Source organism: Salvelinus namaycush, chromosome 2, assembly GCF_016432855.1.
Source record: "Salvelinus namaycush isolate Seneca chromosome 2, SaNama_1.0, whole genome shotgun sequence".
Lineage (NCBI taxonomy): Eukaryota > Metazoa > Chordata > Actinopteri > Salmoniformes > Salmonidae > Salvelinus > Salvelinus namaycush.
The window spans coordinates 47,481,530-47,545,968 of record NC_052308.1 but is presented as its reverse complement, the minus strand read 5'-3'; the positions used below and the strand labels follow the sequence as shown (position 1 = coordinate 47,545,968).

At 42.2% G+C, this 64,439-nt stretch overlaps 1 protein-coding gene across 1 annotated transcript; it reads right to left on the bottom strand.

The window, feature by feature from the left end:
* Positions 1-8,040: 8,040 nt before the first annotated feature.
* On the bottom strand, positions 8,041-37,680 carry LOC120021965 (uncharacterized protein KIAA1755-like). Its single transcript, XM_038965768.1, has 23 exons — positions 37,423-37,680; positions 35,567-36,652; positions 35,044-35,323; positions 33,723-33,935; positions 33,451-33,574; positions 30,389-30,482; positions 29,687-29,773; positions 29,027-29,143; positions 28,751-28,849; positions 28,513-28,661; positions 27,874-28,012; positions 27,533-27,655; positions 26,465-26,662; positions 24,950-25,998; positions 22,383-22,632; positions 21,657-21,746; positions 18,796-19,020; positions 14,153-14,323; positions 13,370-13,547; positions 11,936-12,050; positions 11,483-11,715; positions 8,438-8,691; positions 8,041-8,079 (listed from the first exon to the last, which is right to left on the bottom strand). Exons 1-23 carry the CDS (start codon positions 37,678-37,680, stop codon positions 8,041-8,043), a joined length of 5,571 nt encoding a protein of 1,856 aa, XP_038821696.1.
* Between the last annotated feature and the right edge of the window lie 26,759 nt (positions 37,681-64,439).

The following is a 64,439-nucleotide window of genomic DNA, read 5'->3' as shown; positions in this document are numbered from 1 at the left end:
AAGTCATTTTCATGTATGTGTAGACATACTTTAATGAATAAAATGTAGGAGTGACTCTGACCGGTTCATGTTTTGATAAGAAATAATTTGATATTTTGCTGTGATTCTTGCTTTATCCAATAGTTTCTTCTTGGGGTCAAAATGACCCACGTTGTTAATCAATGTATATAACATGTGTTGGTAATTTGAGGGTTAATGGAAACATTGTGTGAGTATTAAGTGATAATGCCCGAGAAGCTGGTGTTTGGAGGATGTATTGGCACGGGTGTTGTTTTGTTTTGTATCTATGGACGCAACCCAGTTGTTCATTCTAAATGTTCCTTTGGCATACTGGCTGGCAACGTTCTTATCCTTTGCTTACTTGCTAGCCAACTATGGCTAACTTGTGTCAAAAAGTGGAGCCAGAATAAACAGCTAAGTAGCTGCATTTGCATTAGTTTATATATTTATTTTATTTGTTTATGTATTTATTATTTAACCTTTATTTAACTAGGCAAGTCAGTTAAGAACAAATTCTTATTTACAATGATGACCAAAAGTTAAAAGGCCTCCTGCAGTGACGGGGATAATATATACATATATATATGTATACCTTTATTTCAACAAGGAACACAGACTGAGACCAAGGTCTCTTTTACAGCTGGGCCCTGCGTATACATGTTTACACATACCGTTTAGGTACAATGATTAAGAAACTACACAAGACAAACAAAATGATCACAGATAACACCAAAAAATACAGCAGCAGATTACATTTACACGTAGGTTATTCCCCTAGCAGCACAATAACGTGATTACCCGAAGCAGTTACAAGCATTACAAAAATAAAAATCCTCCAATAAATATTTAAATTGGGCAAGGGGGACAAGAGTCTCAAGATTAAGTTTAGTCTGCAGGCTATTCCATAGGCACGGAGGGTAACAGGAAAAGGCAGCCATATCCAACTCTGTGGAGATCGCATGGGCCTCAAGTGTAATCCATGCTTCAGACCTGGTTTTAGGAATTATAATTATAATGTTGATGATTGATGAGTGATGATAAATAAGAAGGGAGTTTATTCATAAGTGCTTTATAGACAAACACGAGAGCATGTTGTTCTCGTCTCACGGACAGCGAAGTCCATCCCACATTTTGATATAAAACACAGTGGTGAGTTCTGTAGCTAGCACACATAATAAACCTAAGTGCGCAATGTTAAGTAGCATCCAGCGATTTAAGTGTTGATGCCGTAGCATGCATGTAAATAATATCGTCATAATCTATAACAGACATAAAAGTAGCTTGCACAAGTTGTCTTCTATTTGTAGAGGACAAACATGTCCTGTTTCTATAGAGGAAGTCTAGCTTGATTTTTTGCCGTTTACAAAGTTCATCAATATGCATTTTAAAAGACAGTTTATCATACAACCATATCCCTAAGTATTTATATGCAGAGACCTGATTAATTCGAGAACCATCTAAGCTCATAAATGCAAGTGTATTTTCATTCAACTTCTTGAACCTATTAAAAATCATAAAATGTGTTTTCTTTGCATTTAAAACAAGTTTCAGCTGTATAAAAGACCCTTGTAATATCTTAAAATCTGTCTCCAATAGTGATAATGCTTTGTCAGCCGTCGAAGCGATAGAGTACATGACAGTGTCATCAGCATATAAATGAATTTGACACTTTCTTATCTCATCACCAATATTGTTTATTTAGAGAGTGTACAGTAATGGACCAAGAAAAAAAAAATCTAAATATAGGACAAAACACACATCACGACAAGAGAGACAACACAACACTGCATAAAGAGAGACCTAAGACAACAACATATCAAGGGGGAGGGGGAGCTTGACCAATACGTGGGGGTGCTAAGAAAATAGTTGATTTTCATGACTTAACAAGAGTTATAAGGAAGTTCTCGTTTTTTCAATAAAAGCAGATATAGCACACAGCACATTCAATATAAATGTAGTTGTTAAATGAATTTGGCCAAAGAATTTTCGACAAAATAGCTTTAAGCCTAATACAAGTGACCACAAAGCAATGACAAAAAAGTATTTCACGTGCAAAGGTGAAAGACTTCAGCACGGTCGCTGTCTGGTGCTGAAGTCTTTCAGCAATAACAACACAATACATCCAAAATGTGACAACAACAATAAAGTACATTTATTCCATATGCATAATCAGACAACTGTGCATTGGTAATAATGTTCAGGATGAAAGGGGTATCACAATGTCAGAAATAAAATTAATAATATCTAAAGCGCAGCCACAACGAGAAGTGGATTTACCCTATGCCTGTCAACTGTGCACACATGGTGTAAAACGAGCTGCCTATCATCACAATCGTAGCGATTATATTTCTATTACAAAAATACTTGTAGGCCGACAATATGAATGTGTCTTCTTGTTCCATCCAGAACAGTGATTTCATCATGTTCCCACCACCGGACCGGCGCGCTCTGTCAATAAATAAAAGGCCTTTCAGTTACTCACTAAGTGTGGTTTTATAGAAGGACGATGCATCTGTTGTTGTGGTTCAGTGCAAATGAGTCTATAATCTTCTGGACAACCAGGGCCTTGGTTCTTTCTATGTGTATGGACAGGCAGGCAAGGTTGCTGAGTCGGGGGTTTGCCATTCTGTTTCTCAGGTAGGTTTTTACACGCCGCATGCAGGAGAAACTGTGCTCACATGATGCAGAAGTTACTGGCAGTGTGACAGATATGCGAAAAAGTTTATAGATGTCCACGAAGGAGTCTTTGGGCTAGGGTCCTTTTTTCAGAATTTCCACCTGATTGACATGCCCAAAGTAAACTTGCTGTTACTCAGGCTCAGAAGCCAGGACATGCATATAATTGGTATCATTTGATAGAAAACATTTTGAAGTTTGTAGAAATTTTAAAATAATGCATGAGAATTTAACACAATTGATATGGTAGCCGAAAATCCAAAGAAAAACCAACAGGAATTTTTACTTTTCTATTGAACATACTTGTTTCCATATGAAATCTTATAGTTTATTTACATTTTAGGGTACCTGAGGATTAGATAGAAACGTAGTTGGACTTGTTTTAACAAAGTTTAGCGGTAGCTTTTTGGATTCCTTTGTCTGCAGGTTGAACGAGTGGATTACTGAAATCGATGGTGCCAACTATACTGACTTTTTGGGATATAAAGAAGGATTTTATCTAACAAAACGACCATGAATGTTGTAGCTGGGACCCTTGGGATTGCAAACAGAGGAACATTTTTAAAAAGTAAATGATTATTTCATTGCTATTTTTGATTTTATGAACCCTGTGCCGGTTGATAAATATGTTGATGTGGGTGCCGTCCTCAAACAATTGCATGGTATGCTTTTGCTGTAAAGCCTATTGAAAATCGGACAAAGCAGTTAGATTAACAAGAATTTAAGCTTTTAACTGATATAAGATATTATAAATATTGATAAATATTACCATTATTTATTTGAATTGCGCGCCCTCCAATTTCACCGGATGTTTTCGACAGGTGTCCTGCTGAGGTGTCCCGCCTAGCCCTAAGAGGTTTTAAGCATGGACAGGAACTCCAGTGTGCTGCTAACTGTTTCCCCCTGTCTTGTTTTTCTTTTCAAGAACTTGTGGCACCTCGGCCAGCAGATTGTCCTCTGATTCCATAGTGCTGTGCCATGGGCACAGGGCTTTCTTTTTGAATAAATGTGGCATGCTTGTGGTTGAGGGCTGAAGTTCCCATGAGAACTGCACCTGCTTCTGTGGAAAAGCGTCTGGTCATTTCATTCACCAGTCGGTCAATGACAGGGAAGAACGAGAACGTTTGTTCTGAGTTCATCCGGGGAGGACATGGATGGATGTTCGGTAGATGGCGATGTGCTGTAAATGGCGGGGCTGTTGGGATTGTCTCTTCTCTTGTGGGGGCGGCGGCGGTTGTATGGTGACACCGACCTTTGCGCACAGGGCCTCTGCCTTGCTCCAAATGGCTCTCCAAGAGTCCTCTGTGCACTTTTCTTTTATGCTTGTGATGATCGAGTGTGCGAGGTCAGTGGCAGTCTCGAGCAACAGATCAGGGGACTGTAGAGTGTCAGACATGAACTTTGCTGTGCGGAACAGATCTCAAACAGGATAAGGTGGAGGATGAATTCAGCATCAATGAGTGTGAATAGTGATCGCGCATCAGTCGAGCTGCATGAATTTGGCTGCAACTTAATGTCCTTTAAGGTTGCAATGATGGCTGGGAGGGTTTTTTGCACTGCCCACAGCGAGTTGTACCGGCAGGACCATTGCGTATCAGACAGTTTCTTGAGTTCAATGGGCTGCTGTGAAGGCTCAAGTTCCCTTAGCTTCTTAATGAAATGGGCATGTGTAACAGTATAGCTTTCGTCCGACCCGGGCTCGAACCAGACTGTAACAGTCAAACACGAAGTATCGTTACCCATCGCACCACAAAAGCCCATTGTTCCCCTTGCAGAGCAGAGCAAGGGGAACAACTACTTCACAACGGGGTCCAGGAGAAATTCAGAGAAGAGGTCCCTCAGAGCGAGTGACGTCACCGATTGAAACGGTATTAGTGCGCACCACCGCTAACTAGCTAGCCATTTCACATCGGTTACATTCACCCCCCTTTTGACCTCCTCCGTTTCCGCATCAACCAGTGATCCGGGTCAACAGCATCAATACAACAGTTTAGCTTTCGTCCGTCCCCGTTCGTCCGTCCCCTAGTCAGGACCGAGGGAAAGATGAACTGAGCAAAGTACAGAGAGATCCTTGATGAAAACCTTCTCCAGAGCACTCAGGACCTCAGACTGGGGTGAAGGTTCACCTTCCAACAAGACAACGACTCTAAGCACACAACCAAGACAACGCAGGAGTTGCAAAGGTGCTTCAACAAAGGTGCATCAACAAAGTACTGGGTAAAGGGTCTGAGTACTTATGTGAATGAATATTTCAGTTATTTATTTATACATTTGCAAAAAATGCTAAAAACCTGTTTTTGCTTTGTCATTATGGGGTATTGTGTGTAGATTGACGAGGGGGAAACTACAATTGAATCAATTTTAGAATAAGGCTGTAACGTAACAAAATGTGTAAAAAGTCAAGGGGTATGAATACTTTCCGAAGGCACTGTAATTTCTATGACATCTGATTGTCTTCATAAACTACCTATTTGATGGATAATTCCTTTAAAATGTTTGGCACCTGTAACGGGCTTCCTCCTTCTCCTCATCCGAAGAGGAGTAGCAAGGATTTGACCAACGTGCAGCGGGTTGTGAATACATAATGATTTATTAGACAAACGACGAAACACGAAAACAAACACTTGGAAAGATTCACAAAATAACAAAACAACGTAGACTGACCTGAACGTAAGAACTTACATGTAACACGAAGAACGCACGAACAGGGAAAAACAGACTACACAAAAACCGAACGAACAAACATACCGAAACAGTCCCGTGTGGCGCAACATACACAGACACGGAAGACAACCACCCACCACAACAAACAATGTGAAACAACCTACCTTAATATGACTCTCAATTAGAGGAAACGCCAAACACCTGCCTCTAATTGAGAGCCATACCAGGCAACCCATTAACCCAACATAGAAAACACATAACATAGACTACCCACCCAAATTCACGCCCTGACCAATTAAACACATACCAAAACAACAGAAAACAGGTCAGGAACGTGACAGCACCGTATCACATTTTTGACAAATCAATTTCTGTTTGGGATTAAATTAAATGTTTTTTATCTTTTTTTTATCTTATCAAAGTAAAGAAAAATACAAACACACAAAGGGTAAATATTTTGACCAGTTTCATAATTTAATCCATAAAACGTAGCTAACAACATGGAAATAAGAGTAAAAAGATGTTAATGTTGAGGAATCAAAGTGAGAAAGGCTCATTAGTCTCGGACAGCCTTATGAACTTGTTACGAGGCTAGCCATACTGTCATAACAGTGCAATACTGTGCTTATAATTGTACTAGTAAAATCCAATAAAACACATTACGAGCAAGCACCAGTTAACGTTAATTTAATTTAGTTGATAAGCTCTCTTCAACATGACATTTAAAAATCATGGACAGATTTTGTCATGGCTCTCCTACTGAATGGAAGGCATGGAACCAATGTATGGTTCTGCTGTTAAAAGATGTTTGGTCTTGCACATTTGATACAACAATGTTTGTCGATCAAATTGCTTAAACTAGTTAGCAAGTTTTGGCTATTGTAATATTGTTATTACACGTGATGCACCATACCTAGGGTGTAGTTCTGGTCTGAAGCATGGCAGGTGTAAATGTAATGTCATGCCAGAACTGCATATTTCATGTAATAAGAGCATATGTAAAAAAAAAACTTTAAAAAAACATATCTATACTGAACAAAAATATAAATGCAACATGCAACATTTTCAACGAGTTACAGTTCATATAAAGAAATCAGTCAATTGAAACAAATTGATTCGGCCCTAATCTATGGATTTCACATGACTGAGCATGGGCCTAGCCTTGAGTGTGCCTGGGAGGGCATAGGCCCACCCACTTGGGAGCCAGGCCCACTCACTGGGGAGCTGGCCCAGCCAATCAGAATGGGTTATTCCCCACAAAAGGGCTTTATTACACACAGAAATACTCCTCAGCTGTCCGGGTGATTGGCCACAGCCGATACCGCAGGTGAAGAAGCCGGATGTGGAGGTCCTGGGCTGTAAGTGGATACGTGGTCTGCGGTTGTGATGCCAGTTGGACGTACTGCCAAATGCTCTAAAACGATTTTGGAGGCGGCTTATGGTAGGGAAATTCTCTGGCATCAGCTCTGGTGGACATTCCTGCAGTCAGCATGCCAACTGGATGCTCCATCAAAACTTGAGACATTGGTGGCATTGTGTTGTGTGACAAAACGGCACATTTTAGAGTGGCCTTTTATTGTCCCCAGCATAAGGTGCACCTGTGTAATGATAATTCTGTTTAATCAGCTTCTTGATATCACACACCTGTCAGGTGGATGGATTATATTGGAAAAGGAGAAATGCTCACTAACAGGACTGTAAACACATTTGTGCACAAAATCTGAGAGAAATAAGCTTTTGTGCGTATGGAAAATCTCTGTGATCATTTACTTCAGCTGATGAAACATGGCACCAACACTTTACATATTGCGTTTATATTTTTTTTCAGTATACATAAAAAGAGAGTTGAAGTTGATTTATTGGTTGATTCACCACTGTATTTATGAAAAGGTTACCGGCACAGTTTACTGAGATCATGTGTTATTGGTTTAGCTTGGCAGAAAACATTCTCTTGGCCTGGCATGACATTCACACCTGCCGCTCCAGGTCAGAGCACGCTCAAGGACAGGTACGTGCAACAATTTCTTTGTCACATTTTGCAATTCACTATAACCTATTTTGTCAATCCCCTAAAAAGCTGTGCTTTATTTAGGGTGACATTGTGCAATGCATATGATGACATTACATGTGACATTGCTAGTCTTAAGGAAAGGCCCCAAATAGGAAAAGTAATGTAATGTGTTACATAAAGGCTAAGTTGTAGATTGTTTAAAGAGGGACCGTATTGTATTGTAATCTATTGAATCTGAGATAACATTAAGGTTAATTACATGTTGAATGTACTTGTCTTACACAACGCAAACACAATTCAGACGCAGATGTTTAAATTGCAAAACAATATAAGAACATATGTGAAATACAGCACATTTTAATGGTCAGATAAAAAAAGAATAGAAAAAGTAGAGTACAGTAACTGTCATATAAGAGTCATATAATAGTCCCTTTTATACAGTGACACAGTTCATGGTGTCCTTCTGTTGTCGATAGGTCCAATTCTGTGAGGAGCGACAATATAGGATTGTAGTTGGATAACCTATGGAAAATGACTGAAAACATGAAACATCCATGTGTAAAATACGTTACATACAAAACAAACATATGGAATTATATTTTTTGAAATCCCCAGACATAAATACAGGCCAACTATAGATGGTGAATAGTGACCTCATTACTAACAGACAAACTTACCAAACTCAGAGCTCAAACCTCAGTTGACTTTCCAATGGCCACATTTTGAACCTGTGGTGGAAAAAATACAATTAAACATCACTTCATGTTGTATAGCTTACCAGATCACAAAGAGGTGAATTTTCACTTAGCCTCCCATTGACATCAGTGTATGACTTTTTTTTTTTATATTGTTATTTTTTGTAATTTTTATGCTTTATTCAAACAGTGCAGAAGTAGATGGTGATGCAGGAGGTAAAGGGAGACGCAGGCGGTAAGGCGGGCCTGGTCTTCGGTGGGGAGGCATACCTGCGATACCGCCAGCCGTGTTTCCACTATACCACGGGCTCTACACCACCTCAATGCATTTGATTTAGAATTCACCCTAATAGTATTATAATCCTGCGAAATTGTACAACTCAACCCACACCTTAGGTGGATCCTTAGTCATGGCTGGTGGTCTGTGTGGGAGCGAGGGCGAGGTGGTTCTCTCTGTGGACCGGGTGGGACTCTTGGCCTTGTGGAGGTTGGCTTCGGGTCTGTGGGCTAGCACCTCCTTCAGGCTGACGACGGAGGCGCACACGGAGGAGGCGTCCTCCGCCTCTCTACCAATTGCGGAGTGACAGCTGTGGCTGGAGCTGCTGAAGCCGCTCACGCTCCCTCCTGAAGACTCTGAGCTGTTCACTGGAATAGGAAGGGGAAGGGGAAACCGTAAGACTTGTCCACATTCTAACCTGAAAGGAGTGCTCAGAGGACTGTTGATTTAGGATCAGGTCCCACCTCTTATTCATTGTGACTCAAAAGGCAAAACTAATCCGAGATCAGCACTCCTACATTACTAGACGCTTAGTAAATATGGGCTCAGAGCTTTTAAATGACTGATCCTTTATACATTGTCTTTAGTTCAATCATAAATGATAAAATAGATCCTCTGTCATATTAATAAAGCATTCCCAAATGCAATTAGTTATCTGTCTGGCAGTGAGACTCAAGTTTGCGAAAGCACATTTTCACCATAAAAAGTCATCTTTATAATAAAGCATTCCATTCATCGTCGCATTTGCAGACTTATGTAAAATAGGCTACTATTGCTAAAGTGATGAGTACATTGGAAGGTCATAATTTAATAACATAACTCAATCTATTTGCAGAAAAGACAGCAGCGAGTAGTGGAGTGGGCCTAGGCTAGGCTATAACAGATACTGTAAGTTTCTTTCCTTTCTTTGCATGACAAAAAAAGTGTCCTTTTATAAACACATTTCGTACAATTTACATGACTTTTTTCTGCCTTTAAAGCTACCATTTGGAAGAGGGCGTAAAATAGCCTGGCTCATTTTCTTTTGTGGATTGAATTCAACATGAAATCAACAAAAAAACATGTCACCATGTTATTGGATTTACAGGGCCAGATTAATGCAGGGGCTTACCCCGGTTGAAGAACCTGGTCCCAGGCCTGTTGAGGGAGGGGGGAGGGGGCTCTCTCACCTACTGTCTCGACCTCTGAATGCTCAGCTATGAGAAGCCAACAGACATTTACTCCTGAGGTGGTGACCTGTTGCACCCTCTATAACCACTGTGACTATTATTTGACCCTGCTGATCATCTATGAATGCTTGAACATCTTGAAGAATGATCTCGCATTAATGGCCATGTACTCTTATAATCTCCACCGGCACAGCCAGAAGAGGACTGGCCACCTAGGTTCCTGCCTTTCTCGGGGGTTTTTTCTAGCCACTGTTCATCTCTTGCTCTTTGGGTTTTAGGCTGGGTTTCTGTATAGGCACTTTGTGGCATCTGCTGATTGGAATTTTATTGATTTGTTTACAGAAAATTATGGTGTGACAGGAGGTTGGGGAATTTCTGTGATTTCTTAATCTGGCCCTGTGGATTTAAGTAAAACGTTTTGGGGAAAAAATACAAAATGTATTTACGTTGATGAGTTTTAGCAAATCCAATCAGTTTTTCACATTGATTCAATGTCATCAGATATTTTGGGGTTGAAATTACTTGGAAAATTATTTGGAAACAACATTATTTCAACCAGTTTTTGCCCAGTGGGTTGTGTGCATGATTTATTCTATGAAGTAAATTATCCCATGTCAGTTTTTGATTCCCAAATGGTGGGTTGGGTTTGGGACCAAATGGTGGGCCATCATGACTGCGTGGTCCAACTCAATAATCAAGTTTGCAGACGATACAACAGTAGAAGGCTTGATTACCAGCAATGACGAGACAGCCTACAGGGAGGAGGTGAGGGCTCTGGGAGTGTGGTGCCAGAATAATAACCTCTCACTCAACATCAACAAAACATAGGAGATGATCGTGGACTTCAGGAAACAGCAGTTCCTCGACGTACACATCACTGACAAACTGAAATGGTTCACCCACACAGACAGTGTGGTGAAGATGGCACAACAGCACCTCTTGAACCTTAGGATGCTGAAGAAATTTGACTTGGCACCTAAAACCCTCAAACTTTTATAGATGCACAATTGAGAGGATCCTGTCGGGCTGTATCACCACCTGGTACGGCAACTGCACCTCCCGTAACCACAGGGCTCTCCAGAGGGTGGTGCGGTCTGCCCAACGCATCAAAGGGGGTAAACTACCTGCCCTTCAGGACACCTATAGCACCTGATATCACAGGAAGGCCAAAAAAATCATCAAGGACATCAACCACACGAGCCACTGCCTGTTTACCCCGCTATCATCCAGAAGGCGAGGTCAGTACAGGTGCTTCAAAGCTGGGACCGAGAGACTGAAAAATCTCAAGGCCATCAGACTGTTAAATAGCCACCACTAGCACATTAGAGGCTGCTGCCTATATACATAGACTTGGCCACTTTAACAATGGAACACTAGTCACTTTAATAATGTTTACATATTTTGCATTACCCATCTCATATGTACAGTATATACTGTATTCTATTCCACTGTATCTTAGTCTATGCCGCTCTGACATTGCGCATCCATATATTTATATATTCTTAATTCCATTCCTTTACTTAGATTTGTGTGTATTGTTGTGAAATTGTTAGATATTACCTCTTAGATATTACTGTACTGTTGGAGATAGAAACACAAGCTTTTCGCTACACCCGCAATAACATATGCTAAACACATGTATGTTACCAGTAAAATTTGATTTGATTTGATCATGGCTGCTTAAGTTTGGGCTGTGGTTCTGAGATTAGGTCCTCTCTAGAAATAGATCACTCTCTCTCTTAATTTTTGGGGTCTGGGTCACTCATAGCACAAATATTTCTGAGAACCACCTAGCCTCTCTCAACAGTAGCTGTGTCTTACAACAAATAGGAATCATAGGAAGAGAGTCTGACCCTGTAAACAGTATTTGGACTGTAATTCATGCTTTGGATTTGTTTACTGTCAAAACCAAATGCAAACTTCTCCCCAAATTAGCATGTTTTAGTGTATATTCCCCAAATTAGCTACCCTTCTCATTATATCCACTCACTCAGTAGATTCTGACTTCCGCTCTCCTGGTCCATGTCATCCTCCTCCAGGACCCCAGGGGGCGGGGAGTACCCCCCGGGACCCCCCGCCCCCCTCCGCTTCGGGCCACACAGGTACCCCTCCACGGCGGACGACAGGGACCCTCTCCCAGAGGACGAAGAGGAGTGGCTGCCGGAAGACGACGAACAGCTCCCCGAGCCAATGGAGTTAGGCCGCAGCACAGGACACCCGCCCTGCGAGCTAGACGTCCCCGAGGAGGCCAACGCCTTGGATTCTGGGAGGGCCAGATGAAATCAAATTGTATAAGACGGGACATGAATGAGACAAAAATAGAAATTCCGAATGAGGATCAACCAGGACCTCGGAAAAACATTTACGATGGTGTTAATTTATTACTAAGAAGAACCATTCCAATTATAGTCTAATTGAAATATTCTATTGTGGGTGTGTACCTCTTCCCATCAGAGCACAATTGACTGCCCTGTCGTTGATGGCTGCATCGCTAGGCTGGATGTCCATGAAGGGCTTGTTCCCGATACCCATGAACACCCTCTCCTGCATACGAATCTCTAGAATATAGCAAACAAAATACCATTTAAACATTGACCTATTTTGAGAAATGAGCTGGCAGAGATACATTTATCTTGGAGCAAGGCACAACATGTTACCATGGACAGAAAGAAGTGGAAGGATCTAATTTTGGCCTTACATATGTGACATGGGAATGAAAAGGATTTAGTTAGTAAGTAATTGACATATAAGGGTAGGAACACAACAACAAAACTCAAACATTGACCCAAGAAATACTATGGCTGTGTACTAGTCTCATTCCAAGATGTGTATTTGAACAGTACATCAGGTAGAGTGCTTTAATTTACTACTTTGTTGCAAGAGCTTCCCGTCATGACCCTCGCTGCTTCTACTTAAAATCCAGGTTAATAGTACTGGCAAGGGGAGCTGTATGCCAGAAGCCTGACATTTGTTATTTTACTTGCCTCTATTCCTTCATGACCACCTGACCAAATGATCACAGTTGAAAGTGTTGGATTGGTGTATATCATATTGCACTCACCCATCAATTCCATTCACATCAGGGGGAATGCGGGAAAGAGAATGACATACTACATGACTGCGAGAAACCAATAAAACCTACAGGTGTTGGATCTTAATTTGATCACTCTATTGTTGGTTAAAATGTTCCTGCACCACATGATTGAGCTTCAAGATGTACATATATTCACTGAAAACATGCATTAACACACGGTTAAATTAACTGTATTGCACTTTTCATGTGAACTAATTTTGGCCAGCTAATAGCCTAACCAACAATCAAGCAACATTATGGTTCAAATCTTGTTGCTGCAGGATCATTTTGCAGTGACAATACAGGTCAAATTAAGATCCAACATCTTTACTACTACTACATACTTCACTTCTGGCACATAAATGTATCACAGTTCTGAAAATGTTACTACAGGTGTAGGATCTTATTGTGACCAGTATTGTAGCAGCAAAATCATTCTGCAGAAACAGGATTTTATAATTTAGTCCATAATGTTGCTTGATCGGTGGTAAGGCTATTAGCTGGCCAAAATTAGGCTACATGAAAAGGGGAATACTGTTCATATAACCGTGTGTTGTTCCATTTTTTTCAGTGCATTTATGTGAATCATGAATCTACATTTCCTTCGGTACAGGAAAATTCTCAGCAACAAAAGACTGATCCAATTAAGATCCTACATCTGTAGCTTTCAAATCCTTGCTTCCTCCGTCCTTCTTTCCTCAATTCCCAATTGACGTTTAGTAAATGTTTTCCGACACAGACCAGATCACCTGAGGACTCTTTCTGGTGATTCTGAGAGACCTGATTGGCTGGGTGACCTCTGACCTCTATTGTGTACAGCCTGCTCCCAGAGGATGCGCTCAAGGTCTTTGGTCCAGGCATGCTTCACCTCACTGTTCCCGGCCTGCAGCGTGTACGTGTCCTGGGACTTCCTCCTTCGGAACCAGATCTCAAAGCACAGCCCGCTGTCCCCCGAGTTATGGGTCATCCCAATGTCAGAGGTCTGTCAAAATAGACAACATGGCTTTTACCTAAATACAACTTGTAAGGCTTATGAAGTCTTCATAAATGTTATTAAGACTATAAAGGCCTACACTTTATGGATATTACTGTGTACAACTTCGTCTTAATTTTTGCTTAGAAATTAATCACCCTAGACCACGTGTCAAACTCATTCCACGGAAGGCCGAGTGTCTGTACTTGATTGATGAATTAAGGTCACTAATTAGTAAAAAACTCCCCTCACCTGGTTGTCTAGGTCTTAATTGAAAGGAAAAAACCCAAACTCGCAGTCACTAGGTCCTCCATGGAATGAGTTTGAAACCCCTGCCCTAGACAGACGAGGTCATCTGCAGTGCACAGTTTCCTTCTCCATTTTAAAGTAGGGTATGTGTTAATGTATCATATACCGTTTTGCTAAGCAATAGAGGAAGTGAAACTTTAGGAGTGTAGTTAGGTCAAATGGGACATTCCATATAATGCTCTCTCGTCACACAAGGCCTTTTATAACTTAAACATGTGTTTCAATGAAAGCCAAGGGAAGTAGCTTTAGCAAAATATTCATATTGGGGTATACTGTGCTGTGTTGTATACTGACTGTCTGCATACCTTAAATGACTGTTTGTAGACATAAGTGTCATTGCCCACATCAGTCCACTTGGTCTTGCTGAAGAGGACGAGGTCCTGGAAGAGGAAGATGTGGCGGAAACACTTCTTCTTCCTGAAGGACACCAGGAACTCGTCCTGACGAATCAGCTGCCCCTGCTCCTTCAGGTTGACCTAGAGGCAAAGGAAGATGACATTGAGGGCGGGCTGTATTCTGTCAGGATATTTCTATGGTAAGATAAACCATTTTTACTACCTTGACATTTGACATTATACTGTATTCACCCCCTGATAGGAACAAACTAGCATGTTTTTCAGGTTCTGAACAACCTCACAAATGTGGTAGATAGTTATTTGGATGAGGTGGGTCAATCATTATGCCAAAGTGAGTCACCTGAAAAAGAGTTTGATGACCCCTGCACTATACTGTATGACCGCCAGGTCAGTTGCCAATGCACAGTAGATCAGAGCCAAGTGGTGCCTTGAAGGTCAGAGATAACAAGAGTTGTGGACTGAGTGCGGTCAACTGCATGGGCAGTATACAGGTCTAAAAGGAGTGAAAGGGTTAAACAAGCTTGTTATCTTACAAAAAATGAACGCTACCAAACCACCTCACAAACTCGTTATCTCTCTCAGAACGATCTTCTTGACCCTAACCAGTCAGGCTTCAAGGCAGGTCACTCAACTGAGATGGCTCTTCTCTGTGTCAGAGAGGCTCTCCGCACTGCCAAAGCTGACTGTCTCTCTCCTCCGTTCTCATCCTCCAAGCTCAATCCACTGCCTTCGACACTGTGAACCATCAGATCCTCCTCTCCACCCTCTCAGGGCTGGGCGTCTCTGGCTCTGCACACTCTCTGATATCATCTGTCATGACTCTCCTGGCTGAGGAGCCAAGGCCCCAGATCAGATTAGCAAATGGCTGACGATGACCAGGGTTTCAAGTGCTTTCGGAGAGCCTTTCTGACCGTTTGAGCAGACACATGCACATTTGTGGCCTGCTGGAGGTCATTTTGCAGGGCTCTGGCAGTGCTTCTCCTTGCACAAAGGCGGAGGTAGCGGTCCTGCTGCTGGGTTGTTGCCCTCCTACGGCCTCCTCCACGTCTCCTGATGTACTGGCCTGTCTCCTGGTAGCGCCTCCATGCTCTGGACACTACGCTGACAGACACAGCAAACCTTCTTGCCACAGCTCGCATTGATGTGCCATCCTGGATGAGCTGCACTACCTGAGCCACTTGTGTGGGTTGTAGACTCCGTCTCATGCTACCACTAGAGTGAAAGCACCGCCAGCATTCAAAAGTGACCAAAACATCAGCCAGGAAGCATAGGAACTGAGAAGTGGTCTGTGGTCACCACCTGCAGAACCACTCCTTTATTGGGGGTGTCTTGCTAATTGCCTATAATTTCCACCTTTTGTCTATTCCATTTTCACAACAGCATGTGAAATTTATTGTCAATCAGTGTTGCTTCCTAAGTGGACAGTTTGATTTCACAGAAGTGTGATTGACTTGGAGTTACATTGTGTTGTTTAAGTGTTCCCTTGATTTTTTTGAGCAGTGTATATATATATATATATATAATCTCTTATTGAGTTTAACTGTTGGTTAAGGACTTGTAAGTAAGCATTTCACGGTAAGGTCTGCACTTGTATTCGGCGCATGTGACAAATAAAGTTTGATTTGATAAGAGCGTCTGCTAAATGACTAAGATGTCAAATGTAAATGTGGTTCACAGTATAGGCTACAGATAGTTATTTGTGTCATGTTGGTAAATCATATTTCCAATGTGGGTCTTCTGAAAGAAAGTTTGAAAACCACTGACATAGACAACCGGTAGCCCATAAAACAAACATCCATAGAAATGTTGCTTCGATAGTATGTCTTATCACAAACATTTGAAATCTGAATAAATAACACTCAACATTCCTCTGCTTTCCATTCCACTCCCTCTCATTCTATCCTTTGAATACAAGCTGTACTCTGTTACATTTCAATATTATACCCATGCTGAGATAATATTGGATAAAAATGTTGCTTTTGTATGTCTTGTCACAATAAAACCAGGATGGGTGCTAGAACATTGGTAGTGGATGAAGTGAGTTCCCTGGGCCACAATGAAAACGGCTTTGAGCACTTGGGTTTTTTAATCTAACAGTATAGGACCACCTATTACTCCTGTCCACTCCCCCGTACCACAATCCATCGTAATTTCCTATTCTTCCCTATCTATTCTACAGTTTATGTTCTTACATACTGGAACTGATATGAGACAGACAACTAACATCCCACACAGCTGTTCCAAGGATAAAGTTGCCTCGGGAGTAGTATGTCCTATCCAACACTACAACAATGAATAACCAACAGTCCAGTCTAGTCCTGTCCTGTCCTGTCTTGCCCAGTCCTCTCCTCTACTCTCAGATGACCCCATCCCCCACCCAACCCCACATGCCTACTACGGTACACCCAGAAAGAAGAGGATGTGTAAGAACGTAATGTTTAGATAGGGACATACACTACCGGTCAAAAGTTTTAGAACACCTACTCATTCAAGGGTTTTTCTTTATTTTTACTATTTTCTACAGTGTAGAATAATAGTGAAGACATCAAAACTACGAAATAACACATATGGAATCATGTAGTAACCAAAAAAACTGTTAAACAAATCCAAATCTATTTTATATTTGAGATTCTTCAAAGTAGCCACCCTTTGCCTTGATGACAGCTTTGCACGCTCTTGGCATTCTCTCAACCAGCTTCATGAGGTAGTGACCTGGAATGAATTTCAATTAACAGGTGTGCCTTGTTAAAAATTAGTTTGTGGAATTTCTTTCCTTCTTAATACGTTTGAGCCAATCAGTTGGTTGTGTTGTGACAAGATGGGGGGGGGGGGGGGGGGGTATAGCCGTATTTGGTAAAAGACCAAGTCCATATTATTGCAAGAACAGCTCAAATAAGAAACGACAGTCCATCATTACTTTAAGACATGAAGGTCAGTCAATATGGAATATTTCAAGAACTATAAAAGTTTCTTCAAGTGCAGTCCCAAAAACCATCAAGCGCTATGATGAAACTGGCTCTCATGAGGACTGCCACAGGAAAGGCCAGTTACCTCTGCTGAGGATAAGTTCATTAGAGTTACCACCCTCAGAAATTGCAGCCCAAATAAATGCTTCAACTGTTCAGAGACTGTGTGAATCAGGCCTTCATGGTCAAATCTCTGCAAATAAACCACTACTAAAGGACACCAATAAGAAGAAGAGACTTGCTTGGGCCAAGAAACATGAGCAATAGACATTAGACCGGTGGAAATTGTCCTTTGGTTTGGAGTCCAAATTGGAGATTTTTGGTTCCAACCTCCATGTCTTTGTGAGACGCGGTGTGGGTGAACGGATGATCTCTGCATGTGTATTTCCCACCGTAAAGCATGGGGGAGGAGGTGTTATAGTGTGGGGGTGCTTTGCTGGTGACACGGTCTGTGATTTATTTAGAATGAAAGGCACACTTAACCAGCATGGCTACCACAGCATTCTGCAGCGATACGCCATCCCATCTGGTTTGCGCTTAGTGGGACTATCATTTGTTTTTCAACAGAACAATGACCCAAAACACCTCCAGGCTGTGTGAGGGCTATTTTACGAAGGAGAGTGATGGAGTTCTGCATCAGATGACCTGGCCTCCACAATCCCCCGACCTCAACCAAATTGAGATGGTTTGGGATGAGTCGGACTGCAGAGTGAAGGAAAAGAGGCCAGCAAGTGCTCAGCATATATGGGAACTCTTTCAAGACTGTTGGAAAAGCATTCCAGGTGAATCTGGTTAAGAGAATGCCAAGAGTGTGCAAAGCTGTCATCAAGGCAAAAGGTGGCTATTTGAAGAATCTCAAATATTGCCACGTTGTATAATGATATGAGACAGGAGCAGGAATACGAAATTGTTTTTTTTATTCCTCTACTCAAACTAGAGTACATCATGAACATGACGGGGACGAAGCTCAAGTCAAACACGTATATATATATAATACAGGGCTGTAACCCAAACAAAGAGCTAGGTGTAAACCGCTAATAAATACACAGGACGAAACCCCATAATAACAAGTGCACACTAACACGCAAGCCTATACAACAGAGCACAGGTACTCACAAGACTAACGGACATGGAACAGAGGGCACATATATAAACATGCTTATCAGGGGGAATGGGAACCAGGTGTGCGTAATGAGACAAGACAGTCCAGGGTTGGTGGTAATGATCGAGTTCAGTGACGCCTGGAAGGCCGGTGACGTAGACCTGAACGGAATGAGCAGCAGTACCGGGGGAATCCGTGACAAATATAAAATATATTTTGAAATGTTTAACACTTTTCTGGTTACTACATGATTCCATAAGTGTTATTTCAGAGCTTTAATGTCTTCACTATTATTCTACAGTGTAGAAAATAGTAAAAACAAAGAAAAACCCTGGTATGAGTAGGTGTACTAAAATGTGGACCGGTAGTATATATGGAATAAAGATGGAGTTTCTGCCTCTGCTTGCTCTTTAGGGTCTAGCCCAGGTTACTGTAAAAGCACATGTGACAGCTGCCGATAACCCCCACTAAAAAAGGGATTCATTAATACATTTGATTGATTGGCTTCACCCCCTAACACTCACATCACAGTCCTGTATGTCGTCCATGGCCAGCAGGTTGTTGCCATGGCGCAACTGGAACTGGATGACTTCAAGGGCACGCCTGACTTCGGCCTCCTCGCGGCCCCGGTGGGGTCCGCAATCCCTCACCATGTCCTGCAGCAGTAGGCTGTACTTGCTGATCCGCTGCACCGGCTTCAGCAGGTATGATGACAGGTCCATCTTGTCGCCCAGCTCTATCTGTTTTTGCTAAAGTGTTGGGAAGATATACAGTGCATTCATAAAGTATTCAGGCCCTTTGACTTTATCCACATTTTGTTACGTTACAGCCTCATTCGAAAATTGATCAAATCGTTTTTTCCAACACCCAATACTCATACTGACAAAGATAAAACAGGTTTTTAGAAAAAAACTGAAATATCACATTTATATAAGTATTCAGACCCTTTACCCAGTACTTTGTTGAAGCACCTTTGGCAACGATTACAGCCTTGAGTCTTCTTGGGTATGATGGTACAAGCTTGGCACACCTGTATTTGAGGAATTTCTCACATTGTTCTCTGTAGATCCTCTCAAGCTCTGTCAGGTTGGATGGGGAATGTCGCTGCACAGTTATTTTTAGGTCTCTCCAGAGATGTTTGATAGGGTTCAAGTCCGGGTTCTGGCTGGGCCACTCAAGGACATTCAGAGATTTGTCCCGAAGGCACTCTTCCGTTGTCTTGGCTGTGTGCTTAGGGTCGTTGTCCTGTTGGTAGGTGAACCTTCGCCCCAGTCTGAGGTACTGAGCGCTCTGGAGCAGGTTTTCATCAAGGATCTCTCTGTACTTTGTGTCACGTTCCTGACCTGTTTTCCCTTGTTTTTGTATTTATTTAGTATGGTCAGGGCGTGAGTTGGGGTGGGCATTCTATGTTATGTGTTTCTATGTTGGGTTCAATGTTTAGCCTGATATGGTTCTCAATCAGGGGCAGGTGTTTTACGTTTCCTCTGATTCAGAACCATATTAAGGTAGGCTGTTCACACCGTTTGTTTGTGGGTGATTGTCTTCTGTGTCAGTGTTGTTACCACACGGTACTGTTTCGTTTGTTTTGTCGGTTCCTGTTCGTGCGTTCTTTGTGTTCTATAAGTTCTCATGTTCAGGTCTTTCTACGTCGTTTTGTTGTTTTGTAGTTATTCAAATGTGCTTCGTGTTCGTTTTTTCTTTAAATAAATCGTTATGTCTTCACAACACGCTGCATTTTGGTCCGATCCTTCTCGCCTCTCCTCGTCCGATGAGGAGGACGACATAGACAATCGTTACACTTTGCTCCGTTCATCTTTCCCCTCGATCCTGACTTGTCTCCCAGTCCCTGCCGCTGGAAAACATCCCCACAGCATGATGCTGCCACCACCATGCTTCACCGTAGGGATAGTGCCAGGTTTCCTCCAGACGTGATGGAGGGTCAAGGAAATGGGTTTTACGAGAGATAGCTTGAGCTGACAATGACTTGGTGATAAAAACACAAGCTGGCAATCCATAGACAAGATGTTGGTGTGTGTGACCCAAGATAGAGATAGCCTGCATGAGTTTAGAACAATCTCTCATTGTCTCATCTTCTTCGAATCTGGGAAACTAAGCCGGGTTGGGGGTAAAACAACATCCTGTGCAGATAACCAGGAGATGAACCAAGGTGGCTTATGGAAGGGGTTGAACCAGCCCTGACTAAGCATTTTTAGGTCCTATATTATATCTGTTTGTTCATTTTCAGTTAGGCTACTCGGCCCAACAGTCAAGACTGTTGGGTGGACCAGTCTCATTATTGCAATAATTAATCAATATTGAATAAAGATGATTGTCTGAAGAAATGACAAAGTCTCTCTCACTTGATTAGAATATTCCACCACAGCTGTCATGTGCCTTTTACTGTGGAGTGGCTTCCGTCTGGACACTCTACCATAAAGGCCTGATTGGTGGAGTACTGCAGAGATGGTTATCCTTCTGGAAGGTTCTCCCATCTCCACAGAGGAACTCTGGAGCTCTGTCAGATTGACCATAGGGTTCTTGGTCACCTCCCTGACCAAGGTCCTTCTCCCCCAATTGCTCAGTCTGGCCAGGCACCCAGCTCTAGGAAGAGTCTTGGTGGTTCCAAACTTCTTACATTTAAGAATGATGGAGGTCATTGTGTTCTTGGGCACCTTCAATGCTTCAGAAATGTTTTGATACCCTTCCCAAGATCTGTGCCTCGACACAATCCTGTCTCAGAGCTCTACAGACAATTCCTTTGACCTCATGGCTTGGTTTTTGCTCTGACATGCACTGTCAACTGTGGGACCTTATATAGACAGGTGTGTGCCTTTCCAAATCATGTCCAATCAATTGAATTTACCACAGGTGGACTCAAATCAAGTTGTAGAAACATCTCAAGGATGATCAATTTGAAACAGGATGTACCTGAGCTCAATATACATTTCAAAAAAATTCTAAAAACCTGTTTTCGATTTGTCATTATGGGGTATTGTGTGTAGATTGATGAGGACGTTTATTTAATACATTTTAGTAAAGGCTGTAACGTAACAAAATACGGAAAAAGTCAAGGGGTCTGAATACTTTCCGAATGCACTTTATAGGTTACAATAGATTTAGGGTAGATACAATACATCAGGGCCCTACTTTAGTATTGATTTGTTAGGCCTTTGCTCATGCAAGTTATTCCTTCAATAGCGTCTTAGTAGGAATGTCGTACAATAGGAAAAGATTATGAAAATGCAGGAGTATTGGGAAGTTCATGTTAAAATATACTATTAAAGGCCTCATAATTCTTTGCAAAACCGGTTGTTCCAGTGTCACTTCCACAACAAATGAATTGATCTAATATTAGTGTATTGTGAGGGATGGTTGAAGTCCTCACCTTGAAGAAGTCATGGCCGTGGTCGATGAGTAAGCTGTCTGACTTGGGTTTGTTCTTGCTGTAGAGGGCGTACAAACCAAAGCTCTCTCTCTGGACAAAGGAAAAACAATCCAATCAACAAAGTTGAAACATTGGATGAAATTGATTTTTCTGCCTCGTTTCCAATTTCCAATGAAAGACAAAAGAAAATATCCCTATTTTTTGTATTGCTGGGAAAACAGGAAAAGGGATTAAAATCTTAGGAAATTCCCAGGAACTCTGTCTAATCTCCAGTGTGCACATCTGGAATATTTTAGACACTGGTAGACACTACCGGCTTGTTGATTCAACGAGATTTTAGTTGAACTGACTTGTGGCATTCGGTCCACATCACTTGTTGGTGACTGCAGATCACAGATAAGATACAAAAAAGACTGAATAAGTTGTATCACCTCAATAAGTTGTTGTTGATTGTTTGTATAAGAGCAGTTGGATTACAAGATACTGTTATACCAGTGTCGCTTTCCTTTTAACTTCTCTGTGAAGTGATGGGGACACTACCCTGGAAAGGGTGCCGTCCTTCACTTAAATCATCATCATCATCACAGTTTTTGATCTTGAAAACGATAAAACAATTGTTGTAATAACAGTGGACTTATGAACAAAATAATGAAAGATTGTTTTGAGTGAAATATCCCTTTAAGGTTAGTTATCAAACGGCTAAGGCACGTAACTATGGGAACCCACATGTCGTAGGAAGCTGCGTCCCACCCTGAAGGGCTCTCGGAGGCAGCCCTCCAGCTCTTTCAGGAAGTGGTGTCGATGGAAGTCATGGAGCTTCTCCAGGTTGCCGAAAATGCTCCCCCTCTGGCCCCTTAGGTCCTGAGGCACGTCAGGCCTCTCCAGCTCGGGGAAGTAGTGCTCTCGGACGTAACCTAGAGATCGTACATACTCCCTCTCAGTCAACAAGAGCTCCTCCATGATCCTCTGCAACTTCCTGTCCACACAAGAAACATGGAATAGGGATTTTTTAAAGATTTATACAAAGCATTCGCAACATTATGAACATACATGCCAAATATAGACCTTATATTGTGTTCCCTACAGGTTATAGAAAAGAAGCTGTCTGTCCAGTCCTGCCTACCTACAGGTTATGGAAAATGTGCTCTTTTAGTATTTCACCAGTAAGTTCTCAAGGAGAACGCTTCCACTTCTCAGCCAAAGATAATAAAACAAAAACACTACAGTAATACTACATTATACCTCAATCAGCAAAAACACTACATTTATTACAGTATACACTACAGTTTTCTTTTACTACTTCAGACTCGTTTTTCCACATTTTGTTACATTACAGCCTTATTCTAAAATGTTTTAAATTAAATATTTTACACATCAATCTACATACAATTCCCCATAATGACAAAGTGAAAACAGGTTTTTGGACATTTTTGCTAATTTATAAAAAAAATGAAAAAAATAAAAAAAACGTATTTATGTAACTATTCAGACCCTTTGCTATGAGACTCGAAATTGAGCTCAGGTGCATCCTCTTTCCATTGATCATCCTTGAGATGTTTCTACAACTTGATTGGAGTTCACCTGTGATAAATTCAATTGATTGGACATGGTTTGGAAAGGCCCACACCTGTCTATATAAGGTCCCACAGTTAACAGTGCATGTCAGAGCAAAGAACAAGCCATGAGGTTGAAGGAATTGTCCGTAAAGCTCCAAGACAGGATTGTGTTGAGACACACATCTAGGGAAGGGTACCAAAACATTTCTGCAGCATTGAAGGTCCCCAGAACACAGTGGCCTCCATCATTCTTAAATGGAAGAAGTTTGGAACCACCAAGACTCTTTCTAGAATTGGTCGCCCGGCCAAACTGAGCAATTGGGGGAGAAGGGCGTTGGTCAGGGAGGAGATGGTCACTCTGTCACTGCTCCAGAGTTCCTCTGTGGAGATGGGAGAACCTTCCAGAAGGACAACAATTTCTGCAGCACTCTACCAATCAGGCCTTCATGGTAGATTGACCAAACTGAACCACTCCTCAGAAAAAGGCACATGACAGACCGCTTGGCGTTAGCCAAAAAAACAAGATTGAACTCTTTGGCCTGAATGCCAAGCGTCACATCTGGAGTAAATCTGGCACCATCCCCATGGTGAAGCATGGTGGAGGCAGCATCATGCTGTGGGTATGTATTTCAGCGTCAGGGACTGGGAGACTAGTCAGAATCGAGGGAAAGGTGACTGGAGCAAAGTACAGAGAGATCCTTGATGAAAACCTGCTCCAGAGTGATCAGGACCTCAGACTGGGGCGAAGGTTCACCTTCCAACAGGACAACGATCCTAAGCACACAGCCAAGACAACGCAGGAGTGGCTTCGGGACAAGTCTCTGAATGTCCTTGAGTGGCCCAGCCAGAACATCTCTGGAGAGACCTGAAAATAGCTGTGCAGCGCTGCTCCCCATCCAACCTGAAAGAGCTTGAGAGGATCTGCAGAGAAGAATGGGAGAAACTTCTCAAATACAGGTGCCAAGCTTGTAGCGTCATACCCAAGATGACTAGAGGCTGTAATCGCTGCAAAAAGTTGCTTCAACAAAGTACTGAATAAAGGGTCTGAATACTTATGTAAATGTAATTTACATTTTTTATCTTTAATACATTTGCAAACATTTTTAAAAACCTGTTTTTGCTTTGGGTATTGTGTGTAAATTGATGAGGGGAAAAAAATATTTTATACATTTTAGAATAAGTCTGTAATCTAACAAAATGTGGAAAAAGTCAAGGGGTCTGAATACTTTTCCGAATGCACTGTATATTATAGTTTACTGTAAATACTACAATATATGGAGATTTTGGAGATTTTAGCCTGCAAAAACACTACAGTGAATACTATATTGTTTATACTATAGTATACTATAGTATTTTTTCATGTAGCTATATCCCAATAAAGTGTGACTGGTATACTTAGTGTAGTTATTGTCAAGGTTTCAGGCAGATAATCTTCATCTGAAATCTAACAAAGACCCAAAGAAAAACCATCTCTATGCTGCCCTTCTACTAACACTGCATGCTGTAAATGTCATTTGTCACTCAGTTGTTTATTCAAACTGCCAGTAAGCATGATATCAAGACTTGTTTCCCAGAACCAGTTCAATAACAATGCTATTTTGTTTGTCTGAATTGCAGATTGTTAATAACTCTTGGGTGACTGTTGGTTTTGTTGGAATTTCTGGGGGAAACATTTGCATGTTATTTTTGGGATTGCTTTTCTCATAGCTGTTGAGAAGGGGGAGGTGCATCACTCACAGAACATTGTTGCCATTATCTTCAGCTTGTGTGTCGGCCAATGATGAGACCTTCTGGGTCCTGTCACCAGTCGGGTCACAGGGGTCAAGGAAGGACACTGAAGACACCTCTATGGGGTCACCATCTTCTCTGTCAGTGTCCCTTTCCCCATTTGTCCTACAGCAGGAGTTGCAAGAGCAGAAACTTCCATTATGGGAGATATCATAAGGATTTTGGGGGGACGGCAGGGCCACTACTGAGGGCTGACTATGGGAGTGTCTTGCCGACAAGGGGGAGGAGCCATACTTTGAGGACAGGGGAGAGCTGATACAGGAACCCCCACTCAGGGATCCCCCCAAAGTGTCACATTTCCATGGAAACGCCTCACACCCAGCAACCAGATCCCCCGTTTTGAGGTCCGTCTCGCTGTGGTGCCTTCCTGGTCCACCTTCTCCATCTTGGGGCACCGCTGGTGTCAGTTCCCCCTCTATGCCTGGGGATTTGGCCAACTGGGATGCTCCTTTGCTCCCTTTCAAGTCCTCTTTGAAAGGGAGGTTAAAACACGCAATGTTAGCGCTGTACCTAGCACGGCTGTCTCTGCTCTCCATCTGTTCCACGGAGGCCCTCCCTGAGTTATTTGCCATATCGGCCACCCCTGGAGGGGAGTTTGAGACTTGGGTTAGGGAGCAAGGGGCCACAACCACCTCCTTGTCTTCCTCCTCTTTCTCCCTCTCCTTCCAAGTCTCCAACACCCTGTCTTTCACTTGAGCTCCGCCAGCTGTGAGCTGCTGCTGGTATTTGTTGGCTGCATTCCCCTGCTGCTGCAGCCTCTCCCCCAGCCGCTGGCTGACTTCCTGGCACTGGATCCAGGTGGAATTCCACAAATTCATCTCCCTAGAGCCTCTCACGCTGCAGGCTTTGGCTTTGATCTTCTGGAAGTGTCGGGACGAGAAGCAGTCACCCAATCTCTCCTCGTAGGTCTTAAGCATGCTTAGACAGGCTTTGGCAGGATAGCGCTCCGTCTCTAGCTGCTCAAGATATTGCCTGCATTCCTTGGCAAGGGCAGCAGCCTAGAGGGAACAGTACAGAGATCAGTGTTATTTCAGAAGTGTTCGAGAAGTTAGAAGTGTTTTTTTATTTGTGTATATCTTGGATGGGGGAGTCAGGGTTCTGAAAAGATTGATGGGAATATTGATGACTGTTGTGGCTAGGGGTTAAAGAGGTGGCCTGTCCGTACATTGTAAAAATGTATCAATCCTTCCTTCAGTTCCTCAGTTCATACGTGATATGAGTTACAACAGACAACATGGTCGTGGTGGTTAAAGAATAGTTGGAGAAATGAAGCAGAGTTAAGGTCAATTTCATATCAATTCGAATTCGTTGACATTCCTCCATAAAAGTCAGATGCATTTCTGGCAATGGGAGGAATTTAAATGGAATTAAGAAGGTAAGGACTTAAGAAAGGAAGAGAAGGATTGGACTATTTTTCAGAGTATTTTGACAGCACCAGGGTCTTCCTCAACGTCCTCAACTAACCTCTTCACAGAAGCGGTAGACATGCGCCATGTTGTCAAGCTCGGTACGCTGTTGCTCAGCGCGCAACATAAAGTCGGCCATATTAGATTTGAACGTGTTCATCACGGTCCTAAAAACCTCAGTCTCGGGGTTGGAGTTGGTGGAACCCAGAATCTTCTCCACCTCCATCACCAGGGTCAAGGTCTTCTGTTTCTTCTCCTATGATGATTAACAAAATATGTCAACATTTCCACCACCATAGTTTACAGTAGGTTTATTGTCTGCCCATGCACCCTTATTTCAACGCTAAACCCACCACTGGTGCGCGTGGCCAAAGAACTCTATGTTCATGTCATCCTAGAAATGTAAATGCCTGGAGTTTGCTAAATGGCATTGGCACTAGGATTGTAATCGGTGCTATGGTCAAATTACATGAAAATAGAGCTCTATGGCTACACACACAAGTGATGGGTTTGGTGTCAAGGATGCATAAACAGGAAAGAACCTCATACCCAATTTTTTTATGTAATTGGGCTCTTTTGCTTCCATTGGTCCTTGGGCCTTGTTAAGGTCAACAACATCATGAACTTTACCCAGTACCAGGACATGGTTGCCTCTGTCAGGAGGCTGAAACTTGGCTGCAAGTGGAACTTCCAGCAACCCCAAGCACACATAAATAATCACCAAAGAAATTGTTAATTTAACACATAAATCAACATTTCGCATGTCTCCGGACTTGAAACCCATTGAAAACCTGTGGTTTGAATTGAAAAGTGCAGATCAAAGATATCAAGGATCTGGAGGGCTTTTGTATGGAAGAAGGGTCTAATATCCCTAATGTGTTCTCCAATATTATAAAACCATTTACAAAAAGGCTCAGTGCCGTTATCCTCGCAATGTGAGGTATTGAAAGGCATTGAAAACAGGGGTGCCAATCATTTTTACCCCCATGTTTTTAGAGAAAAATAATATTACTTGTTGAACAAAATCTATTATAAAATAATATAATTTCCCCATTTTTCTTTGCATACAATATAGCTCAGTATTTGTATTATTTATTTTATAGTCTAACCCCCAACCCAACTGTACCTTGGCCTGAGTGAGGATGGTGTCAAAGCGCTGAAGGGCTTGGTTCACACTCTCCAGTGTGTCCTCGGTGGAGTTGGAGAACACCAGCCATTGCTCTCCTTCTGTATCAAACCATGCCTTGGCCTACAAGGTACACATTCAGATATGGAATTATACATCATAAGGCATACGAACAGACCCGGGTGAAAAGAGTATTCGTTTTCTTTCGATAATGTTAGGTGTGCTTGATTTAGTAAGAGCAAGCAGGCACAGTTCCTTTGTGACAAGGAAGAAAGTATGTACAACACAATATACAGTACTTCTAGCTGAATGTTCTCTAAGGTTAGAACCTCCTGACCTACCATGTTAAGATTTGACTCCGCCTCCCTGAGTTTGAGCAGGAAGTCCAGATGCTGTAGTGATTCATTGGACTTCATCACCAGGGTGTGAACATTCTCCTCCACCTGGTTATATAGGACCGTCACCGACTCCAAGGCATCCCTGTAATGAGAGGTGGACGTTATCAAACATTCACTCCAGTCCTTACCTCTCCAACTTGATAGATTATGTGTGGTCAGTGGTATTCTGGCAGAAAAAAAGGCTGCCTTGGTATTACCTAGATCCCTCAAACTCAACTCTGGACCTCGGGGCCAGTTCCACTGCATTTTTTTATTGTTCCCCTCTAATCAGGGACTGATTTAGACCTGTGACACCAGGTGTGTGCAATTAATTATCAGGTACAACAGAAAACCAGCAGGCTCCGGACCTCGTAGGGTAAGAATTGAGTAGCCCTGACATAGATGGTTGCTACCATAGAGATGGATAGAGGGCTCACTTGCCAAGAAGCCTGTTTTAGAATGGGCAATGGAGGGCAAGTAGTCGACTGGGTAGGTGGGACATAGAAGCGATCAATGGCAAAGATAGCTGTGCCCTCTTTCCATCTCTAAGGGTGCTACACACAGTTAATCACAACCATTTATGAATTAGATAAATAACAGTACCTGTAGTCGTCGGACTTGGTAAATCGAAACTCCTCCCTCCTCATTCTGGTCAGAATGGCTCCACCTTCTCTCTGTAAAGGGACCAATCGGGCATCCTGCAGCACCTCTTTCATTGAGGTCTTCTGATCGTGAATAGATAGCTGAACATCCTGAACCAAAAACAACGCAATGTTAAAAAAAAAATCATCTTAGAAAAAATAACGCTATAGACTTTTAATTTATAATTGTAATGAGCTACCTGGGCGGTGTCCGTTTTGAGATTACCATCAATTTTCTTGATTGCTCTATGTAGTAAATGGGCTGCCCCTTGCAACTCCGACACAAAGGAAACCAGTTTCTGAAACACAGGAAAAAGATTTTAGGATCCAGACTCATCCCAAGACAACGCCGATACAATAGATTTGGTGGATCGATGCTTCAGAATAGCAAAGACAACAGCCACACGAGTGCGAACAAGTTCACTTCCAAATCGATTTCTTGCCCACTAAAGCCATTTATAAATATTATACTGTACCTGGTGAAACTGCAGCCAATCAGTGTGGCTGTAGGGAAAGTTCCCACCTAGGTCAGAGGTCAGCTGTTGTCCCTCCACCATCTTGTGCAGGGCCTTCAGAGAGGTCACCACTTCCATCTGATTGACAGGAGGCATTTTTATTATTTTACCTTTATTTAACTAGGCAAGTCAGTTAAGAACAAATTCTTATTTTGAACGACGGCCTCGGAACAGTGGGTTAACTGCCTTGTTCAGAGGCAGAACGACAGATTTTTAGGGCAATAGGGCTATATTCTGTATACCAACCCTACCTTGTCACAACACAACAGATTGGCTGAAACTCATTAAGAAGAAAATAAATTCCTCAAATTAAATTTAACAAGGCACACCTGTTAATTGAAATGCATTCCAGGTGACTACCTCATAAACCTGGTTGACAGAATGCCAAGAGTGTGCAAAGCTGTCATCAAGGCAAAGGGTGGCTACTTTGAAGAATCTCAAATATAAAATATATTTTGATTTAACACTTTTTTGGTTACTACATGATTCCATATGTGTTATTTCAAAGTGTTGATGTCTTCACTATTATTCTACAATGTAGAAAATAGTCAAAATAAAGAAAAACCTTGGAATGAGTAGGTGTGTCCAAACTTTTGACCGGTACTGTATGTGCTTTCTGACCTGTAGCCCAGGGTGTCTTTCAGGGCGAGGGCTTGTGTCTTTATCCACCAGTATCAGCACACTATGGACTGCATTCAGGGCTTGTTCCTTTGGGGCCGACCAATAAGGAAACATGTCAGGACAAGGCATCATGCAAGGTCATCATAATGTGTTCTTCACTCTAGGGATTCACATGTGTATGTGTCCCCAAGATGTGTTTAAATGGTCGGTAAATATCCATGATAGAAAATGATAGATCATTGTCAATGACATAATTGACTACTGTGCAGTGGACAGAAATCCCTATGAATTCATAAAGGATACATTTGGTGAAGTCAGTCATGTACAGCAACCAATATCTCCTTGTGGAATTCCCAGGACACAGCAATCCCCAAACTATCATGAACTGCAGCAACGATGCTTTACTTTACTCAGAACAATAGCTTGTGTTGTATGGCTCTGTTGTATGACCTGTTGTCATCTATGCCATGTTGTCTTTGTTGATAGTCTTTTTTACCTCAGTGCTTGAGAACGCAAGAAAAATCTTGCAAAAGCCAATAATGTGAACTAAACTGATCTGAACTGCGTGACCTTCCACCATATTGCATTTGAATGGTGAGTAACTAGATACACCACAATCAGCTCTCTATCTCCGAATCTAAATGGGTGGATTATAGTTTCATAGTTGACTTATTGTGATGTGATGACTCATATTTTCCTAACCTGAACCATCATTAGGGCTTTGTAGAAGAGGGAGGGAGGGTGTATCTTTCTGGCATTGATCACCACTGTCATTCCCAGGTCCCGGACCTCTTTTCTAGAAAAGAAAAAACAGGGAAGCGTGTTGGGGCACATTTTAAAAGTTGTTCACACTGTCCTGGAATTCTCACAATCAGATCGATAGTGTTATTCGAGCGGTTTTAGTGGTTTCACCTCTTCTCGCCCACTGACTGTGTCTGTCCGTCTCATGCACGCACATGCACCACATGAACACACCGTCCCCCCCACACACACGCGCCTCACCGTAATTGCTCCATCTTAGGTTACCAGTTGGGTCTGTCTGTTCTTTAAAAACCTGCATACCAGACAGTTGGCAGTCAGCCAATGGCCTGCGGGCTATAGTGTTGTCATTGTGGTTTGTCAGGACGAGATGCCTCATAAAAGGTTAAATGAGGAACATTCCGGGGACGACATTAAAGGGCCAATCTGTTTTAACGAGACAGCCGTCACCTTGAATTTCAATGTGTGTCCATTAAAGCTGTGTAAAGAGATTAGATTGTAAAATGTGTATCATGAGGACATTTGGCTTTTAAACAGCTCCGGCTGCGAGACCAGTGTCAGCTGGGGGTAAAGCTATAGGGTTAACTGAGAACACAGTGGATGACATGTCTTTATTTGTTCATCAGTTTTTCCTTCCTTCCTTCCTTCCTTCCTTCCTTCCTTCCTTCCTTCCTTCCTTCCTTCCTTCCTTCCTTCCTTCCTTCCTTCCTTCCTTCCTTCCTTCCTTCCTTCCTTCCTTCCTTCCTTCCTTCCTTCCTTCCTTCCTTCCTTCCTTCCTTCCTTCCTTCTTCCATTGGAGTAATCACTGATATGATTGAACAATTTCACAACAAACCATGTCAGTTTCGCTGATAAGTTCAAGGAAGGGTGGAAGGAAGGATGCATTATCAAAGTATTCGAAAAGGGCATAGTAGGGTTGCGTGAGACATAAGATTGGTGGTATTTCACTGCCCTCCTGTGGTGAAAAGATATAGCCACAAATCCATGTCAAATGTTTTGACAGCATGCATTAAAAAGTGATGAGAGGATTACCTAAATGACTTCCAAACAATGTAGAATATTTACTTCCATTTCATAGTGTGTTCTTAATATGTATTACAAGGACACACAAAAAAATGCATGAATCACATTTATAGTAAGGTAAGAGTGGACAGAACAGGGCCCGGTTTCCCGATAGCGATGGAATTTAGGCTTATGAGAGTTTTAACGATGCATCATCCCTACAATGTCCGAATATGTAACGTGTTTCCCAAAACACCACAATGAAAGAACGTCTGCTAAATGCGTTGTCGATACTGATATCATCCAAACAACAGCATTGCTGCTCTCGGATCAGATTTCTCCAATCAAATCTTACCTTAACATTAGAATTATTCCACAATACTGACGACGGATCAGCTCATAGAGAAATATAATCCCCCAGGCTTATATCGCTGCAACTATTGAGGAAGCTTATTCTAATGCTTAACCAATAATAATGCATTCAATCACAGATTTTGCACATCATTGCAGACATGTTGTTACACATCATGAAATATACTGAACAAAAATGTGAATGCGACATGTAAAATGTTGCTCCCATTTTTCATGAGCTGAAATAAAAGATCCAGAATTTTCCATACGCACAAAAAGCTTATTTACATCCTTGTTATTGAGCATTTCTCCTTTGCCAAGATAATATCAAGAAATTGATTAAACAGTATGATCATTACACAGGTGCACCTTGTGCTTGGGACAATAAATGGCCACTCTAAAATGTGGCATGTGGCATGCCGACTGCAGGAATGTCCACCAGAGCTGTTGCCAGAGAATTTAATGTTAATTTCTCTACCATTCTCCACCGTCTTCGATGGCCGCTGGAGAAGTGTACTCTTCACAGATGAATCCCGGTTTCAACTGTACCGCGCAGATGACAGCATGTATGGCGTTGTAGGGGCGAGTGTTTTGCTGATGTCAACGTTGTGAACAGAGTACCCCATGGTGATGGTGGAATTATGGTATGGGCAGGCATCAGCTACGGACAACGAACACAATTGCACTTTATCAATGGCAATTTGAATGCGCTAGAGATACCGTGACGAGATCCTGAGGCCCATTGTCGTGCCATTCATCTGCCGCCATCACCTCATGTTTCAGCATGATAATGCATGGCCCCATGTCGCAAGGATCTGTACACAATTCCTGGAAGCTGAAAATGTCCCAGTTCTTCCATGGCCTGAATACTCAATAGACATGTAACCTATTGAGCATGTTTGGGATGCTCTGGATTAATGTGTACGACAGGGTGTGGGAAGCAAGTGGGACAACATTGTGGCACAGGCCACAATCAACAGCCTGATCAACTCTATGCGAAGGAGATGTCACACTGCATGAGGCAAATGGTGGTCACACCAGATACTGACTGGTTTTCTGATCCACGCCCCTACCTTTTTTTTAAAGATATCTGTGACCAACAGATACATATCTGTATTCCCAGTCATGTGAAATCCATAGAGTAGGACCTAATTAATTTATTTCAGTTGACTGATTTCCTTATATGGAAACTGAACGCATTCAACTGAAATGTGTCTTCCGTATTTAACCCTACCCCTCTGAATCAGGGAGGTGTGAAGGGGTGCCTTAATTGACATCCACGTCTTCGGCGTCCGGGGAACAGTGAACTGTAACTGAGTAAAATCTTTGAAATTGTTGAATGTTGCGTTTATATTTTTGATCAATGTGTACTGATTCAAAAATAACAGACAGTGCAGCCTACAGTTTGCAAAACAGAACTGTATGCTATTAATGCAGTCATTTCGGTTTTCATTCAATTTCTGTTTTAATCCTTTGCTTGTTTGAAACAGTTGCAAAGACATTGGCAACTTTGTATTGATAGTCAACTTTAGTAACATTGCTTTTGGGAAACTGGGCCCAAACCAGTTGATCACCTACACCCTATACAAAATCACATACAATAAACTCCCTTGAACTATCACCGAAGATGTTTAGGGATTGATTGGTATTACCTGGGGATGGAGTGGAGGTAAAGTAGCACTTTACACACCTCCTGGGCAGACAGCAGATGAGACATCCAGGCCTGCCTGTTCCCATGGACCTCCAGCACGGCCCTGCCCACCCTGTCTCTGCTACCTGGGGGTGGAGGGGACAGTAGAGGGTGTCGTGGAGAGGTTGGACAAAGAAAAGTGTGGACCAGGGGCGTATTCATAAGGGAACACCGTAGCTACATTTGTGTTTCTTATTGGACAACACTGGATGGCATGCAGAACAAACACAATACCTGGTAGACTGACGAAGCCCAGGTGAAGTAGCCCACTGATACTTCTGAAGATGGAGTCTTGGGAGGGAGGATATGGAGGAGCTCTGTGTATGGGGGAGGGGGGTGGGATTGGGGGCGCTGAGGGCTTGGTCTTTGGACTCTGGAGTTTGGTGTCAGGTCCGATGGAGGGTGCAGTAGCCTGTGTTTCAACTTTGCCAGGCGAGGGATCTTGAGCTAAAAAAAAAATGACGGATACTTTTTGACCAACCGGGAAGGCGAACGTGTTCACGTCATTTAGTGCATCTTCTCTATTAGGTATCTGATTTAGCTCTGTGTGTGTCATTTTAATCAACGTAATCCGTGTTGTTCAAGACTGTGCTTAGACTTCTGTTCTAGCCTAACACCAACACATCGCATCCAACTAAACACCTAATCATCACATACTGTATTTTAGTGATGGGCTAAAACAAAAGCCTGCACATAGTCTTGAACAATACTGATTAAGTTGATTAAAATGATAAACACAGAAGGAGACATCAGTGACGCATTAATAGATTTCTCACTAACCAGGGTTGAAGAACAACGCTCTACTGTAAAGTCTTCCTGGTCAAGATTTGACCTTTTAGCACTGGGAGCATTTATTTTTTGGACATAGATCTCAATGGCTGTCTTTCATACAAACCTTAACCTTACGTGCCACAGTTGCACTATGTAAAGCCTTTAAACATTGCACATGCTGTCTCCCTGTAACCAAACGCTGCCAGGCTGTTAAGCATGGCTTTGATTTCTAGCATCCTAATTGGCTTCTTCTAGAGCCAACAAAGGCTCGTCTGTGTTCCCTCTCCCTCACCAGTCCAATAGTCTTGAGTCCTCGGAGGGCCCTTGTGAGGGTGTAGGGAGGAAGGGTTTAATAGGGAATGGGGACAGTCCCCTCTCTTTCTTCCCTAGCTCCCTGCTAGACCTCTGAGTGCCCTTGCGAGTCCTCGTGTGAGGATGTAGGGAACGGGAACAGTGCCTTCTCCTCCCTCACCCCCTGTCTCTCTCCATAAAAGGAATGTCATGTTTACTACCATAGCCAATGGCCACTGGCCTAAGGGCCCCCCTTCGACACAGCACACTCCCTTCAGCAAAAGGGGGCCGAGGTTGAGTTTAAATTAATTGGTGTACACAGAGATGGTTTCAGTGTCCCTTTGAAACATGCACTATTTATGAAGCAAGACAGTAAGCTGGATGGGGTACAACAATACCAGTCTATGTTGCAATGTTGTTGCAATATCAAAGGCATCACTGTATGGTTCAGGTCAGCACAAAAGTGTGTAAAGGGAACAGTAGTCCCTCTTACCATTCTTTGCAGACTGCCGCCTCTCCAGCTTGGGGGACACCAGGCCGAAGGCATTGATTTTCTTACACTGCACCACCTGGACACAGACGGGGGTCATCTCTGGACAGATGTCACTGTGGCTCCTGTTGTTCAGTTTATGGACCAGAGGACTTCCTCTGGCAGTCTCGGACACAGTGGAGAATGCCCTGGGCTTGGCCTTGTGTTTACCAATGGTTTTCACTGCCTCCGGGTTCCAAACTGGCTTGGAGGTGAAGTCACAGTCAAAGACATCAACCACGCCCTGGTGATGGCCCACCGGAGGTAACATTAGCATTGAGTCAGGTCCTGTTTGATGGGCTTTGTGGTTTGTTTGAAGTTCCTGATTATGGGGTTCCACTTGGCAGAGTTTATGAATGACTTGAGGTTCTTTAGTATGTTTTCCTGGTTTGTGAGTTATGGCAGGTTTGATAGATTTGTGTGGTATGTGATTTAGGTTTGGGGATTCCTTAGCAAAGTGCCCATGTTGGTGTGGCTCGTGACCTACAATAGGCTCCTTATAGTGGTTACAGCACTCCCAGTGATCCTGACCCAGACCTCTGGCGTGACCCTCGAAGCCAGACTCCTCCCCTCCGCAGGGGCCGGACTCCTCCAGAGCAGCTAGCAGTCCTACGCTCCCCCTCTCAAAGGGAACTGGGTTGCGCAGGGCTGCTAGGTAAGAGTCTCTGTACCTGCACTTTAGTTCATGCCCACTAGGCTCCTGCCCTAGCCTCCTCTGGCTGCATGGTGTGCAAGGCTCCTCTGAAAACCTGAGGGTGCACCCACAGGGGGTGCTGCTCCCAAGTGGTATAGGAGGAGGGGGCCTGACCGGTTTGAACAAAGGGGGAGGATTTGAAGGTTTGGGAGTCCTACTGCGTCCCGCAGGAGACTCTTTCTCCTTGGAGAACTCCACTAAATCCACATAGTCACCTTCAATCTCGCAGTAGTTCCAGCTGGTGTCCCAGGTGTTGGGCGACACCCAGCCCACAGGCTTGACTAGTGGTTTGGCATGCGGTTTGGTGACAGATTTCTCATGGTCACCCTTGATTAGTTTCGAGGTACCGTCCATAAGTCGCAAGGACACAGATATCCCGTCCCTGGCAGGAAGGATCATGGTCTCCAGAGAAAGGGCGGAAGCGGTAGAGTCGGAAGAGGATGGAATCTGCAACTGCCGTGACTCAAACGGAACGTCCCGGATAACACTTGATGTAGTCATGGTCTTGTGCTTGACCAGAAACTCGGGGATTGCCACTTGCGCCCAGGGCACCTTCATCACTCCCTGGTCGGTGGAAAGCAGGCATTGGGACAGCGGGGTGCCATGGCGTCCGTCGTTCACCTCCCTCAGCCAATCAAGGGTAAAGATATAGGGGTAAGTGGTGTCGGGGATGGGGGTCTCCTCCACCTCGTGGCAGCCCTCCTCCAGGAGACTCTTGAGGACAATGCGGGCAGCCTGTTCGCCAAAGGGCTCCACCTGCAGGTAGAAGTCTCCGGGGCGCAGCAGGAGAGGGTTGAGGGGGGCCAGCTGGATCACGGTCCTGTCACGGAGGCACAGGGGCCAGCCCTCACAACGGAACAGCACATCCGAGTATGCAGCCTGGGGAGAGGGAGGGAGAGATTGGAGAGGGGGTGAGTTGCATGGATTTATGATCCCTTACGTCAGAGTTTCTCATCGTCAGTACCGCAGTAGGATGGCACTTTTTTGTTCCAGCCCAGCACCAGCTCAACTGATCTCAACCAATCATCAACTCCCTTGATGAGTTTAATCAGGTGGGTTAATGCTGGACTAGAAGAAAAAAGACTAAATGATCCAACATTTAAATTCCCGTGGTTCCCACTAGGGGTGTTCGTCAGCTACGTATTATGTGACATGAAAAGACTATAATCCAAAACAAATCAGGCTTACTTCTACTTTAAATTGCATTTTACAGACTGGAATGCAATGAGGGAAGGATGAATAACTCAAATTCATCTTCATATGTCCACTGCTGAGCTGTGGTTATGAAAAACTGAACCCCAGATTCTGGCCTAACCCCAACTTTTCCTGAGCCTCAAACAAACACAAATGGAATCCTAGACTGTGTTTTCTCTTTTCTATTGAACACTTTGAGGAGAAACAATCAAATGTGATCCTTTGCTGAGCGATGTCAGCTCAGTTGCATGTCTGGCTAGGATCCACAGAAAATGCATAAAGCATAAACAACAGCTTGGATATATCCCGCGACAGATAAGTAAACCTTGTGTTGATGTCTTTTTTTCAATACAGTTAGAACCACAATGTGAACCTCTGCGGTTTCACTGTTACTGAACTCAAGTTGCTCCATCTATTCTGTGTGTGCGCATGCGTGAGTGCTTCTGTGTACTCACACACGCCGCCTGCTGCACACTCTCCAAGAGGTGTTTGGACGGGATGAGGAAGTCCAGCAAGCAGTGCAGTGCGTCACCGTGGAAACGCTCCTCGATGGTCCTAAACAGCTGACTGAGGACGGTGGGCGCTGTGACCTCAAAGGGCGGGAACAGAGCCGACAGGACACTCTGGATGGACGAGTCCAGGGATTCTGGGTTCTGAGGGACGGGGCAGAAGATATATTTTTGTTTCAAGTCACCTCCCACATCAACTAACATGTTCACACAAGTCCCTTTTAATTTAATTTCACTTTCATATAAGATAGGAGAGCATGAACAAAGAGTGAATGATAATGTAATTGTACCCTGACCCTTTTTTTCATTGCAGAAATTGGAATGCAAGTATGTTTGCCAGAGTGCAAATCCCCAAATATGAGCGTGTGTGTGTGTGTGTGTGTGTGTGTGTGTGTGTGTGTGTGTGTGTGTGTGTGTGTGTGTGTGTGTGTGTGTGTGTGTGTGTGTGTGTGTGAGTAGCTTCAGAGGTCAGCGTCAATTTTCACTTCCACTGGTGTTGACAGCACCACTTTGTTTGAAGAAAGCCGCAGAACATAACCGCAGAACGTCCAACACACGGTAAATGTCAAGCCACAGGACAGCTATTTTTCTTGGCCTTTACCCCTATACTGGGCCCTTTGGAATGACTCTAAGCAAATCACTTTAGCATCTGCAACCAACAAATGTTGAACTTTGAAGTATTGTACGGTAGTGGAGGTTCCTCAGAGGAGGAAAGGGAGGACCGATTTAGATTTTTTTTCTGAAAAATTATACAAATGTATCCTCTTTAGATAAAACTATACTAAATATATTCACGTCACCAAATACCTGATTAAAACACATTGTTTTGCAATGAAGGTCTACAGTAGTCTCAACAACAAACTAGGCCAGCACCATGGTGTAGCCGGAGGACAGCTATTTTCTGTCCTCCTCTGGCTACATTGACTTCAATACAAAACCTAGGATGCTCGTGCTCCTCACCCCCTCAATTATGACAACTTCCGGAGGATGTCCTCCAACCAATCAAAGCTTTTGCAGTAGGAACTAACTTGTTGTCCATCCAATCAAAGGATCAGAGAAGGAACCTAATACTACACATGTGTGACGCAGTGCCTTTTCTCACACGGCAAATGGAGAAACCACAGACATCAGCAGTCACTAGCAGTGGTCAGTTATCATCAGGTATGTGGACGATCAGGGATTTATTCAGGAACGTTTTTTGGGGGGCTACTTTGATGTGTCAAGTGGGCGAGATGTGCAGTCTGTGTTTGACTTAGTGAAATCTGAGATGTCAGAGTTTAAGTTCACGGAGAAACTTGTTGTCCAAACCTATGATGGTGCTTCAGTAAATGGCTTCTGACTTAAATGGCCACCGTTGTGCATTGCTATGCATTCTCAAAGATGAGGTTTTCTTTGTGACACTTGGCGGCTTCACCAGTCTTTGGGGGGGAAGTCGAGTCGACCAAGAGGGTGATGTTTCTTGAACAGGCTGGATGTGCATGCTTGGCGAAAAACGCATTGGAATTTCACTTCTAGAATTGTCAACACTGTTGCGGAAAACTGTGAGCAAACTGAAGGTCACCTTCACCCTATTATAGAGCACCCTACCATGGATGATGATACTGTGTCATGTGCAGATGAGTTCAAGGCAAAGCTGGAAGATTTTCTGACTTTTGATTAAATATTTATTCAGCGACATATATGACAAGGCAGCAAGCATGACAGAGGATCCAGAGATCATGCACAGAGGGAAAGCATCGGCAGGGCACTCAGGATGAGGTACACCTACAATGCACTGTATGACTCAATTCACGATAACATCAAGTCTCAGACAGCACAGAGGTACAAAAGCTTGGACACCATGCGATTCCTGGAGTTGTTAGACGGTAGTACATTTTATTAATTCAAGAGAGAGTTCCCAGATGATGCTTTGACAAGCCTATCACAGAACTTTTGACCTTTTTTATGTCTGAAAACAGAGCTGCAAGTGTTTTACTGTGATGGGGAGATTCGAGGGAGATTCAAGCGCCTGGTCCTCTGCCCTCCTGGCCCACCCAAGGCCCTCTGAAGAACTGAAGCCCCTGATCCTCTGCTTCTCCCCTCCTACATGTGTATCTCAATGTATCTGCTATTTGTATTTGACCGCTCCACTCCCAGTGTCATGTGCCCTCTCATCCACTGGCGCAATGAATGTTTCCTTTCCAAGCACTGTGAGTAGCCCAGTCAATTCTCTCTCAATACTGCATGTAGAGTCAGTCACATACACAATCACATTATTGCACATCAAGTTAATTTTACGCCTTGCTTGGACTAACTCATTCTTAGCTATTTTGTCTAACTGTGTTGTGTCATTGTTTTTTGTCTTCCCAGTCAAATCCTGTAAACGCTCAGTGGAAGAGTTGAGCTCTTCTCAAACGCCATCCATCCATGATGAGCCTGTCCAGCACTGAAGCCAAGCCTCTGAACACCTCAACCCCTGTTCAGCACTGAAGCCTCTGAACACCTCAACCCCTGTCCTGCGCTGAAGTCTAGCCTCTGAACACCTCAACCCCTGTTCAGCACTGAAGCCTCTGAACACCTCAACCCCTGTCCTGCACTGAAGTCAAGCCTCTGAACACCTCAACTCATGTCTCATACCTCATTCAATCACTGCGTAAGTAGCCCTCTCATGTTTGGATAAATACCATAGTCGACCAATAACTTGAAAAGATCTTGAAAGATGGGACAATCTCAACTTTTTCCACAAATATTGTTCTTAATAACAACAACATTTGAAGTATATACTGTATTTTGATAGACCAACGTATCAGCTATCAAACCATGTAAAGGAACAACCTCCAAACGTTTTATTATTATTTCATAAAACGCAACTAACTGGATACATGTCAAATCTGTCAGACACTATAAAAGGGATTTAATTCTTAAATCTATTGTCCAACAAGTGTAAAGGCCTTGATTGTTTGATTCTAACATGAGATTACTCAAATATGTAATAACAATATCCAAACTTTTAGGGGTTTTATTTTATACCGCTATGTTATGCTCCAGGGCTAATTCCGTTAGCATTTTGGCATGTTTTTCTAGATTCAGAACATAAAACAACATTTATAATGCAAAGATTATCCCTTAGACCAGCACAGCAAATATGTCAATAGTTTAAGCATATATAATGTTGCAGAACAGTGATTAAAATATATTTTTTAAATATTTACAAGTACATCGATCTTATGGGGGTTAGCCATCAGTGACGGAGTTGACATGCCACTGATGAAGTTGACAACAAATACTGAAAACATACATATTTTTGTCTCTAAAAAGAAACGTTCAATACTAACATTTGTAAAATATAGAAAATTATTCATAATAGTAATAAATATATATCTAAATAATCATTCTATCAGATCTTTCAGCACCCTGACGGAGTTGATGTTAGACAAAAATCTGACAAAGTTGATGTTTTACGGAGCTACAAAGTAGCAATTTAGTTTTTCCCTCAGTTGCTTTATGACTCTAAAGCCTATTTAAAATAAACCTATTTGAACCAAAATGAATATCCTTTCTTAATCTGTCAGGGAGATGGAGTTGACAGTTTATGATTGTGACCATGGTGATTTCAATATTGTTTGTTTAAATCTATCAAAAGGAGAGAACTTTACAGACCATGAGTGGTCTTGTTGCACTACATGTAATGAGGACATGAATAAGGGGTCCTTATGGTATAGCTGCCCCTGCTCATTCCTGATTAATTCAGGATTTTAGACGTATCTGATGGAGTTGACCAATTTTTTTTAGGAATCACAGTTTTGAGATAAATATTATTTAAAGTAAGAATCTACCATCCTCCTCAATTTTTCAAGTCACCAGCCTCCACTGCTGTGCAGTGAACCGTACAGATGTAATTTTGGGGGCTTTGTAGCTTTTAGTTGTGTCTTCATGTTCAGTATAGGCATCCACATCATACAAACGTGTTTTGAATGTTGCAAAGGAGGAACAAATGTCCCCAAAACCAAAACATTCCTCTAAAATGTAAACGTATCAGTCTATATCTTCATTCTTAGTTCAAGAGGGAAATAGAAAACAGACATTTGGAAAGATCAAGGTTTCTGTTTGAGTAGTGAAATAAACTAATCAGAAAGCCTTTGCCATGCTCTGGATATGCTTAGCTCTGTCCTCTGTGAGCGTTTCATGTACTTCCAAGATACACCTCATTTGAGTTGGTATACTTCAAGCTGGGGAAGGGTGAGGTTCTGATCAGATTCAAGCGGACAAGTATGAGCGAGAGAAAGAAGAAATGTACGGTCTCCATCACAAGTCCCTGTAGAAAGAAGGCTGTATAAAAGTACACCATTGTGCGCTTAAGTCATGCATGATGGTAGTGTTTACTACATATATGCTAGGCTACACATGTCTGTTTCAGATAGTCATGGCAATAGGAACTAAGAACAAGGCCACATCTGTGGTTATGCCCCGGTTTCTGCTACTTCGACCAGCTGTGGAGAATAGTACAAACAAAACACACGGAAGCAATTGGGGAAGAGGTTTAAAAGGATGTAAGACTCAAAATCAAAAGTCCAACGGGTCGTTCCATGAAATGAGTGCCCTTTGTGTCCCTTTGATATTTTATATAGAAATTGTGCACCAATATTACATTTTAAAAGCCTGTTATATTCAATGAAGTGCAGTTTAATAACTGAGTGGTTCAAGTATAACATGTAAACCCTGGGTCCCCACGGATAGACAGGCTAGAAATGTTTTAAAAATCTTTTGTGAACATTTTTAAAACATTGCATTCAATTGCCCTAACCTGTTGTACCCAATGTTTATAAATAACGTATATGTAAACAAACAGCATATAGCATCAAAACATGGTTAAAACAATCATTTTGATATCATCGATGATCAGTCCTTGCATCCATAGCTTTGTCTATGAATGTGAGTGGTAACATTTATCCAGACCCATCCCTCAGCTTTTTATCGAAACAGGGGCGGAACACACCATTCTGTGTTTTTCACTTTTTCATACTACACTGAACAAAAATATAAACGCAACATGCAACAATTTCAAAGATTTTACTGAGTTACAGTTCATATAAAGAAATCCGTCGATTGGAAAAAATTCATTAGGTTCTAATCAATGGATTTCACATGACTGGGAATACATATATGCATCTGTTGGTCATGATGAATGGCACGACAATGGGCCTCAGGATCTCGTCACGGTATCTCTGTGCGTTCAAATTGCCATTCGATAAAATGCAATTGTGTTTCTTGTCCGTAGTTTATGCCTACCCATACCATAACCCCACCGCCACCATGGAACGCTCCGTTCACAACGTTGACATCAGCAAACCACTCGCCCCTACAACGCCATACACGTGGTCTGCGGTTGTGAAGCCGGTTGGACGTACTGCCAAAAGCTCTGGTGGACATACCTGCAGTCAGCATGCCAATTGCACGCTCGTGAAACATGGAATCAATACTTTACATGTTGCGTTTATATTTCTCTTCAGTATATTTCTATTATCTTTTAAGACTTTTTTTCTGGTAGATGTTTTCTAAGTCCCGTTTCCCATCTGTTTATCCAGAAATCAAAGCCTTTACTTGTGGCAGATGTTTTAGATGGAAAATGGTTGAAAATTAGCTTTCATTTGACACCCAATTTGATATGCTACTATGAACTTCACGTTGGTGCTCATAAAACACTCTTTTTATGCCATTTCGCCCCGGTGGGTGGTGCTATATGTCACGGTGCGCATGGGTTTCAAAGTGCAAGGACACCTAGCTAAAATGGCAAACACAACAAAAAAAACTGACAAGGTCAATTTTAATCCAGACAGGCTAAACTCATTGGACATTTTGGCTCCAACCTTGACTCGCTCCACCTCATGGGTGGCTTGGCTGGTGATATATTCTGGTGAGTGGGACCCACTTGAGATACAGTAAACATACACTAAATGACCAAAAGTATGTCGAACATCTCATTCCAAAATCATGGGCGTTAATATGGAGTTGGTCGCCCCTTTCCTGCTATAACAGCCTCCACTCTTCTGGGAAGGCTTTCCACTAGATGTTGGAACATTGCTGAGGGGACTTGATTCCATTCAGCCACAAGAGCATTAGTGAGGTAGTGCACTGATGTAGGGCACTGATGTAGGGCGATTAGGCCTGGCTCGCTGTCGGCATTCCAATTCGTCCCAAAGGTGTTCAATGGGGTTGAGGTCAGGGCTTTGTGCAGGCCACTCAAGTTCTTCCACACCGATCGACAAACCATTTTTGTATGGCCCTCGCTTTGTGTATGGGGGCATTGTCATGCTGAAACAGGAAACGGCCTTCCCCAAACTGTTGCCACAAAGTTGGAAGCACAAAATCGTCTAGAATGTCATTGTATGCGTTAAGATTTCCCTTCACTGGAACTAAGGGGCCTAGCCAAAACCATGAAAAATAGCCCCAGACCATTATTCCTCCTCCACCAAACTTTACATATTACATTTTTTTAAACCTTTATTTAACTAGGCAAGTCAATTAAGAACAAATTCTTATTTGCAATGACGGCCTACCCCGGCCAAACCCTAACCCGGACAACGCTGGGCCAATTGTGCGCCGCCCTATGGGACTCCCAATCACAGCTAGTTGTGATACAGCCTGGAATCAAACCAGGGTCTGTAGTGATGCCTCTAGCACTGAGATGCGGTGCCTTAGACCGCTGCGCCACTCGGGAACCCAGTTGGCACTATGCGTCTGGGCAAGTAGTGTTCTCCTGGCATCCGCCAAACCCAGATTGGTCCGTCGGACTGCCAGATGGTGAAGCGTGATTACAACCGAGGACAGATGATTTTTATGCGCTATGCGCTTCAGTACTCGGCGTGCCCATTCTGTGAGCTTATGTGGCCTACCACTGCGCATTCTGCTGTTGTTGCTCCTAGACGTTTCCACTTCACAATACCAGCACTTACAATTGACCGGGGCAACTCTAGTAGGGCAGACATTTGATGAACTGACTTGTTGGAAAGGTGGCATGCCACGTTGAAAGTTACTGAACTCTTCAGTAAGGTCATTCTACTGCCAATGTTTGTCTATGGAGATTTAATGGCAGTGTGCTCAATTTTATACACCTGGTAGCAACGGGTGTGGCTGAAATAGCAAAATCCACCAATTTGAACGGGTGTCCACATACTTTTGTGTATAGATAGTGTAGCTCCGCAGCTGGACCTAGTTCAGACTGCCCCTAAGCCAAGTGGAGTGAGGATGAGGTGGTGTTATGAGTTATTTTGTATCCTATTAACTTTGACAAACTGCCAGCGCCACATGCTAAACAGGCCGGGGCTATTTACATACTTCCCAGGGAAAACACGTTGTGTTTGTTGGCAGATGGGTCAGGTATTTGCATAAAGGAGTCATCTCTCTGATGGGGCTCTGATAGCAGCCTTTTTGGCCTCCGACCACACGCTAAGCATTGAATTAGACCAGCTTTGGACCAGGCTTTGAGCAGCTTTACATTTTCGTCATTTAGCAGACACTCTTATCCAGAGCGACATACATGAGCAATTAGGGTTAAGTGCCTTGCTGAAGGGTACATTGACTTTTTTTTTTTTTTTTACCTAGGTGTCTCAGGGATTCAAACCAGCGACCTGTCGGTTACTGGCCTAACGCTCTTAACTGCTATGCTACCTGCACTCTAAAATCGAATTAGTTGTGATTAAATGGAATGTGATGGAATGAGCAACTCGGTAACAATAGCAAATCACCTAAAATAGAAAACCAGAATGCAAACCCTACTGCCCACAATAACCCCATACTTTAGTGTAGGGGGAAGTGAGGATACATTTTTTGTTGCTTTGTTTCCATTAATATGGATGCCATTGCATTGTATTTCAATGCTTTCTGTCTCTCTAAAATTATTTCTGGCTTATAGCGATTTGGTCCCATTCACACCTTATATTCAAGAGCGTGTTGTGTCTCAACCAATGGTGGGCACATCACAAAAACCTTAGATTATGTCAAATAGGGTCTATGCTACAACATATGCAAGTTGACACATCTTTTGATAATAAATATTCAAGGTTCAATTTTTTTGAATGGAAATTATAAAATATACGGAACAAAGATATAAAAGCAACATGCAACAGTTCATATAAGGAAATCATTCATTAGGGCCAAATCTATGGATTTCACATGACTGGGCAGGGGTGAAGCCATGGGTGGGCCTGGGAGGGCATAGGCCCATCCACTGGAGAGCCATGCCCAGCCAATCAGAATGATTTTTCCTCACAAAAAAAGCTTTATTACAGACAGAATGTCTCAGTTTCATCAGCTGTCTGGTTGGGTGGTCTCAGATGATCCTGCAGGTGAAGAAGCTAAGTTCAGGTTCTGGGCTGGTGTGGTTACCTGTGGACTGTTGTTGTGAGGCCAGTTGGACGTACTGCCAAATTCTCTAAAACAACGTTGGAGGCGGCTTATGGTAGAGAAATTAACATAAAATTCTCTGTTAATATCTCTGGTGGACATTCCTGCTGTGAGCATGCCAATTGCACGCTCCCTCAAAACTTGAGATATCTGTGACGTTATGTAGTGTGACAAACTGCACATTTTAGAGTGGCCTTTTATTGTCCCCAGCACAAGGTGCACCTGTGTAATGATCATGCTGTTTAATAAGCTTCTTGATATGCCACATCTGTCAGGTGGATGGATTGTCTTGGCCAAGGGGAAATGCTCCCTAACAGGGATGTACACAAATTTGTTCACAAAATTTGAGACAAATACGCTTTTTGTGCGCATTCGCTGTACTCGACTTGAGTGGTTTGAGTCACTGACGTGATCTTCCTGTCCGGTTTTGCAGAGCCTGGTTCCTCTTAAGGTTTCTTTGGCTCCCGAGTGGCGCAAGGCACCCCATCTCAGTGCTAGAGGCGTCGCTACAGACACTCTCGTTCGATTCCAGGCCGTGATTGGGAGTCCCACAGGGCGGCACACAATTGGCCCAGTGTCGTCCGGGTTTAGCCGGTGTAGGCCGTCATTGTAAATAAACATTTGTTTTTAACTGACTTGCCTAGTTAAATAAAGGTTAAATTAAAAAATATAAAAATTCTTCCTAAGTTCCTGCCTTTCTATGGAGTTTTTCCTAGCCACCGTGCTTCTACGTCTGCATTGCTTGCTTTTTAGGGTTTTAGGCTGTGTTTCTGTTTAAGCACTTTGTGACAACTGCTGATGTAAAAAGGGCTTTATAAATACATCTGATTGATTGGTTGATTGATTTATTGATTAATAGTGTAACTTGTACAGTATACCTCACGCATCATGTGTCAGCAAGTAGAGCTACTTTCAACCACCGCACAATATAAATGGGCAAGATACTTGTTTTAGTGAAGACATGTATAATAAATGTGCAGTACATTTATAAATAAACGAAGAAAAAACAAACTGCCTTAAGGTTTGGACCTTAATTTCCAGCTTCCGACGTGCAACAACCCCTTTCCCTGTTTTCAGCATCTCATCCCCTCCTCCTTTCTTCCGGAGAGGGTTACTCCTGTTGCTTGGTGGGACAGTAATGTCTTTGTCTGAGACCCCCCTTGTAAACCTCGGCTCAGGGCTTTGGCAAAGGGGCACACAATTGAACCAAGCCATTTGAAATCCTTTAATGCTGAACCGCCTAATAAAAAAGTCCCCCAACAAGACAAGGCCCCCCTGCATGTTTCCACCCATTCATCTATCTATCTATCTTGCTTTTGCGAAGTCTTGTGTGGTGCCTACAAGTGGATTTGGCAGGGCCTATATAATACTAGTTTTACCAGGCCTGTAAGACTCTCAGGCTGTGTTAGGGAAATGAAGAGGCCTCATAAACAGTGTTTTGGGTGTCTGATGTTTTGTTTGTCCTTGTCCTCGGAAGGGCCAGCATTAAAAAGAGTTCCCTGTGGGTGTGCTGGGATTCCAACTCAAAAACTAATTATTTGAATCTTGAGTTACAGATGAAAAAAATATATATAGGCCTTTACTGTACTGTAAACATTAGTCATGCAGAAAATATGCGAGTATTGTGCCATGGCTCTGAGGACCATGGGCTTAGAGTAATTAAATGGCACCATAAACCATGATGATTGCTTTGTATGACAATTTAATCAAATCATATTTTATTTGTTACATGCTTTGTAAACAGCAGCGGTGACAGTGAAATGCTTACTTACTAGCCCTTTCCAACAACGCAGAGAGAAAAAAAATGAAATAATACAAAAATAATAGCACGAGGAATAAATACACAATGGGTAACGATAACTTGTCTATATACAGTTGAAGTCGGAAGTTTACATACACTTAGGTTAGAGTCATTAAAACTCGTTTTTCAACCACTCCACAAATGTTTTGTTAACAAACTATAGTTTTGGCAAGTCGGTTAGGACATCTACTTTGTGCATGACACAAGTAATTTTTCCAACAATTGTTTACAGACAGATTATTTCACTTATAATTCACTGTATCACAATTCCAGTGGGTCAGAAATGTACATACACTAAGTTGACTGTGCTTTTAAACAGCTTGGAAAATTCCAGAAAATGATGTCATGGAAGCTTCTGATAGGCTAATTGAGATCATCTGAGTCAATTGGAGGTGTACCTGTGGATGAAAAAGGGGGAAGCTTGCAAGCCGAAGAACACCATCCCAACCGTGAAGCACGGGGGTGGCAGCATCATGTTGTGGGAGTGCTTTGCTGCAGGGGGAACTGGTGCACTTCACAAAATAGATGGCATCATGAAGGGGGGAAATTATGTGGATATATTGAGGCAACATCTCAAGACATCAGCCAGGAAGTTAAAGCTTGGTCGCAAATGGGTCTTCCAAAAGGACAATGACCCCAAGCATACTTACAAAGTTGTGGCAAAATGGCTTAAGGACAACAAAGTCAAGGTATTGGAGGGGTCATCACAAAGCCCTAACCTCATCCTATAAAACATTTGTGGGCAGAACTGAAAAGGCGTGTGCGAGCAAGGAGGCCTACAGTTACCTGACTCAGTTACACCAGCTCTGTCAGGAGGAATGGGCCAAAGTTCACCCAACTTATTGTGGGAAGCTTGTGGAAGGCTACCCGAAACGTTTGACCCAAGTTAAACAATTTAAAGGCAATGCTACCAAATACTAATTGAGTGTATGTAAACTTCTGACCCACTGGGAATGTAATGAAAGAAATGAAAGCTGAAAAAAATCATTCTCTCTACTATTATTCTGACATTTCACATTCTTAAAATAAAGTGGTGATCCTAACTGACCTAAGACTGCGAATTTTTACTAGGATTAAATGTAAGGAATTGTGAAAAACTGAGTTTAAATGTATTTGGCTAAGGTGTATGTAGACTTCCGACTTCAACTGTGCATGGGGTACCAGTACCGAGTTGATGTGCAGGGGTACGAGGTAATTGAGGTAGATATTTACATATATGTGGAGATAAAGTGACTACACAACAGGATAGATAATAAACAGTAACAGCAGTAACAAAGAGTTCAATGCCGATAGTCCGGGTAGCTACTGGTTAACAACTGAACAAAAATGTAAATGCAACATTCAACAATTTCAACAATTTTACTGAGTTACAGTTCAAATAAGTAAATCAGTCAATTAGGCTGTATCACATCCAGCCGTGATTGGGAGTCCCATAGGGTGGCGCACAATTGGCCCAGCGTTGTCCGAGTTTGGCCGGGGTAGGCCATTGTAAATAAGAATTTGTTCTTAACTGACTTGCCTAGTAAAATATAGGTTAAATAAATAAAATAATAATAATAATTAGGCCTTAATCTGTGGATTTCACATGACTAGGAAGGGGCACAGACATGGGTGGGCCTGGAGCCAGGCCCACCCATTAGTTTTTCACCTCCAGGGCTTTACTATAGAAAGAAATACTCCTCAGCACAGGTTCCTTAGCTTAGTGATGAGCTTCGAGTGCAATATAGTCTTGTACGGTGAGTTGTAGTCAATGAAAAGCATTCGCACGTAGGTGTTCCTTTTGTCCCAATGGGAAAGGGCAGTGTGGAGTGGAATAAAGATTGCATCATCTGTGGCTCTGTTGGGGCAGTAAGCAAATTAGAGTGGGTCCAAGGTGTCTGGGATGATGGTGTTGATGTGAGCCATCTGTGATCAGTCGTTCGGAACAGTCGTTCGGAACAGTTGTTCGGAACAGCTGGAGCTCTCATGCATGGTTCTGTGTTGCTAGCCTCGAAGTGAAGATAGAAGGTATTTAGCTCATCTGGTAGGCTCGTGTCACTGGACTGCTCGTGGTTGGGTTTCTCATTGTAATCCGTGATAGTTTGCAATCCTACGAGCGTCAGAGCCGGTGTAGTAGGATTCGATCTTGGTCATGTATTGATGCTGTACATGTTTAATGGGTCGTCGGAGGGCGTAGCACGATTTTTTATAATCATTAGTGTCCGCTCCTTGAAGCGGCAGCTCTTTAGCTCAGTGTGGATGTTGCCTGTAATCCATGGCTTCTGGTTGGGATATATACGTACGGTCACTGTATGGTCACTGAATCCAGGAACTTATTCCAGTCTGTGCTAGCAAAACAGTCCTGTAGCTAGCATCTGCTTCATCGGACCACTTCCGTATTGAGTGCATCACTGGTACTTCCTGTTTGAGTTTTTGCTTGTAAGCAGGAATCAGGAGGGTATAGTTATGGTCAGATTTGCCAAATTGAGGGCGAGGGAGAGCTTTGTATTATGTGTCTCTGTTTGTGTAATAAAGGTGATATAGAGTTTTTTCGCCTCCAGTTGCACAGGTGACATGCTGGTAGAAATGATGTAAAACGGATTTAATTTCCTGCATTAAAATCACCGGCCGCTAGGGGCACCACCTCTGGGTGAGCATTCCCTGTCATATTTTGGCCAAAAGCAGCAGTGGTTATGGTTTAAATGCAGAATCCTGAATAGTGGAAATTGCATCCTTCCTTTCTCCTGTCCTTGAATGTCGTGTCATGCTATGGTACAGTAGGTGAAAGTAATATAAAGTTCAACCTGGCCTTCATCTATTCAATCATGTCTGTTTTATGTTTGCTTGGAAGAAAGGAAGGATAGAAAAAAAACTTTCCAAGTGAGCTCCTTACATCTCAACACCATCACCAATGCCCAACATAGATGCACACCTGTGGAACTGGGTCAAATGGGACGCAGGGTTGCCAGGAAGTGGCGCAGGATTTGCACTGGGCTCACCACAGGTTTGGCATGCAAACACTCAACCCTCACCCTCAAATCTGGGAATCTGGCCCAAAGAAAAAGCCCCTAGTGTGAGAGCAACAGCTGGCAGCTTTTAAGATGTTTAACTTTTTTTTCGGGCACTTTTCTTACAGCTGAACTCTGATGACCCACTTAGCATGACAAAACAATGACATTTCCTCATCTTCCGAGTATTCCCAGAGCTTGCTTTTCGGGAAAAACATCAGGAAAAGTACTTGTTTGTTTGTTTTTGGGGAGTTGTAAGTATTGGTTCCCTGAGTACCGTTCACCAGGTTAAGTAGGCCAATGCAGTGGACGCAGCGCCAATAGGGGTGGTCTTAGCCCGAAAAGCATCACATTTACCCTAGGCACTCCAGATAGCACGGTGAATGATTTGCCATATGTAAATGCTGTTGTGAAGACACCGGGGTGTAGTGTGTGTGTGTGTGTGTTTATGTGAGCGAATGTCTAAGTACTTTGTGACATCTGCTGATGTAAAAAGGGGTTTATAAATACATTAAATGTTATTGTATTTGAATGGCACTGACAGTTGCTGTGTTTTTTCTCGTTCTCTGCTCATGCCAAGTTATCTCTGAGGCCAAAAAGTTCCTAGGAGCAACAGTTCTTAACAGTGGGCGAGATGTGGAGTTGCTCGAACAGCTGGAGTATCACAAGACATGGAGCACTTTTTTTTAACTGCCACTTCTCCCTGTTTAAAACTTCTTGTCAATATGGGGGCGCTGTTTTCACTTTGTAAAAATTCGTTCCCAAATTAAACTGCCTCGTACTCAATTCTTGCTCGTACAATATGCATATTATTATTACTATTGGATAGAAAACACTCTCTAGTTTCTAAAACCGTTTGAATTATATCTGTGAGTAAAACAGAACTCAAGTTGCAGCAAACTTCCTGTCAGGAAGTGAGAAATCTGAAATCGGGCACTCTGTTCCAGGGTCAGTGTATTAATTTGCATGTAATCTGTGGGTCGACATGCACTGCATACGATTTCCCCTAGATGTCAGTAAGCAGTGAGAATTGGAATGGGGTTGCTAGGTAGATCTGAGGCCGTATAAAGGCTCTTGGAACCGGGGGTGCACTCTTTTCAACGTTCGTCATGACACGAGACAGACCTCAGGATGGCATTCTGAAAAGCTCTCGTTATAGGCCTTAGATATATCCGGCTCTGATTTTATTCGATATAGGTGTTAGAAACATCATAATGTAGTTATTTTAAACCGAGTTATATCAGTTTATATCAGTATATTGCGATTTTCGGAATTTTCTTTGTGCTGCGTTATGAAGAGTTGGACACGTCTGGGCCACATAGCTAATGTTTGCTGCTAATTCCTAAGTTGAAGACGACAATCTACAACCGAGCAACGATGATTCTGGACAAAGGACAACTTGCACAAGATTCTGATGGAAGCTCATCAAATAGTAAGAACTATTTATGCTGTTAATTCGTATTTCTGTTGAAAAATGTTCAACTATAATTCCGCTATTAATTTCGGCACGGTCTCGCTGTAACGCACGCTGTATGTCGTAGTAACGTTAATTTTAAAAATCTAACACAGCGGTTGCATTAAGAACTAATGTATCTTTAATTTGCTGTCCAACCTGTATTTTTTAGTCAAGTTTATGATTAGTTATTGATTAGATTAGGTGCCTCTCCCAAGATTTCTCCTGACATTTTGTTTGAAGTTTGGCTACTATTCACATTGTATAACCACGATTTGTGCCGCTAAATATGCACATTTTCGAACAAACTCTATATGTATTGTGTAATATGATGTTATAGGACTCATCTGAAGAAGTTTGAGAAGGTTAGTGAAAAAATTAATATCTTTTGCTGGTTTATTTGCTATCGCTAACGTTATGTTGAATGAATGGGGCTGTGTGGTAGGCTATTGTAGTAAGCTAATATAATGCTATATTGTGTTTTCGCTGTAAAACACTTAAAGAATCAGAAATATTGGCTGGATTCACAAGATGTAATTTGCTGTACACTGTGTATTTTTCATAAATGTTTTATGATGAGTATTTAGGTAATTCACGTTGGTCTCTGTAGTTATTCTAGCTGCTTTGGTGAGAGTTGTGATGGTGGCTGCAATGTAAAACTATGATTTATACCTGAAATATGCACATTTTTCTAACAAAACATATGCTATACAATAAATCTGTTATAGGACTGTCCTCTGATGAAGTTGTTTCTTGGTTAGTGACTATTTATATCTTTATTTGGTCGAATTTGTGATAGCTACCTATGCAGGAAAAAAATGTTGTGTCTTTTGCTGTCGTGGTTAGCTAATAGAAATACATATTGTGTCTTCCCTGTAAAACATTTTAAAAATCAGAAATGATGGCTGGATTCACAAGATGTGTATCTTTCATTTGGTGTCTTGGACTTGTGATTTCATGAACATTTTATTATATGATATCCCTGTCGCTTTAGGCTAGGATATGCTAGTCAGCTTTTTTGATGGGGGGATCCCGGATCCGGGTTTGTGACTCGTTAGAGGTTAACTATGCATAGTCACTTTACTCTAACCTGTACCACTGCACATTGACTCTGTACCGGTACCCTGTGTATATCTTTGCTAGGTAAAGCCCTACCTTATCTCAGCTCATTGGTCACCATAGCAACACCCACCCATAGCACGCACCCCAGCAGGTATATTTCACTGGTCATCCCCAAAGCCAACACTTCCTTTGGCCGCCTTTCCTTCCAGTTCTCTGCTGCCAATGACTGGAACGAATTGCAAAGATCACTGAAGCTGGAGTCTTACATGTATATCTCCTTCTCTAACTTTAAGCATCAGCTGCCAGAGCAACTTACCGATCACTGTACCTGTCCACAGCCAATCTGTAAATGGCACACCCAACTCCCTCATCCCCATATTGTTATTTATCCTCTTGCTCTTTTGCACCCCAGTATCTCTACTGCACATCATCTGCACATCTATCACTTCAGTGTTAATGCTAAATTGTAATTATTTCGCCTCTATGGCCTATTTATTGCCTTACCTCCCTACTCTTCTACATTTGCACACACTGTACATATTTTATATTGTGTTATTGACTGTACGTTTGTTTATGTGTAACTCTGTGTTGTTGTTTTTGTCGCACTGCTTTGCTTTATCTTGGCCAGGTCGCAGTTGTAAAATGAGAACTTGTTCTCAACTGGCCTACCTGGTTAAATAAAGGTGAAATATTAAAAATGTAAAAAGTATGTATATATGTATATATAGCCTCGTTATTGTTATTTTATTGTGTTACTTTTTATTTAAAAAAATACTTTTGTTTATTTAGTAAAAACTCTATTTCTTGAACTGCATTGTTGGTTAAGGGCTTGTTAGTAAGCATTTCACGGTAAGGTCTACACCTTTTGTATTCGGAACATCTGACAAATAAAATTTGATTTTGATTTTGACCTTCTTGGAGCCTAATATACTGTATCAACAACCTCTCCCTCAACTTGATCAAGACAAATGAGATGATCGTGAACTACAGGAAAAGGATGGCCGGGCACGCCCTCATTCTCATCGATGGGGCTGTAGTAGACCAGGTTGAGAGCTTCAAGTTCCTTGGTGTCCACATCACCAACAAACTATCAAGATCCAAACACACTTAGACAGTTGTGAAGAGTGCACGACAACGCCTACTCAGACGACTGAAAAGATTTGGCATGGATCCTCAGATCCTCAAAAAGTTCTACAGCTGCACCATCGAGAGCATCCTGACTGATTGCATCCTGACCTGGAATGGCAACTGCTCGGCCTCGGACCGCAAGGAGATACAGAGGGTAGTGCGTACGGGCCTGTGCATCACTGGGGCCAAGCTTCCTGCCATCCAGGACCTCTATACCAGGCGGTGTCAGAGGACTCCAGCCACCCTAGTATGGATTGTTCTATCTGCTACCACACGTCAAGCGGTATTGGAGTGCCAAGTCTAGGTCCAAAAGGCTTCTTAACAGCTTCTACCACCAAACTATAAGACTGCTGAACAGTTACCCGGACTATTTGCATTGACCCCCCCCCTGCTTTTTTCACGCTCCTGCCACTCACTGTTTATTATCTATGCATAGTGTCTTTACCCATACCTACACGTACATATTACCTCAATAACCCTCGCACATTGACTCAATGCCGGTACCCCCTGTATAGAGACTCGTTATTGTTTATTTTATTGTTGCTCATTTATTTTTTTTAACCTTTTTTACCTTTTTTTTTACCTTTTCTTAACTCATATTTTTCTTAACACTGCGCTGTTGGTTAAGGGCTTGTAGTAAGCATTTCACGGTAAGGTCTACACCGGCTATGTTCGGCACATGTGACAAATAAAAATGTATTTGATTTGATAACTGGGATAGACACCGATACTTCGACCATCTCTGAAAGTATTAGGCACGGGACAATAGTAGTATCACAATATTTTTTTCTATGGCAAAAATGTAAACACAAAGCAGACCCAACTCTGGTCCATTAAAAAGCTAGATGTAAAATATCTGTTGTAGCTTGGAAAATAAATAAATGTGACTCTGGATGACAACATAATGATGTATGTTTCCAACATTAGGGCTGTTTTCTTAAAGAAGTTAAATCAGCTTCGTGTTTTGTTTCCTTGTCACGATACTAACGACTATCGCAATACTGGTATCGTCCTGGCCCTATAAAGTATACCACTAAGTTGCATGGAGTCTCCTCCTGAATTTTTTTCTTCTGTTTATGACTTCCTACATATTCATAAGTTGAGGTCAAATTCTAATTTGGGTGAACTATCACTTTAACCTAAAGTAAGGAGAAGACCCACCATTGCAAAAACCACAGTATGCTTAGAAGACAACAATGACCTACAATCATTCTCTTCCTAAAAAGACAGACTGCTATAACACCTTTGATGCTCAGTCTAGGCAGGAAATCACTTCGTTACACTCTCACTCGGTCCCTGGAAGGACTTCACACGAGAAACTCACTCTTAGAAAAGTTATTGCCACATATTAATACTTTCTCTGAATAGATGCCAGTAATTCTAGATCACAACGGTCTAGACTTCCTCTGGCCTGACCCACATTGAACTAGAGACAGTAAACCCGATTCAGAGGGGATGGGTTAAATGCAGAAGACACATTTCAGTTGAATGCATTCAGTTGTACAACTGACTAGGTAACCCCCTTTCCCTTTAATAATCAAATGTGATTGGTCACATACACATATTTAGCAGATGTTATTACGGGTGTAGCTAAATGCTTGTGTTCCTAACTCCAACAGTGCAGTAGTATCGAACAAGTCACAACCATACACACATCTAAAAGTAAAAGAATGGAATGAAGAAATATATACTGTAAATATTAGGACGAGCAATGTCGCAGTGGCATTGACCAAAATACAGTAGAATACAGTATATACATCTTGCATATAACATGGTATAACGAGATTTCAACCCCGGCCAAGGTATTTCTGGGTCTGGGGCAACGGTTCTTCAGTTTTCAGGAAGGCAGAAGTGATGCTCACTTACTTAGCCATCCACTACATAAACACCAGTACTCTGCCCTACCCTATGTCAGTTATCTGAATGGGCTAAACAGAAAGACAACTAAATGTCCAATTTTACAAGAACACACTTTACACTAAATGCCCATCCTGTACACTTTTATCTGTAGCTGCTGAGATGGGATTATTCGACTGAATCGGAAAACTAGCTGTCAGGTCCTTGCTTCCTCCGTACTCGTTTCCTCAACTCCTCTGAAAGCTCATTGGAAGAGAGGATCCAAGCTCCCTTCCTCCCTCAGACCTCCTTAAGTGTGCTTTGAGAGGATTTGAGGAAACCAGGATGGGGGAAGGATTTCACAGCTAGTAACGTTTTCACATAGTCCTGCCAACACATAGAATGCATCCTGTGGTCTGAACTGAAGTAGTCTGAACTCTTGGCTGCCAAAGTGAACACAAACAGCCTCATTGTTGAGATGCGATGAGTTGTCAAATGGCTGGGGAGGGAGATGTAGGCCTAGATGGCTCAGGCGTGGCTGTTTACATGCCATGACCACCACAAACGTCTGCTGACCAATCAGCATCCAGAAACACACACACACACAGACACAGTGTGTCTGTTTCTGTACATCTATTATGTGATCTACTGTATGTAGCATATCACGTGTTATTGCACTGAAATGTGGCATTTGTAAATGTGGATCATTGCCACATTTGCCATTATGTAGAGAATCTTGGAAACTTTCTTTGACTACATTCATAATGGAATTTACAGTATTTAAAAAATATATTTTATTTTATTTAACCTTTATTTAACTAGGCAAGTCAGTTAAGAACACATTCTTATTTACAATAACGGTCTACTAGTATGTACTGTATGAGTGTCCTGTTGTGATAAAGTAGTTATCACATACTGTATCTCCAATAGGGTTGGTCCAGTAAATCAAATATTGTGTTGTCATCTAAAGAGAACTTAATGCACATGCAGAAGAAAGAGTTCCTAAATGTATGGTACGGGCAATTCCACAGTAATGGTATTTTGCTGAGACTCTTTTTTACTTAAAAATGTATGTCAAACAAAAACCATTCATTTCAAAGTTTAACAAACCATTCAACTCTATGCACAAGGACCAATCTTAACAATTTATACTGACATCTTTACAAAAAAATGTGACTCAAAAAACTGTGCAGATGCGAAGTTTGGTAAAAGATTTTCGTAAAAAAAAAAATGTGTTTATGTGACCAGTGTCAGCTATGACATGACGCCTTGACTTGAAAAAAAAGGGTTATTGAACTACAGTAAGTGAAGTGGATTGACATCCGGTAACAGAATTACAGTAACAGAATTTCATCATGGGTCCCCGATACAGAAATGCACAATTATGAATATGAATATCATTCTCTTAATGCCGATATATCCTGAATAGGGACACAAAGCTAGAGAAATGCAATATCCTCCTTTGCATATGTGGTTTTTATTCTACACACCGCCCCCAAAAAATATCAAATTTCGTTGGTCCGGACCCTACCAAAGCTGAACCAACCATAGACGTCCATGTTTTGCAAGTTTTGACAATAAAGTACAGCACAATAGAGATTAGTAGACTACAGTACAGCACAGCACAGTAGAGTAGAGTAAAGTATAGTTCAGTACAGTACATTATACTAGCATGCTCTACTGTATGTAACCAATGTGAAATGGCTAGCTAGTTAGCGGTGGTGCGCGCTAATAGCGTTTCAATCGGTGACGTCACTCGCTCTGAGACCTTGAAGTAGTTGTTCCCCTTGCTCTGCAAGGGCTGCTGCTTTTGTGGCGCGATGGGTAACGATGCTTCGAGGGTGGCTGTTGTCGATGTGTGCAGAGGGTCCCTGGTTCGGGGCGAGGAGAGGGATGGAAGCTATACTGTTACATGTACAGTACTGAACTATATTCTACAGGACTGTACTGTACTCTTATGTGCTCTACTGTACTGTACTGTGCTGTCCAAAGTTGTGACCAATCATGGACGTCTATGTTTGTGCCAAATCAAGGATGGTCTGGACCACACCAAAAATCAAAGTCTGTGGACGTTGAAATTAAAGCCAGTCTGGACCGTACCAAAAAATTATGTATGTGGACTTTGAAATCAAAGCGAGGGTGGATTGACCAAATTTCAACTACTTTTCAACGTCCACCGATGTCCGGTGTTGGTGCTCAGTGGGTAAGGATGCTGGTTTCAGTAAATGGAAAGAGAGGTGGCTCATGTGTAAGTGTCAGTAAGAGCCGGGAGAGGTGACATTAACTGGAGAGAGAGGCAGGGAGAGAGAGGGAGGGAGGGAGAGAGAAAGGGAGGGTTGTCTAGACTGTCTTGCCCTTGGTTTAATCATGAGATTCTAGAATCTATCCAAGCATTTATGAATATGTCAACAAACAAAGTCTAATGTATGATTTTCAGTCGGGTTTTGGAAAAACATACTTCACTGATTCATGTCTACTTCACTTGACTGACTTCATCAGGAAACAGATTGATGAAGGAAATCTCTGTGGAATGGTACTACTTGACCTACAAAAGGCTTTTGATACATTAAGCACCGGCTCCTAATCTCCAAACTGAAGGCGCTGGGGTTAAACAATATCCCTCTAGGCTGGGTAAAGTCCTATTTATTAGGTAGGGAACAAGTAGTAGAGATTAATGGTTCACTGTCTCAGGCAAAACCAATGAGTTGTGGCGTTCCGCAGGGGAGCGTGTTTGGGCCTCTACTGTTTTTACTGTATATTAACGACATGAAAGATGCTGTTGTTGTCATCTTTTCCTTTATGCGGATGACTCCACACTTCTGTTGTCTCACAAAAGTAAAACTATGTTGGAGAGCATACTGAGCACAGAGCTTACTAACATTAGTAAATGGCTTGGAGATAATAAACTATCTCTGCACTGAGGTAAAACTGAGGCAATAATTTTTGGATCCAGACTTAAATTGAGTAGGTCCTCTGATATCACAGTGGAGTTAGGGGGCGAGGTGATGACTACTAAAACCTCTGTTAGCTAACTGGAATGCAACAATAATGGAAGTTTGGGAGGTGTGAGCATGGCCACTAAAGTGCTAGGGAAGGTTAATGCCAGGACTACATTTTTGTCTAGAAAGCTCCAGATAGCCCAGAATAAGCTGATCAGGGTAGTATTGAAGGTGAGTCCACATACTCACATAGGCAGGAGCTGCTTTCAGGAATTCAACTGGCTGCCTGTTGAGGCTAGGGTGTCCCAGATTAGACTGTGTTTGGTTTACAGGAGTATCTATATCTATCTAGTATCTAGGTTCTGCGCCAAGATATCTATCTGATTACTTTCCCTGTGTTTGGGATGCACACAATCACAGCACCAGATCAGGTGTTGCTAATGTGTGCTTATACAGGCTCAGGAGTAATGGTGGGAAAGGTACTTTCTTGTATACTGGAGCCTCAGAGTGAAATGAGTTGCTTCTGCCCATAAAAATGACGTTCTCTCTAGCCAGTTTCAAAAATAAAGTAAAAAACTGTTTAATGTCTTCTGTGCAAATATGAATGACCCCTATGATGTAACTGCAACAACAAGATAGATGTTCTTCTTCTTTGTTTTATTATCTTGCTGTCATACCGTGTTTGATCTTCCCTAGCCATAATGTTTCAAGAGGACCACAATGGAAATAAGTCCCTGACTTTATTGTGTTATCCTCAATGATTTTACTCATGTGCATGTATGGCTTTTTCAAGATTTATGTGTGCTTATTTTTCAAACAAGCACACATAAACTAAACTAAAACTCAAACACTTGCTTTGACCACCAGACGACAGAAAGAGAAAGAAAAGAGTTATGAGCTGAACATACCAGTATGCCAGTGGAAGGGAGGACTGTAGCAGGTGACCCAACTGTGGTTTGTGACTATGACTTACTAATTGCAGTAATTCAGTTACAGATTTTTTGTCATTCTGTTACAGATTTGGTAACAGAATTTAGAGTTTTTAAGAGATTCTCCGGTACTTTTGTATACTTTTTAGCCAGTAGTTCTGAAAGTAGTGTTCACAAGCCAAAAGTGGTCCCCCAAAATTGCATACTACGCAGAGCCGTTGGAAAACGTGTGGCGAAGCAGCATTTGCCCCAGTTTCAAAGCAGCAGCACCGATCGTGCCAGTAACTTTTTAGCATATTTTTTTTTAGCATATATGCATGCCATTTCAACATTTACCTGCTCTGTCGCAGTCTGCCTTTGAAAACCATTGAAGACTACATGCAGAAAAGTTGTGCTATTCGTATTTGAGCAATACGATTGGCAGTGCATTCAAACACCACAACTTCTTGAGCAGTACAGAAGTTGATAGCTACGTTCAGACGGCACACAAAAACTGTCCTGAGCAAAAATAAGTGCCCATCAATCTTCTCATTGAGATGATTTATTAAAGAGAAAGTGATTTACAAAAGTAAACCTTCATTAGTGACCATACTAGCAATATGCTGGCTACTGTTGATAGTCTGCATAAAGAAAGCTACAAAAATAGAGATTAGCTTTTGTCTGTAGCCAGGTTGATATCTCTTTAGGAACGCAATTGTCTTAAAAGTGCGGCGTCTTATTTTGAGATGTAAAAAAAATATTCTCAAAATGACATACTTTAGAAACAAAAATGTATGCAATTAATACAATTCAAGACTAAAGAATAAAGTCATGACTTACATTGTTTAATTATATTAAACAGCTATTTAATACATGTCATAATAACCAAATATAGCCTATTATCCCCCTAGAGCCGATGTCCGTGCCCTGCGAAAATTGAATCGGCATAATAAAAAAATCCCCATGCATGGGCTACGTCTCAATCCGCCACATCCGCCTCTGTGGTGGAAGGTGGTCTAGCTACACCTGTGTTTGTCAGACCATGAGACAAACCCCGAAAGTCGGTCTTCGCATGAAAACGTCTGTGGTGTCCGAACGGTTTGACTACTCTATGGAAAGATGTTTTTCCATGTATTAATCTGTTATTCAATGCATTTCTATCGGCTAATAGCAGTAAATTCAATGTTTCATCAAATTAAAGATTGTAATTGTGTCAATATGTTTTGAATATTGTAGAAAAAGTCCTCACAACCATTTTCCATACAAAAATATACCATGTACAGTAGGCTACAGGTAATATGTTCCTCCACCATGTGAGTCATAGAAATTACGATCCAGTCTTTGTGGTTTTTATATGCAGGGAGCATACATTTCACAATTGTAAACTAATAAAGAATTTTAAGTTAGAACCCATTAAATATAAACTGGGTGGTTCAAGCCCTGAATGCTGATTGGCTGAATCCGTGGTATATCAGACCGTATACCACGGGTATGACAAAACATTGATTTGTACTATTCTAATTACGTTGGTAACCAGTTTATACAGTGCATTCGGAAAGTATTCAGACCCCTTGACTTTTTCCACATTGTTTCATTACATGAAATAGTTTGTTTCATTACATGAAATAGTTTTTTTCATTTGTTTTTTTCCCCTAATCAATCTACGCACATTACCCCATAATGACAAAGAAAAAATAGGTTTTTAGAATTTTTTTGCAAATGTATTAAGATGAAAAAACTTGAATAATACATTTACATAAGTATTCATACCCTTTACTCAGTACTTTGTTGAAGCACCTTTGTCAGCAATTACAGCCTTGAGTATTCTTGGGTATGATGCTACAAGCTTGGCACAACAGTATTTGGGGAGTTTCTCCCATTCTTCTCTGCAGATCCTCTCAAGCGCTGTCAAGTTGGATGGGGAGCATTGCTGCACAGCTATTTTCAGGTCTCTCCAGAGATGTTTGATCGGGTTCAAGTCCGGGCTCTGGCTGGGCCACTCAAGGACATTCAGAGATTTGCCCCTAAGCCACTCCTGCATTGTCTTGGCTGTGTGCTTATGGTCATTGTCCTGTTGGAAGGTGAACCTTAACCCCAGTCTGAGGTCCTGAGTGTTCTGGAGCAGGTGTTCATCAAGGATCTCTGTACTTTTCTCCGTTCATCTTTCCCTCGATCCTGACTACTTCCAGTCCCTGCCGCTGAAAAACATCCCCACAGCATTATGCTGCCACCACCATGCTTCACCGTAGGGATGGTGCCAGGTTTCCTCCAGATGTGACGCTTGCCATTCAGGCCGAAGAGTTCAATCTTGGATTCATCAGACCAGAGATTCTTGTTTCTAATGGTCTAAGAGTCTTTACGTGCCTTTTGGAAAACTCCAAGCGTGCTGTCGTCTGCCTTTCACTGAGACTTGGCTTCCGTCTGGCCACTCTACCATAAAGGCCTGATTGGTGGAGTACCATAGATATGGTTGTCCTTCTGGAAGGTTTTCCCATGTTCACAGAGGAACGCTTCAGCTCTGTTAGAGTGATCATCAGGTTTTTGGTCACCTCCCTGACCAAGGCCCTTCTCCTCCGATTGCTCAATTTGGCCCGGGGCCAGCTCGAGGAGGAGTCTTGGTGATTCCAGATTTCTTCCACTTAAGAATGATGGAGGCTACTGTGTTCTTGGAGACCTTCAATGCTGCAGACATTTTTCTGTACCCTTCTCCAGATCAGAGCAGTGTGAGCAGTATGATCAGACACAGGGAAGAGTGCTTCATTCTATAGCTAGAGGACTCCTGATCTCTCCAGGAGTGATTAGTATAATTTGTGTCTTTATCTGTTGTTGTCTAGTACTGTCTTTTTGCTTGCTAGGGCCATGTATTTTATTAAGTGCTGCCTGTCTTCCCACTATCCTACTTGGTGTGTGAAATGCAGCCTGCTATTAACTTGTAGATGATTATTGACACATCAACGATGATTAAAGATGTACTATGCAGAAATTGCTCCATAAAAGTTTGCTTAATTTCAGTTTATGTGGCAAAAGAAGCAAGTATAGTGTAGAGAATCATTGTAAAATCTAAACCGCTGTGAAAATATCTTTATCATACCCAAAAATATTGTATTTTCAGATGTTTGAAGCTGGTGTACAAAACCGAAAGTAAAAGACTCAAAAACTAAACTTTAGAATGGGAAGCATAGAAATGGCGCACATAGAAAATATCTACCGCTTCTTAGACATACTTTCAATGAGAATGACATACATTTCTTTTTGAAATTAGTCGGGTTGCCCAAAAAGTTACATATTGCCATTGCAAACAAAACGAGGACTCTTTGCTGCAGCTTCTTTTCTCTCTAGTGGAGGGACACTTGAGGGGCTTGAGATGCTGTGTTTAGTTCGCTGCATGAAATGGTGTCCCTAACAACATACACTGTGCTGTAGGGACAATATATTGAATATGTGTCACTTTTTTAGGAGAGCAAAATGGTCAATACTTGTAGTGACTGTTAACTTTAATCTGAAATAAATGTGTTTAATCAACATTATCAAGGCCTTATCAAAATGCAGTACTTGCTGCAATAGAACTGCTAGCTACCATGATTTAAATTCCATTAAAAAAAAAAAAGTCAATAGGTAACTTGCTTTGCTATTCATCTATGAAGTCCGTAATGTACTCTGTGTCTCAAAGTTTGCAGGCAGTGTGCTTTGAATACAAAATTCATACAAGATACTCTCCATTTATGCATTACAGAAGAAGCCACTGAGAAAGACAAACCCGTAGGTTATTCACTCAGTAGGTCAGTGGAGCACCGCAACTCACAGACCTGGAAGAGGTAACATGAGACAACGGAGACAAAAGCACATGACAGCTCAATAGAAAAAGTATCATTAGTTACCATCTTTCCGACAGTATCTCTTCTATCCTGCAGAATGTTTCTTCACATTTTGTCCTGATAATTCCGTCCAGATAATTGACTCTAGCGAGAGCGGTCTTCTTCTCACGTTTCTTAATAGCCAAGATAATGCCATTGATGAAGGTAGGTCCACATGACAGTTAGTGGTCTGCGAGTAAGTAGGAAAGTTCCCATCCCTTAGTGACTTTCCGCAAGTTTGAGTGAGTTGAGCTCCAAGCGATGAAGTGTCTTGCTTCCTGTTGCTTCACTGGCTCCAGTCTTGAGCTTCTCTGGCAGCACTGTGTTTTTGGAGCAAGTGGGAGCGTGAGAGAGGGAAATACTGCTGGAGAAGGGGGAGGAGAAAAGCTTTGCCTTTCAGAAGGAAATCCCCTCCAGGCTTTTCAGGCTTTTTTTTCCAGAGGCAGCAGCAGCTACAGACCAGTGTGGGATTCACACACGCTCACACATACACACTTGAAAACTTCATTTCAATTTGGATCTCAATACATTATTTAAATGAGTGTCTGGGACACCACACACATTCATTTGAATACTGTATTAAGATCTAAAGTGAAATCAGTATTCAAATGTC

Coding starts and splice junctions, on each gene's coding strand:
- LOC120021965 (XM_038965768.1), bottom strand. CDS start 37,680: ATGTTAGTTGATGTGGGAGGTGACTTGAAACAAAAATATATCTTCTGC. Junction 26,663..27,532: donor CCATCCTCACTCAGGCCAAG/GTACAGTTGGGT, acceptor TAATCATCATAG/GAGAAGAAACAGAAGACCTT. Junction 13,548..14,152: donor TCTACAAACAGTCATTTAAG/GTATGCAGACAG, acceptor CTATTTTGACAG/ACCTCTGACATTGGGATGAC.